This window comes from Callospermophilus lateralis, chromosome 10 (assembly GCF_048772815.1).
Source record: "Callospermophilus lateralis isolate mCalLat2 chromosome 10, mCalLat2.hap1, whole genome shotgun sequence".
Classification (NCBI taxonomy): domain Eukaryota; kingdom Metazoa; phylum Chordata; class Mammalia; order Rodentia; family Sciuridae; genus Callospermophilus; species Callospermophilus lateralis.
This window is the reverse complement of record NC_135314.1, coordinates 40,550,957-40,611,904: the sequence shown is the minus strand read 5'-3', so window position 1 is coordinate 40,611,904 and position 60,948 is coordinate 40,550,957. Positions and strand designations below refer to the sequence as shown.

General features: G+C 39.8%; 1 protein-coding gene and 2 pseudogenes across 1 annotated transcript; 1 reads left to right on the top strand and 2 right to left on the bottom strand.

Moving 5' to 3' along the window:
* Nucleotides 1–3,297: 3,297 nt before the first annotated feature.
* Eif2b5 (eukaryotic translation initiation factor 2B subunit epsilon) lies at nucleotides 3,298–11,801 on the bottom strand. The gene is made up of 16 exons (XM_076868401.1): nucleotides 11,567–11,801; nucleotides 10,400–10,524; nucleotides 9,152–9,337; nucleotides 8,882–9,059; nucleotides 8,712–8,792; nucleotides 8,372–8,449; nucleotides 7,793–8,105; nucleotides 6,738–6,883; nucleotides 6,373–6,514; nucleotides 6,166–6,267; nucleotides 5,880–5,987; nucleotides 5,635–5,725; nucleotides 5,226–5,349; nucleotides 4,364–4,489; nucleotides 3,888–3,998; nucleotides 3,298–3,737 (listed from the first exon to the last, which is right to left on the bottom strand). Exons 1-16 carry the CDS (start codon nucleotides 11,762–11,764, stop codon nucleotides 3,678–3,680), a joined length of 2,169 nt encoding a protein of 722 aa, XP_076724516.1. The 5' UTR covers nucleotides 11,765–11,801; the 3' UTR covers nucleotides 3,298–3,677.
* Nucleotides 11,802–33,238: 21,437 nt separating this feature from the next.
* LOC143407792 (5-hydroxytryptamine receptor 3E-like) lies at nucleotides 33,239–45,245 on the bottom strand (annotated as a pseudogene).
* On the top strand, nucleotides 39,336–40,023 carry LOC143408684 (large ribosomal subunit protein eL6 pseudogene; annotated as a pseudogene).
* Nucleotides 45,246–60,948: the final 15,703 nt, after the last annotated feature.

Genomic DNA, 60,948 nt, shown 5'->3' with positions numbered 1-60,948 from the left:
TTTTCTTAACCTTTTCTCCTGTAGTACCATTTCATTTTTAAATGATTCCACCTTTTTGCAAAATTTTCTTAACATTATTTATAACCCTTCCAAACATTAGCCATCCATTATATTGGATTTTACTTATCCAATGTCAATATATACTTAAACATGTATGTTTTTATTGGATAGGTAAAATATTCACAATTTGAAATCCAAACCTATCTAAGGATGGAAATGCAATGAAGTATCTCCCTAGAATTTGGTTCTCTAGTCCTCCAACTCTGAACAGGACACAACTTGTTTATTTTTACAGTTCTAAAACTCTTATTCTCCAGTTCTTCCTTTTAACAGCACTTCCTTTGTAGACACAGTATCTTCCTTGAGTTTTTATAATTGTATAATTGTAGCTTTTCCCTCTCTGAAGTTTCAAAAGTATCCAACTTTGCCATTTTTTTCTTGGTTTCAAAATTTCTATTTGCTGGTTTTGGTCTCTTTCATTTTTGAAGCTTTCTCAAATATTTGATGGACCTTGGCTTGAATTCTATTCACACTTAAGGGTGAGATGCTGAAAATCTGACTGGAAGCTCGACATAAATGACCTATTAACTGATGGGTTTTAATGTGGGGTTTTGATAAAACAGGGAGGTTTTTTTTTTTTTTTTTTCTGTCAAGGAAACAACAAAAAAGGACAGTATTCCGTTTTTTTCTCTTCACGTTCAACCTAATAACTCACCTCCATCCCCACCATGCCTACTACTAAGATCTGAGGCTCTGATGGTTCTCTCCAGTGTCTTGAAATTTCACAGGACTCTTCATTCATTATACAGGGCACTTGGGGGCCCTGTTTGCCTGGAAATTCATGGTCTTCTTAAGTATATCTCTGATAATTTCCTTCCTATCATTTCTCCAGAAGTTGAATATCTCATTTCTTGCAAAGAAAATCACCTGGATTTGAATCCAATGAAGTGAGGATAGGGGTTAAATTTTTCTTATACAGCAGGTAGAATCAAACTCATTGTGTTCTGCTAAGTTACCTTTCACTCTTTGATTTTTCAAAATATTGGTGTTTCTTATTCATTGTCATCTCCTGTTTTTCATATCACTGAATCAAGTGCCTTGTTTTCTTGTGGGGAGGATCGGAGATACGGGGGATTGAACTCAGGGGCATTTAGCTGAACCATATCCCCAGACCTAATCTTTTTTAAAAATAGTTTTTAGATCTTGATGGGCCTTTTTTTTGTTCATTTATTTATATGCAGTGCTGAGAATTGAACCCAGTGTCTCACACTTGCTAGGCAAGTGCCCTACCACTGAACTACAGCCCCAGCTCTGCCCCCAGCCCTATTTTGTATTTTATTTAGAGACAGTATCTCACTGAGTTGCTTAATGCCTTGTTAAGTTGCTGAGGCTGGCTTTGAACTTGCAATCCTCCTGCCTCAGCCTACAAGCTACTGGGATTACAAGTGGTGCCACTGTGCCTGCCTCAAGTGCCTTTTTAAAAGAATTTTAAAAATTTTCAGTATTGCAAGTGAACCCAGGGACTTTTACCACTGAGTTACATCTTCAGCTTTTAAAATTTTTTTAGACAGCCTCACAAAGTTTGCCTAAAATGGCCTTGAACTTGTGACCATCCTGTTTTAGCCTCTTGAGTAGCTGGGATTACAGGCATGTGCCACTGTGCCTGGAAAAAGAATTCCTTTACTAACATTTGAAAGAGATTGTTGGGAGGAAGCAAAAGATATTATTTAATTTTCATTTTGTTTTACTTTGAATGTGCCTTTCTAACCTTTTCTATTTGTTAGGCCAATCTCAGCATCACAAGTTGGTAGTTTTCCCTAAATATCCCAATTAGAAGACATCTCTCCTTTGTAAAAAAGTTTTATAAATCACTTCTGACTTCCATCATCAATCTGGTACAGATCAGAGATACCTTACAGTTACCTGTATTTAAGTGTCTTAGGTCCAGGTAATAACCTTCATATGCTGTCTAGGTACTAGATTCTGTACCTGATAAGACTGAAACAGAGATTTACTAAGAAAAAATTAAGTCATTGCTTGGACAGTCTATTTTTTCCTCTTCGGAAATGTCTTTACCCCAAGGAGAGTTCGCTATCTTCTTTCTGAGCTTTTTCCTTTCCACTTCACTGAAATGAAGAAAGACACTCATTTTATCTATGACTTCCATGCCAGGGGGTCCCTTGTTACCAGTGACATTTGCCACACTAAGTATCAATAGAGGAAAGCACTAACTCACTCTATATAAAGGCAACAAAGAGTTCACAAAGGAACTGGGCAAGGTGGCTTAAACCTGTAATCCTAGCCATTTGAGAGGCTGAGGCAGCAGGATCACTGAGTTCAAGGTCAGCCTGTCTCAAAATACAAAAAGGGCTGGGGATATACCTCAGTGGCAGAGTGCTTGCCTACCATGCACAAGTCCCTGGGTTCAATCCCCAGCACACATACACACACACACACACACACACACACACACAAAGAAAGAAAGAAACAAACAAATAAGAAAGACCTCACAAAGGAGAGAGAGGGCATGTCTCACTGCTGAGGTTAAAAAATTATAGTAAAATGCCAAATTCCAGCTCTAGGGTTCAATATCAAATCCTGGCTCTATCAATAACAACTCACAGGACGTCTCTGAGTACCTCTCTGGGTTCCCCTTCTGAAAATGAAGCAAGATCTACTTCACAGGGCTGACATGAGGGTTAAATGAAACGACCCATAAAGAATATTTAGTAAATGCCTGTCACACATTAAAGTCTCTCAGAAATAAGGGAAAGCACATTTCACAGGACTTTCCTGCATTCTTAGGGTGTTCATTACTGGCTTTGGGTTTTATTTGCTTCTGGAGGCAGTTTCCCTATCACTGAAAGATAAGATACTGAGGCAGAAAGAGTTTTCGTTTATGAGGTTCAAGTTCGTAACTTTACCTGGAATTCATGAGACCCTGAGCAGATTTTCTTATCTTTAAGACAAAGAGTGGTCCAACTTCCCTGATATGACTAGTACTGGGTCAAATGGAAAAGACATGTGAGAGGGACTGGCAAGAGGTAATGGGCTTTACATATATGCCTGGCTTAATATGGACCAGAACTGGTAAGAAAAATCAGCTCAGGCACACCACTCCAGAACCACAGACTGGTCCACAGAAGCTGGATAAGCTCAGCCCTCTACTACCCAAGAGCCAAGAGAACGGTTAATTAGTAAGACATAGTACCACCTAGTGGCCACAATACCCTCTCTTCCTTCCCCCAGGTGTAGGGAAAGGCTGATCATGTAAATCAATGGCTGATTGGTCAGATCTGGAGAGAAAACAAATACACCTTTCTTTTTTAATATTAACAAATACAAGCAGCAGAAAGGACCAGCTGCTCTCCACTGTTCCCTGAGGGAAAGCCAGAGCAAAAAGCTGTTCCTCTGGCCTTCCTCCAACTGTAGGGCCTGCCTAGCTCCTCCCAAGGCAGAGACTTTGTTTCAGCCCAACTTCCCTCATTCCAACTCTCCAATCAGGATGAGAGGCACATGGTTGCTGGCGATGGGAAGAATACTGTAGTTCAGCCTCTGCTCCTTTAATTCTCAGCCTGGAGTAGGTCCTCTCATCCTTCTGCAGGTAGCTCCTCACTTGTCCTGATCCAGGAGTCAGGAGGGCAATCAATCATACCACAAGAATGGGCAGTGTAACTTCAGTCATCTTCAGATGACTCTTCTTCTGCCTCTTTCAGCCACTGGATGAACCTCTGCAGCTGTAAGGAAGCAGAAGGAAGAGTTACTGGGGGACAGCCAAGTGCCCTCTCATTTCTCTTGGTGGATAAACAGCTCCTAACAGCCAGAGTCTCTGGACACTAAGGCCAAAGACCTGGGAACCACCTTGGCCAGAGGGAAGACTGACTCACCTGCTGATTCCTGCGCAACTGTCGGCCCTTGTCAGTTACGTCCTTTTTGCTGAACCAGGTCAGGATTGTTTCCTCAGCCAGGATCTCCAGCTGGTAGAAAGCCATCAGTACCTGCAGAAGGCCAGCAAAAGGGATCTCAGGGGCTTTGCAGGGTCCAGCATGATAAAGTGGGTAACAGAGGGAGAGGAGGCATAATCTTAACAGCTCTACCTTCCACACACTGAGCAGCCTCCTCTAAACAAATAAGAGTGAACTGTTTGCTCTGATGCTGGGGCAGGATAAGTTCTGAAATTATTGTTGGACAGTGCTCTACACATTCCCAGGTTAACCCCCCAATAGTTGCCTTACTAGAATTAGCCTGTCGTTAAGCAGTACTGATGTAGCAATGAGCTGGATACTAGGGACAAACTCCATGTTGGTCACCAAGGTCTCTTTCAAAGCAGATAGAGAAGCATGGAGCTCTAGGTGGTATTCACCTTGGCCATGGAAGTACCAAGAGCTTCATGCTCTAGGAAGAAGTCCTCGATGGCTGCCAACACTTCCAAATGGTCAGCTGCACGCTTTATATAGTTCCTAAAAACAGGGCTCCAAGCCTTGAGCAGCTATGAAAGAAAGAAAGGAAGTACAATATATTTTTGAGAATGCACCTATACTTTAAAAGCAATGACAATCAATATTGATACATGTTTTTTTAAATGACACAAAAGGGCAAGAGGAAAATGATAGAGGTCTTGTGGAAGCATGTCAAAGGGACTTGGGAGTTGTTGGCAGCCAGAGAGAAAAGAATAGATTTCCCAGGAAAAGTGAAAGGGGGTCAGATGGTAAAGGCTGCCTCAAAATACCTATTCCCAGCCTACAGGTTGATCTTGTTCTGGCTAAATAATTTTCATAGTCTGAAAGTTCAAGTCTATTATTATTATTATTTTGATCATTGGTTTTCATTCATTTGTTTTCTGAGATGGTGTTTTGCTATGTTGCCCAGGCTTGCCGCAAACTCTTGGGTTCAAATGATCCTCCTGTCTCAGCTTCCTAAGTACCTGGGAGTTCAGATACACACCAGTATGCTGGCTTCCAGGTCTATTTCTGAGTATCCTTTTGGGGACCTATTAGGATCTGAGTCCTCGAGTCTCAAAGGCCAGCATTAAACTCAATCTGATTACTTTGGACAGCCAAGGCTGCTCAAGAACCCAACCAGTTTCCAAAGGCAAGGAAAAAGAAAGGAGCCAGAAGTAGCATGTACCCCACAAGACCATCTACTCTTGACTTCCTTTAAAGTCAAGCACAGTAAGGATGAGTGCCTCCACCTAATCCCTATACCCAGCCCCAAGCTTTGCTCACAGGAAGCAGCAGGGCACAGTAGCGGTTTGGGTCAAGCGGGGTATCCATCTGCTGCAGGGGGAGCTCCAGGACCACATGGCTCAACACCTCCATTACCTCCTTCAGGCTTATGTTGTAGGCATACCTGTGGGGAGACTGGTGTGACAACAGGGCCTTCACTGGCCCTTTCAGCATGCTGCAGGATAGCAAACTAGAGGACAGAAAGTCAGAACATGGAAGGGGAAGGTTTTGGGAGGGGAGGTCATAAGGAAGCTAAAACTTAATGCTTTCCTTGCTCCAAATACTACCATCCTTCTCCACTTGGGACAGTGAGAGAAAAGGTTCCTATTTGGGAAAAAAACACTTCGGAGAAGCTCTACCTGCCCTGAATTTCCCAGGGTAGAAAAGAAAAGGGATGGGCTCCTCTTACTTGAGAGAGTTGATCTCCAGGACTAGATTGTCACAAGAAATGTTCTCTTCTTTGCCTCGCTGTAATGTTCCCAGGACTTCATTCTGGAACACTAAAAAAAGAAAAAGTTCACAGGCCAACATCATTCCAGATGCTTTGCTTTAAGTCTCCTACTCTTGATTTTATACTAAATTGTTTCTGGGAGGAACGAACCTTAAGCTAGCTGATGTAGGTAAAGAATAGCCTCTGCTCCCCTGGTCACTCACCTTTGATGTCATCCAGCTGAGGGGAGCCTGCCCGACTGTCCAGCTCCTCAGAATCCATACTTCGCTCACTTTCAGTTTCACTCTCTTCATCTATGTTGATCTTGAGCCCTTAGAACACAGAAAGGGTGGGAAAAAAGAAAAATAAGAAAAGAGCCATTGTCAGAGAGCAATATATCTCTCCTATCAGCATGAAAAGAGGAATGGAAAGTAATCTGACTCTGAAGTAGTCATTCCCCTTCAAAATATTGACTTAGAAGCAGGAAGGCAGGTGTAAGGCCTTGTTTACCCCACAGATTCTGCCTTAGTTCCTCCTCTTCCTCCACATCCATGTCTGCAGCTTTCCAGAGGTAGCCCTGGCCTGCAACTCCTACTTCTGCTGGATTGTAACCTGAAAAAGGCATTGATGTTTAGAGAAGGCCCAACAAAAGTATCATCCCTCCCAAAGGAACAGTGGCTTTTCTACAGGGCAGAGAGGTACACAGATGCCCCACACCTTTCAGCTTCACTTTCTCCTTTTCTTGGTCAGCCCCGGAATCATCACTGAACTGGCCATCATCCTCATCTTCTTCTGCATCTGGAGGGTGCAAAGAGATCACCGAGCCCTCAGGTAGCGTGATATCTGGACCCACTACCACCTAGGAGAGAAGAAAGGAATAGGTAGCACAGATCCATCAATGTGTTAGGAGGGACCTTTTTATTTTTATTTTATTTTCTAGACTAAGTCAAGTGGAAAGTAAATGAAACCAATGGATTTAAACTCTCAATTCAGGTTGAATTTTGGTGGAAAAAAGGTTTCTTTTGGCTTGGTATGACTACCACTCAATTCAGGGCTTGTGAATAGTATGGAGCAGATCTCACCTGGGAAGTGAGGACACAACGTGGCTTCAGAATAACTCGTTCCTTGACCTCAGCTTTGTCACAGAGCAGAGACTGATGTATCTGTGCTCCATCAGCTACTCGAACACCCCGCCATAGGTAGGCCTGGTCCAACACCACATTATCACCTGACTCAGGATAGAAAGGACTCCTGGTTACTCAGGGCTTCACCTCTAGGCCAGAGCCTTTCATGGAGGACAAGGGTTACTGACACTAGCCCAGTTCCCACATAGTTCTAATGTCTCATACCAACGCACCAGAAATATCCAGTCACTCTCTAGGCTCAACCCTGAGAACAGAACATTGCTCTGCCTGACCATTCTCTACCAAGTTCACAACTACTAGAGACTATATACAGGGCTTAAGAACTGGGAAACCTTCCAGATTTCTGGGAACAAACTCAAGACGTTTATTAGAATCATATCCATCTCTACAAATAGAATCAAATTAGTCTGCATCCTCTTTACATTTTAGAATTTGAATCTTACTTTGTTCTTTAAAGGGGCAGTATCATTAGAAGCATCACTTTCCTACAGCCACAATGAGTTACCAAGAGGCTAACCAGTTAATTATGAGAGGGTAAAAAGAACTCTGGGTTTACAACCAGAATACCCAGAATTCAAGCCATAGTGCTGCCTCTTATTAGCTATGACCTTGGGCAAGACAACTTCTTAGAGCCTGTTTATAAATTAGGATAAATAATACCTACCTCAAGGTTTTTGTGAGGATTGAATAAGCTTAGATATATAAATAGTAATACACTAAATAGAGGTTATTACTGCATGTTAATTATCCACTTGGTCCTGAATGTGACTATAGGGTGCTCTGGAATGTGAAGAGTCATCCAATAATAGGCTCACAGGTTACAGTTTAAAGTATCAGTTGTCAAATCCTCATTCCTTTTTTTCTTAAGCTAGCCTCTCTAGGCCCTTGTTCCCAAGGACTAAAACCCATGGGTCCATCCTTGCTTCTGAAAACACAAGGTCCCCAGGTTCCTATTCCTAGGATGGTTGGTTTGATTCCCCACCTGTGCTCACCAATGTGGCAGTCGGGGCCAATGACACTGTTGGTGATAGAGCAATTGCTGCCAATGACAGTGCCAGAACCCAGAAGCACATTTTCCTCCAGGATGCTGCCATGGCCCAGGCTGACCTCAGGCCCTCGGTAGATGTTGTGTCGGGAATGAGTGCAGCTGTGTGTGGTGCTGTCAGTGAAGTTGGCTTCTGGAGTAAGAGGGTAGACCCATCGCCGGATGACATCAGCACAGATAGCGGAGTACATGTGTAGGTTAGAGACCCGGGCACCATATTCTCTAGTTGTTACGTGCATGTGGATCTGGTTCCCTAGGATCTAAATGGGAAGGAAGTTGAGGTCAGCTAAGCAAGAAAGACAGGAAGAACATCCCCAAGTATAATATCTTCCTAAATATCCTCAGTTCCCCCTTCCTCTCTGTAACAGCCAAACAGCCCGAGAGTTTTATTTGTGGTCTGTTTTCCCCAGCTTCCCAGCTATTTTCCTTGCTCCTAAGCCTCAATAAAACACAAAAGTTACCAAAGTGGGATAAAATCCAAGCTCTTTCCTACCCTCCTAAAGAGGCTTTGGAAGACTTTTCTCACCTCTTCATTCACTAACAGGCCTCGCACAAAATCATCTCGAGTTTGGTAGTCAAAATTGTCTGTGAAGAGTTGAGCCACCTGAAGAGGAAGCAGGGTGGGCTAAGGTTAGGTGCTATTCTCTGGAAGCAAATACCAGCCATCAGAGACCTATCAAACCTATTTTGGACATGGACCAGAATCCCAAAGAGGCTCTCAATACACTGGGGAGAAGATGACATCATCTTTTGGCTTTACAACAGATAAGAAAAAGAGAGAAAAAATATCCCCTATTCTTCTGAGGAGACAAAAGACCCTCAGAATTCTACTCTTCAAATGTGTAACTCTGGCTCTGACAGCTCACCTGAGGAGAGCAGATGCTGATATGACAATCCAGTAGATCATATCGAATCTCTACTCCATCTCCACTGCCCTGGAACAGGCTCTGAGGGGAGAAGTGATATGACCTTTAACCTGTTTGTCCTGCTGAAGCCAGTCACTTTCCCATCTTGGGGACCCCAGATACCCACACACCAGAGGAAATGAAAAACGCCTGAGGCCCTGGGTCTTCTGGAAATGCAGAATTCGGTTTGTGGCACTATCCACAGCCACCACCACATTGTCCTCATGGCAACGAGTCGGGTGGCTAGGAGAAGATTCCTTGAAGATCATTGTCATCACAGATACATTTTTTTCTAGCTTCCGCCTCAACCTATAAAGGATAGGAGGGAGAGAGCTGCAAAAGAGCAATCCTAGAGTTCTGTTGCCCCCTAACACTTGTCCCTGCCACTTTCCCTTCCTGACCTATGTTCCTCCAGGGCTCTGGTAATATTGATGTTTGAGATGACATCTCCATACACCAGAAGAAAGTCAGAGCGCACCAAGGCCTTGGCATCAACATCACGCAGGACATCTCCCAGTGATCGATATAGTTCTGATGTAATTATTCGAACCACATTGAGGGATGTGGGGCGGCACCACTTGGATTTCCTACAGGGAAGCGAACGAGTAAATCAACCATAAACATCACATGGACCTTCCCAACCCCTTCCTCAATTAAACATTCACCCTCATTCTCTCTGGCTTTTTTGGGTTTCTGCCAGCGTCCTCAACTTCAAAGAGATTTATGTACTGTAATTAATGCTTTCAGCATCCTGTGCCACCAGTTTTGTTTTATGGGTTAGAGAAATGTGGTTATTTCTTCTCTATACCTTGAACCCTATCCCCAAACATAGATTTGAACTTAAAATCCTATTGAAACCTAGGGTATAAAAGTCCTATGAAAACATACTTGTCACATCACCTTTACCCTTCGAAGTCCATACAAAATTTAGGAACTGTCTGACCATGCTAATGCCCTTTATTTGCTAAGCTTCCATAAATTCCGAGAGCCACTCTTTTCCAAGATTTCAAGTAGCTGAGATTACAGGTGTCTGTCACCACACCCAGTTCAATGAACATAGTAAGGGCTTATTATATGCCTGGCACTAAGCTAGGCAGTAGGGATACAAAGATGAAGGAGAACTCATTCTTGTCTTTGAGGATCAGAACAGATGATATATGGACACTCAGTGGAAAACAAAGATTCTATTTTAATAATTTACATACTACAGCCGTTTAAAAAAAAAAAAAAAAAAAAAAACCACTGAGACCAAATTTTGTAAGTGAGGTTCAGAGAAACCCAAGCCCAAATGTCATTCATATTTTTTCTTTCTTTATGAGATGAGGATCTCACTATATTGCCCAGGATGCCTTCAACTCCTGGGCTCAAGCAATCCTCCTGTCTCAGCCTCCTGAGTAGCTGGAACTAGGGGAACTCGTTGGCCCAAGTGTTATTCTTATTTTTGTCACAGGAACCTCAAAATGGACAGACACAGAGCTTAGCTGCTCACCTCATGATAAGTAAAGAAAATGACCTTAGACCTTACAATAGGACCTAAAAAGACACTTTTTTTTTTTTTACCCCTTCGTTTCCCCTTACTGAGTTATATCCATCCTGAAAAAACTGGATAGAAATGGTGAAGCATAGAAAGCAAAATTACAGGGCCTTACAGTAAATGTTCTTTGATTTGAGCAGCCTTCCAGCAGCAAAAGACAAAGGTTTCCTGTACACCTGTGGCAGTCAGGAATTCCAGAGTGTAGTCAATTAATGCCACATTAGCCAGGGGCAAGAGGACCTGCAGGGCAGGATATGAAAAATATTTGAGGTCTTTTGTTATGGGCCCTTTAGGTACCCCATAACAATAATTTTCACTCCTCTACCAGTGTTCCCAAACACTGTGGTTTTGCCTTATTTTTCCAGTTCAAGAATAAACAGGTTCCCACCTCTGACGTTCATAGCATGCTCTAAGCTTCAAAATCTGAGTTGTTGCAATTTGGACATGGTAAGCATGGAATCTATTTGCTTAGTGTTAGACAGAGAGCTGCTGGGTCTTTTGGCAAAGGACAATACTGGAAATCAATCACATCACCAGAACTCTAACCACTGCTAAGGTCTTCTTCCCCATAAAATTTTATTGAGTCCTAAAAGTCATGGGCTAGCCACCCCCATCACTTGTTACAAATGAACAACCATTAATCTTTTGGGGGTAGTTAGGGAAGATTTCCCCAAAACTCAGTGCAGTTCCTTCTTAACCTGATGATCTCAGGACTAGCTCAGTCCAATTTCTCATTGTCTCGAGAATTCAGGGACTGATGACAACTAACCCCTAAAATCATTCTGTCCTCCTTTTGACAGATGGAGGTTGTCATTAAAACCTGGAAGGTAAAAAATACACTAACTCGAGATCCTGCCTGCTCTTTCTTAGGCACACCATCGCCCTTTTGGAGGCAAATGAAGGTACTATCCCTTTTGTATTAATGCAAAGTTAAAAGGCAAAGCAGCCTCCTCCTTGGGCCATTGCATCGCTGTGTGCAGGTTTCCCTCAAACAATGTTTCTATATTTATTCCTCGTCATTCCTCCCAAACCTGGGAGGACCGCCCTGAGTGCCCTACATCTGCCAGTCACTCACTTGGTCAGGCAAGCTTTAGACATCTGCCTTCCTGCCATCACCGAGCTTTAGACATCTGCCTTCCTCTAAACAGATTAACCCAATTTTTAGGAAAATTGGGAAGAACACAAGACCTTCCAGGGCATGCTTCAATAGCCAGTCGAAAGGTTAACTTGCTCCAGCCCCATCACCTCCCGGTCCGCTGGCTGCTCACGTGCCGGCGCTTACCCGAGGCTGGTCCTTGGAGATAGGGAAGAAGCGGCGATTGAAGCTATCGGCCACCAGAACCGCTTGTAGGGGCGGCGGCGGTTCCTCCTCGGTCGCTCTGGCTCCCCCGCCGCCGCCTCCGCCTCCTGGCCCGCTGCCGCCGCGCTTGTTAGCTCGACCGGCAGGAGCACCGGGGGCCGCCACCACTGCGGCCGCCATGTTCTTCCTTCACAGTCAACACTTCCGCAGGGAAGGTGACACCACACGCAGTAGGGGACAAAAAGGATCCGCACTGGAAACGCGAAGGACTAACGAAGAGTGGGAGGAGACGCAGAGGGAGGAGTGCGCATGTTTCTGATGTAATCACCCTCGGGTGAGAGGTCTGAAGCTGGGGGCGTGACGTCCAGAGCCGCCGTCTGGGGCTTTGTGGGAACGCTGCCGGGTGGGATCGCGTGGACTTCAGACTCTGTCTGCAAGTGTCGTAGGCCTTTGTTCGTGCGCGTGCTAGCTGGAGTTCTTGCAGCGCGATGGGACTTGTGGTCGCCACGAAGGAGCCAGACCCACGTGGAATTTGTAGTGGTCCAGCAGTTTCCCTGCCCGAGCAGGTTAAAAATTGTAGTCCTCGCCGGGCATGGTGGCGCCCGCCTGTAATACCAGCGACTGAGGCAGGAGGATCGCAAGTTCTAGGCCAGCCTCGCAATTTAGCGAGAACCTGTCTCAAAATAAAAAGGACTGGTTGGGGATGTAGCTTAGTGGTAAGGCGCCCTGGGTTCAATCATGTGAGTTTGTGTGTGTAATGCAGTCATTCTAGTCGCCTAATGGGACGTTGGGCAGCTGAAACCGAGTGACTTTCCCCACCCCTGGCAGGAAACTCACGGTGTAGGAGGGAGGGTGGTTAGTCTTACACACCCTGATTGTGGGCCAGGTATGGTGCAAGTGTTAGCTCATTTACAATTAATATAATATAAAATGTCTCTTCAAGACGTCTTATTCTTTGGTTCAACAAACATTCTTTCGTCGGACGCCGTGACACATGCCAGTAATACCAGCCGCTCGAGAGGCTGAGGCAGGAGGATCGCAAATTCAAAGTCAGTTTTAGCAACTTAGCGAGATCCTGTCTCAAAAGGAAAAAATAAAAAGGGACTGGTAGATATGGCTCAGTGGTTAAGCGCTCTTGGGTTCAATCCCTGGAAACAAACAAAAACTTGCTTTTTTTTTTTTTTTTTTTTCCCAGTGCTGGAAGTCCAATCCAGGACGACAAACATTTCTCAAACTCTTAGACTGGCTAGTAAGTGGAAGAACTGGTTCTGGAACTCAATAAGTCTGACTTCATAATTACATGATCTTTTTGACAAGTTATGTGGGGATAACAAAGACTACCTTCCTTCATTCATTCAACCCATCAGACTACTCTCTGGATGAAGCAGAGCGAAAACAGGGGTGGATGCAAGAACACCAGTAGGTTGAAGCAACAAGCTTCCCAGGCGCCATGCTGAAGGACAGCTGCACGTTTTAGGGAAAGAAGAGGTGACTTTAGCGAGTAAATGAAGCGCGCTGTTGGGAAGCCGGGGAGGCAAGGTCAGCAGCCTAGGTGTCATTTCGCAGCAAAGAATTTTCCAGCAAGACACCGCCTGTCCTTTCTGCATGGACACTGCTGGAAATCCACAGCTTATAAACTTCTACTAGGTTTCTGTACAAGTTACTCCCTCCCACCTCCTCTTTGCGCTTGTGGTTTGACTGAGATTTATTTCCATGTTGCCATTCCGACTTGACTCTCAGTATTCAGGTGCCCTCCTGTGGGACCCAGGAGTCTGTCATTTCTTCCATTGTTAATGAATGAAAACCATTTGATTTTGGAAAATTTTGCCTGGAGACAGAAAAGTAGATGGCAATTCAGTAAAAGTTTTCAATTAAATGAAATGTACGTTGTAAAGAACTGTTTGGCTGCCCTACAAATTCATAGGCAGCATAAGAGAGAAAAATTAAATAGGATTAGTGATTTGAGTGCTTGTAGGGACATGCTGACACAAAGATGCGGGTGGGTGTTCAGGGGGATGGAAAGTAAATCCAATGGTGGACGTTTTTAAATGGCTTCTACGATTTTGAAAAGTTGTGAGTCCCCTGCTAAGACATGAGTGGGAGCAGTAAATAATTCAGGCCTTACCAATCAGCTAGATGGATTTCATTGTAAAAGATGAGTCTGGAGGAGGCTCACTCTCAACCTTTAATTAATTTTTTGTTTCAAAACTTACTTGAAAGGTATGGAAGACCACACATACATAATCATAAACAAATTATAGAAAGAAGTAAAAATCCCTTCCCTTCTCTCACCTTACCCAACCCCAGGAGTTATAGCCATACCAGAGGGGCCCAGTTTCCCATGATTCAAATTGTGATTTTTTGTTTGTTTGTTTGTACTGAAGAGTAAGCTCAGAGGCAATTTACCACTGTGCCACAGCCCCAGTCCTTTTTTTAAAAAATTATCATTTTTTTGTTTTGAGACCAGGTCCTTTTAGTTGCTGAGGGCCCTGCTAAATTGCTGAGGCTGGACCTGAACTTTCGATCCTCCTGCCTCAGCCTCCTGAGCTGCTGGTATTATAGGTAGTACACAGCCAAGAGCCTGGCTTGGTGAATTTTAAATCTAGGATGGTGCACAAGTGATGTGCATTCAGCAGAACCTATACTTTGAATTTAGAATTTTGATATCTTGCCAGGCTTTCAAAATGTGTTTTATTCTCTAACAATGCTGGGTAGTGGTAGGGAGCTGCCCTTGGCAGTCAGCCACAACATCACAAAGATAAACAATTGATACTCTATAGTTCTCTGTTGTCGGTGCTTTTGGGATACAGATATTAAATAAATTACATGAGATTTTTCAATACTTTTATTATAAAATAATCTGTTGGGCGATTTTACCCAACTGTAGACTAATGGAGCATGTTTAAGGTAAACTAGGGTAATCTATGATATTCCCTAATTTAGGTACATTAAATGGAATTTTTACTTACTATGTTATTAATTTATGATGGATTTATCAGGATGTAACCCCATTTTAGGTTGAGGAACATCTGTATTAATAACTTGGTAGATATTTTTTTTTCATTTCCCTAAGGTTATATATATATATGTATATATATAATTTTTTGTTTCAAAACTTACTTGAAAGGTATGGAAAACCACACATACACAATCATAAACAAATTATAGAAAGAAGTAAAAATCCCTTCCCTTCTCTCACCTTACCTAACCCCAGGAGTTATAACCATAGCAGAGGGGCCCATTATATAGATAGATAGATAGATACATGCTCCTACATTCATTCAAACAAATATGTATACCTACAACGATTCGAACTTGGAGTTATGTTTAGAGAAAGTATACCATATGATTCTATGCTGGTACTTCAAAGTCACCCTCCTTGGGTTCTGTTCCAGGGCCTAGTCATATCCTAACTGGTTAACCTTGGGCAGATTACTTTACCTCCCCATCATTTGCTTTCATCTTTGAAATGGAATAATCATAGTGTTCACCTCATAAGGTTGTTGCAAAAATTAAATGAGATATTGTATTAAAAGTCCTGAGAGCACCGTTGGGTGTGTGGTTAATTAATATGATGATATATTTGTCTGCAACTTGATATTTATTTAATATATGATGGAAGTAGACAGCCTTAGCTATTTTCAATTAATCCATAATATTCCATACTATGGCTAGACCATTATTTGTTGAACTATTTCTTAATTGTTAAACATTCAGAGTTTTGACATTTTTGTGATTACAAATAATATAACAAGTATCATCCTATATGTATCTTTACCAACTTGCATTTATTTCTAGAATTCATTCTTGGAGTACAAATTGGATACAATTCCTGGGACAGGTGACTAACTGGGAAGCCTCTTGTGGCACTGATGGAGCCCCTTGAAGTTATGGTTTTATTCCTGTCCATATTGAACATACGAGGCTCAGCAGTGCATGGGCCTGCCCCTGTTTTCCCATAGCCTCACCAGTAGAGTACTTGGTCAACAATTTGGACTTTGTGCCAATCAATAAGGGGCGGGGGGCGGGGGGAGAGTGTAACTTAAATGTGCATTTCTCTTATTTTGAGTGAGATGAAAAGAAAATGTCTTTTTTTTTTTTTTTTTTTTTTTTTAAATTTAGGGCTGGGGATGTGGCTCAAATGGTAGTGTACTCGCCTAGCATGCGTGAGGCACTGGGTTCGATTCTCAGCACCACATAAATGTAAAGATATTGTGTCCACCTAAAAAAACTAAGAAATAAGTATTTAAAAAATTTTTACTTTTTTTTAGATATACATGACAGTAGAATGTATTTTGACACAGTATACATATATGGAATATAACTTCCCATTCTTGTGATTGTACATGATGTGGAGTTTCATTGGTCATGTATTCATATATGAACATAGGAAAGTTATGTCTGATTCATTCTACTGTCTTTCCTATTCCCATCTCCGCGCCCTTCCCTTTATTAGCCTTTGTCTCATCCAGTGAACTTCTACCCCCCCCCATCCCTACTTATTGTGAGTTAGCATCCATATATCAGAGAGAACATATGGCCTTGGTTTTTGGGATTGACTTATTTCACCTATCATGATAGTCTCTAGTTCCATCCATTTACCTGCAAATTCCATCATTTCATTCTTCTTTATGGCTGAGTAATATTCCATTGTGTATATTTTCTTTATCCACATTTTCTTTATCCATTCATCTGTTGAAGTGCACCTAGGTTGGTTCCATAGTTAGCTATTGTGAATTGAGCTGCTATAAACATTGATGTGACCGTGTCACTATAGTATGCTGATTTTAAGTTCTTTGGGTATATGCTGAGGAGTGGGATAACCGGGTCCAATGGTGGGCAGTTCCGTTCCAAGTTTTCTGAGGAATCTCCATATTGCTTTCCAGAGTGTTTGCACCAATTTGCATCCCACCAGCAATGTACGAGTGTACCTTTACCCTCACATCCTCGCCAACCTTTATTGTTACTTATATTCTTTTTTAAAAATATTTTTTAGTTGTAGATGGACATAATGCCTTCATTTTATTTATTTATTTTTATGCAGTGCTGAGGATCACACCTAGTGCCTCACATGTGTTAGGCAAGCGCTCTACCACTGATCTACAACCCTACCCCCACTTGTATTCTTGATAATTGCCATTCTGACTGGAATGAGATGAAATCTCTATGTAGTTTTAATTTGCATTTCTCTAATTGTTAGAGTTGTTGAACATTTTTTCATGTTTGTTGATCGATCGTATTTCTTCTTCTGTGAAGTGTCTATTCAGTTCTTTTGCCCATTTATTGATTTTATTTTGGTGTGAGAAAACATCTTTTCATATGTTAAAGGACTTATTTGTATTTTGGGGTTTAACTTTGAGTTCTGGTTCTTTTTGTAAATTAATACACAGATGCTCTTTGATTGATGATGGTGTTATACTCTATTAGACCCATCAAGATTAATGACACAGTAAGTCAGATATATACTTATATCCTGTTGAAAGCCACAGCCGAAGGGGCCCCAGCAAACTTTCAGACTGCTAGCTGATGATTGGCTCACAGTGGGCCCCAGCAACATCTAGCTGATTGGCTCCTCTGCAGTGATGCTCATTGGGCTGTTTTCCTGCCCTTTCAGGCCACGGAGCTGCTCATTGGGGGACTTTTTGGCTCCGTCCATGTGACCCAGCCAATCAGCCTCAAGAGGTAGAGGATGGTGGGAGATGTGGAGGCTGGCGGTTGGGGAGTGTGGCTTGTGGGAAGCCGGTGCTGGCAGTTGGGCTCTGAGGGTTTTTTCCTGAGGAGCTGTTTTGTTTGGCGTGTGTGGTTCTAAAAATAAAGTTAGTTTCTTTTGACAAGTGGCTCCTGAATTGTGCCCAGCCAGACTGCGGCAATATCCCTAATCTACTGGCCATCTTAATTTAACCTATTCTACTTTACACGTGCTCAGAGCACTTATATTATTCTACAGTTGAGCAAAATTGTCTTAACACAAAGCATTATTAATAGTAAGATGTTGAATATCTCATATACATACACAGATAGTCATTTTTTAGACAAGATGGGATATGAAAATCCAAAATTCAATATTCAAAAATGCTGGCACCACAGTACAATGTAGAGTATCTGTTGTTTACTTTTGTATGCCAGTGGCTGACTGGGAACTGCAGCTTCCTATCACTATCCAGCATTACAGGAAAGAAAACTTGGTACTGCATATCCCTACCCTGGGAGAAGATCAAAACACGAAGCATGGTTTTTCTGAGTGTGTATCACTTTTATATCGTCATAAATAAAACAACAACAGCAACCAAGAAAAAAATGCATAAGTCAAGCCATTACAGATGGTGACCATCTGTATCTGCATTTAGATTTCAAAATGAATCTTGAATTTTAATCAGTCTAGAGTATAAGCTCTGTGACAATCAGGGCTATTTGTTTTTATTGTTTTTTATTATATTGATTCTACTGTATCCCAGGTATTTTGAAGAGTAAGGCATATGGCATATGCTTAATACATATCTGGGGAATGAATGACTGACTGTTGCTAGTCAGTAACTGAGTCTGATCAAGTTTAGACAAACAGAAGGAACTTTGGGCTCTTTAAAAACTGAAACTCTTTTAAAATATATGATTAAAGAATATGTAACATGAAAGTTATCTCTTAACCATTTACAGTGTACAGCTCAGTAGTGTTGATTACATTCATATCCATCACTGCCATCTATCCATGGAACTCCTCATCTGGCAAAATTGAAATTCTGTAGATATTAAGCACTATATACCTATTCCCTCCTTTCCCCAGCTCCTAGCAACCACCATTCTACTTTCTATGAGTCTGACTACTCTATGTACCTCATGTAAGTGGAATCATACAATTTTGTACTTTTGAAACTGGTTGATTTCACTTAGCACCATGTCTTCAAGGTTTATCTATGTTATAGCATGTTTCATAAGTTCCTTCCTTTTAAAGGATGAATCATACTCCATTTGTCTGTCAGTGGACACTTGGGCCACTTCTACCTTTCAGTAGAAGTGTACAAATATTTGTTTAAAATCCCTTCTTTTACTTACTTTGGTGTTTGCTCCAAATAAGTAGAATTGCTGTATCACCTGGTAATTTCATATATATTTATTTTATTACATGTTTATTTATTTATTTGTGTTGTACCAGTGATTGAACTCAGGGACACTCAATCACTAAGCCGTATCACCAGCCTTTTTAATGTTTTGAGACAGGGTCTTACTAAGTTGCTTAGGGCCTCACTAAATCACTGAGGCTGACTTTGAATTTTCAATCCTCCTGCCTCAGCCTCCCAAGCAGGGGATTATAGGTGTGCGCCCCTGCATCCAAACACCCATGTTTAATATTTTGAGAATCTGGGAGCTGCAGCTTTTTTTTGTGTGTGTGTATGTGTGTGTGTGTGTGTGTGTGTGTGTGTGAGAGAGAAAACATCTTTTTATATGTTAAAGGCCTTATTTGAATTTTTGGGTTCAACTCTGAGTTCTGGTTCTTTTTATAAATTAATATACAGGTGCATTTTTTTTTTACAGCACCTGCAATGTTTTCTATTTCCCATCAGCAATGCACAAGAGTCCCTATTTCTTCATATCCTTACCAACACTCTTCTTTTTAAAAAGATATAACAGGGGCTGGGGTTGTGGCTCAGTGGTAGAGCGCTTGCCTAGCCTGTGTGAGGCACTGAGTTCAATTCTCAGCATCACATACAAATAAATAAAATCAAGGTCCATCAACAACTAATATATGTATATATATATATATATATATATATATATATATATATATATATTAAAAAGATATAATAGTCCTCTTAGTGGATGTGAGGTGGTCTCATTGTGGTGTTGATTTGTATTTATCTAATGACAAATGATGTTGAGCATCTTTTCATGTGCTTATTTATATATCTTCTTTGGAGGGCTGGGAATATAGCCCAGTTGGTAGAGTGCTTGCCTTGCATGCACAAGGCCCTGGGTTCAATCCCCAGCATCACAAAAAACAAAACACAACGAAACAAAATCATATATCTTCTTTGGAGAAATATATGTTCCAGTCCCTTGGTAATGTTTTAATTGGGTTGTTTGGTTGAGTTGTAGGAACTCTTTGTACCTTCTGGACATCAATCCCTTATCAGATATATGATTACAAATCTATAGGTTGTCTTTTTTGATTCTGTTGATAGACAAACATTCTTCGTTTCAATGGAAGGCTAACTGATCTATTTTTTTCCTTTGTTGCCTGTGCTTTTATTGTCACATTTAAGAAAGCATTGCCAAATCCAATGTCATGAAGTTTTTCCTCTATATTTTCTTCTAAGTTTTTTTTTTTTCTCCCCAGATTCTACCTATAAATGTCAAAATAGTGGTAGGTTATGTGCTCCACCCCTACCCTTGATACATATTCAGGAACTGGCTCCCCCTGCCCCCTAGGTAATTTTTGGGTCTGGAATAGTTCTGAAAGTCAAGAGATCTAAATATGTTATGGAGTAGCTGAATTTTTACCTCTATCTCCTAGCTTTCTTTCTTTTTTTTTGTACCAGGGTTTGAACACAGGGGTGCTTAGCCACTGAGTCACATCCTCGGCCCTTTTTGACATTTTTTGTTTTGAGACAGGGTCTCACTAAGTTGCTCAGGACCTCACTAAGTTGTTGAGGTTGGCCTTGAACTTGTGATACTCCTGCCTCAGCCTCCTGAGACTCTGGGATTACAGGCCTGCACCACCACACACGGTCTATTTCCTAGCTTTCTATAAAATTAGAGAGAGAAAAAAAAAGTCCGAGTTCTTAAAAAAATACACTAGGCTCCAGAGATATAACAATCTTTTGTTTTCTATATGAGGCTTGAGGGAAAAAAATAAACCTTTAAATTTTCTTCATCAGTTGAAATAGGTCGGGTTTTTTTCGAAAGGAATTTAAAAACTTAAGGAAAGAGGAAGGAGAAGAAAGCCATCAACATATAATACACTACTTTGGGCACAGGTGAAATGCTGGACAGGGGGCTTTGGCGTTAGGCAACACTGCCTCCTAGAGGTTGTCTCTGTGCTATGCACCACCCTCCTCAACAATTGTCATAGACAATTGAGGTACTTTTTAATCTGGAGCATTTCGGGACTTCAAAGTGGGAACCAGCCATATCCTTGATGTACATGGAGGCTAGAGGCTCTGTGAGAAATAATTTTTCATGGCTGCCCTGAGATCCAGACATGTGTATATTCGAAGAGAGGTTGAGCTTCTTGGATGGGACTGGACTTCAGAATGACAACAGGGCTCCTGAAACCTCATTACCCAGAGGAAAAAGAATGGCCCAGTAAGTCAGCCTAAGCATCAGGGTCTCAAGTCCAGAAGGAGCAGGGATTGCAGGCAGTGTGAAGCTGTTTTTTTCTTTGTTGTGTGTGCTTTTATTGTCATATCTAAGAAAGCATTGCCAAATCCAATGTCATAAAATTTTTTGTCTAAGTTTTCTCCCCAGATTCTACCTATAGGTGTCAAAATAGTGGTAGGTTATATGCCCCCCCCCTCCCCCAGGGAACCCTTGATACATATACAGGAACTGGCTTTTTTAAAATTTAATTTTATTTTTGTACAAGGGATTGAACTCAGGAATGCTTAACCACTGAGCCACATCTCCACTGTTTTTTATATTTTATTTATTTATATTTTGTTTAGAGACAGGCTCTTGCTAAGTTGCTTAGGGCCTCCCTAAGTTGCTGAGGGCAGCTTTGAACTTGTGATCCTTCCACGTCATTCTCCTGAGCAGCTGGGATTACAGGCATGCCCCACCATGCCCTGCAGGGACTACTTTTTATCTAGTCTCCCCCGAGGGGAAGGCTGTGGTATGAAGGAAGAGAAATGGATAGATGATCAACTATCCCTGTTTTCCCAGAACTGTACAGTTTCAGCACTGCAATCCTGTGTTCTAGATTGAGGGAAGCCCCTCAGTCCCTGGCACACTGAAATGGTTGGTCACCTTATAGATGGATCACTAAGTGCCAAGAATTCTGTTGTGGGAATTCCCTCCTCAAGAGTCAACAGGAGAAATAGCCTGATTTTCCCAATGCCTGGAGAGAAAGGAGATCCTAAATCTGGTGGAGCCTCAGATTAGCAACACTGTTGCTGACTGCAAAACACCAAAGACAAAATACATGTTCCATAAAAGGAAATAAAAATAGATTGACTATGCTAGAGCAACAAAGGAAGCCAGAATGCAATGATGCAACATCTTCAAAATATTTGTTGCTTTACAATACTTTGCATGCTAGGCAAGTGCTTACTGAGCCTAGAGGAACTTCTAAAGTTACACTGTCCCATGTGGTAGCTTTAAGCCCCTAAAGCTAGTTACATTTAAATTATATGAAATTAAAAATTTAGCAGTGCAATCACATTTGTCACATTTCAAATTCTCAATAGCCACATGTGGCCAGTGGCCACTATATTGGACAATGCAGATAGAGAATATTTCCACCATTGCAGAAAGTGTTTAAAGATATACCTGAAGTGGAAGGAGAAAATTCCAGAACAAGGGTCTGAAATACAAGTGGAAAATCTAGTAAAGAAAACACTAAATGTGTGAGTAAATCTAAATACAGCTAATGATATAAAATAATATTAATGTCTCAATTGTAAAGTTATAAAAATGAAGTGCGAAATTACTTATACATAGAAATCAGCAAGTAGGTTACAGTTAAAATATTCTACCTAAAACATTTATCATTCTTCTAAAGACTGGACCAAGAAATAAAATTTAGCAATATACTGTATTCAAGTAACATACTTAAAAGGATGCATCTTAAATAAGGCTTCAAAACATATTAAGTAAAAAATGACAACAATAGGAAACAATTGACAAGTTCATATCATCATAAAGCATTTTAAATATATTTCTCTCAGTATTTGGTAGATCAAGCAGATACATGAGTGAGGACACAGAAGACTTGAACATCACATTCATCTTAATCTAATGGATTTAAATAGAATTCTGCAGTCATTAATTGGATAATATGCTTTTCCCTTAATGTCAACAACTTACATGACCATAGTACAATCATGAAAGCCTGGAAGCTAAAAATTGGTACAATATTTAGTAAACTACAGACTTTCTTGGAATTCCAACAATTTCCCTCTTAATATCACTTTTCTGTTTCATGATTAGATCATGATTCCATGTCACCTTCAGGGTTTTTTTTTTTTTAAATTTTAGTTGTTGATGGGATTTTATTTTTATTTATTTATATGTGGTGCTAAGGATCAAATCCAATGCCTCACCAATGGGAGACAAATGCTCTCCACTGAGCCACAACCCCAGCCCCTCACATTCAGTTTTTACCTCTCCTTAATCTCCAATCCAAGCAGTATTTTCAAGATACAATTTACATGCAATATAATTTTATTGGTTACAATTCAGGGTGGGTTTTTTTTTAAATATATTTACAGAGATGAGCAAATGTTACTATAATTTAGTTTTAGTATTTTCTTTCTTTCTTTCTTTTTTTTTTTGTACCAGGGAATGAGGTGCTAAACCACTGAGCCACATTCTAAGCCCTTTTTAATATTTTATTTAGAGACAGGGTCTTGCTGAGTTGCTCAGGGTCTCACTAAGTTGTTGAGGCTGGCTTTGAACTTTCAATCCTCCTGCCTCAGCCTCCCAAGCGGCTGGGATTACAGGTGTGCGCCACTGTGCCTGGCTTTAGTAGATTTTAATTTATTCCCAAAGACAGCTTGTCTCTCTCAGACTGGTGTAAAGAGAGAACTTCACAGTCCTCCAAAGAAGCCCAGCAGGCAGAAGCTGTGAACTTGAGGAAGAGCTGCCCCTCACTGCTCTTTCTCTGCTGTGGTTGTTAGAGGACCTACCCGCTCATGTCATGCTGAGGGGAGCTGCACTCATGTGCTCAGTTATTTCTAGTTCCTGCAGGTGGGAGAGATTGTTTCTTTGTTCTGGATTGACCTGGGAATTGAGAAATGCCTTCCTGTGCTGCAGCAGGAAGAAAACATTTGATCACTGGTTGTTAAAAGGAAACTATTCTAGGCTGTCCACAGTTTAGATGGTTTGCTCTTCAGGAGAATCTCACACACATGAACTTTGTAGGTGCTGAGGGGACACAAAATCAATAATCAGGCAAAAATCCTGACAATTTATTTAAGGGAGGCTCAGAACAACTGTTTGGCCAGGGTTTTCCAAAGAAATAATATGCACACAGAGTTGGGTTTTTTTTAGTGCTATTTATTTGGAAATTATGCTTGAAAGTAGTGTTTAGAGCTACAGAATTTCCAGGTCAACATGGGCTACTCTGTTGTAGATTTGTATCATGTCATTTAGCTAAGCTGAAACTGCATTGCCTGCAACTGCCATCCCTGTAGAGTTCCAGGTTAGTATGTATCTCAAGAATATTGAATAAGATTTGGGATTTTCTTACTCAGAAGGTTGGAGCAGAGAGAGAAACATTTATTTTAAGAAACTGGATCACCTGATGATGGGGACTAAGTCTATAGAACAGGCTAAGACTTGGCAGGCTGGAATTCAGGAGATAATTGGTATTATGGTCTTGAGCGGGAAATTTGCAGGGTAGGCCAGCAGGCTGGAAACAAGGAGGGTTTCTATGTTGCAGTTTTGAGGCAGAATTCCTTCATCTTCAGAAAACAGCAGTTTGCTCTGAAGGACTTCAATTGATTGAATGAGGCCCACCCACATTATGGAGAGTAACCTGTTTTACTTAAACTCTGCTAATTGTGTAAACTTTCCATTTTTTGTGGTTGCACATGATGTGAAGTTACATCTGGTCATGTATTCATATATGAACATAGGAAAGTCATGTCTGACTCATTGTATTGTATTTCCTATTCCCATCCCTCTTCCTTCCTTCATTCCCTTTTGTCTAATCCAGTGAACTTCTATTCCCCCAAACCCCACTTATTGTAAGTTAGCATCCACATATCAGAGAGAATTTGGCTTCAGTTTTGGTGATTGGCTTATTTCACTTAGCATGATAGTCTCCAGTTCCATCCATTTACCTGCAAATTCCATCATTTCATTCTTCTTTATGGCTGAGTAACATACCACATTTTCTTTATCCATTCATCTGTTGAAGGGCACCTAGGTTGGTTCAATAGCGTAACTATTGTGAATTGAGCTGCTATAAACATTGATGTGGCTGTGTCACTATAGTATGCTGATTTTAAGTTCTTTGGGTATATGTTGAGGAGTGGGATAACTGGGTCCAATGATGGGCTGTTCCATTGCAAGGTTTCTGAGGAATCTCCATACTGCTTTCCAGAATGTTTGCACCAATTTGCAGTCCCACCAGCAATGTATTAGTGTACCTTTTCCCCCACATCCTCGACAACATTTATTGTTACTTGTATTCTTGATAATTGACATTCTGACTGGAGTGAGATGAAATTTCACTGAGTTTTAATGTACATTTCTCTAAGTGCTTGAGATGTTGAATATTTTTTTCATGTATTTGTTGACCGATCATATTGATTCTTCTATTAAGTGTCTGTTCAGTTACTTTGCCCATTTATTGATTGGGTTATTTGGGTTTTGGGGGGAGTGCTAAATTTTTTTTAGTTCTGTGTATATCCTGGAGATTAATGCTTTATCTGAGATGCAGGTGGCAAAGATTTTCTCCCATTCTGTAGTTTCTCTTCACATTCTTGATTGTTTCCTTTGCTGTGAAGAATTTTTTTAGTTTTATATCATCTCATTTATTGGTTTTACTTCTTGCACTTTAAGACTCTTGTTGAGGAATTCAGTCTCTAAGCTGACGTGATGGAGAGGTGAGCCTACTTTTTCTTCTAGTAGTCACATGATCTCTGGTCTTATGCCTAGGTCCTTGATCCACTTTGAGTTGAATTTTGTGCAGGGTGAGAGATAGGGATCACATTTCATTTTTCTACATATGAATTTCTAGTTTTCTCTGGATCATTTTTTTTTTTTAAAGAAAGAGTGAGAGAGAGAGGGAGAGAGAGAGAGAATTTTTTATAGTACTTGGCGGACACAACATCTTTGTTTGTACGTGGTGCTGAGGATCGAACCCAGGCCGCACGCATGCCAGGTAAGTGCGCTACCGCTTGAGCCAATCCCCAGCCCCTCTGGATCATTTGTTAAAGAGGGTATCTTCTCTCCAATGTATGTTTATAGTGCCTTTGTCTAGTATGAGACTGAGAAACTGATGTGACTCCATTTTTGAAAATAAATAAATAACAGCAGCTTCTACCTCAAGGCCTGTCCTAAGGAAGGGGGTGTGACCCTTCTCCTTGGAAAAACCCACAGAGCCTTCCTAGGCACATACCCACCCTGCTGAGTTGTTTGTCTGCAGGTTCCAGGCGTCCCTGACTCAGGCTAGGTGAGGACCCATAGCAACCCCCTAGCAACCACCAATCAGCATGAGACAGGGAAAATACCTGGGATGCCAGATGACCCCACAGTAGTTTATGGTGGTTTATCAATGTTGGGAAACCATGTAGTTTAGCACATACACTTTTCGTGGCTTAAACCAATCAGTTCAAACGAATTCCCCTCTTGAACTAACCAATCACCCCTACCCAACTTGTTCCTGCCAGTGAATGTGCTAATCAATGTTATTGTTTGATTTTCCCGTGGTATAGAATGACTTGCTGTGTGAGGTTGTGACACATAGAGTATCCCCCCAAAACCTATAAATCCTCACTGAACAAAGGACCGGGACTCACTCCCTGGGACCACTGCGTTGGAGTCCAACTGTTGTGAGTCCAGGCTCGAGCTTGCAATAAAGACTCTTGCATCGGATCCTGGAGGTCTGTTGGGGTCCCACAAATCTGGCATTACAAGATCACTGTATTTACATGGGTTTTTAAAGACCCTTATTTTTACTTTTATTTATTTATTTATTTATTTTGGTACCGGGTTTGAACTCAGGGGCACTCAACCACTGAGCCACAGCCTCGTTGTTGCTGAGGCTGGCTTTGAACTCGTGACCCTCCTGCCTCAGGCTCCTGAGCTGCTGTGATTACAGGTGTGGGCTGCTGTGCCCAGCAAGACCCATGCTTTTTTTTTTTTTTTTTTAATATTTTTTAGTTGTAGTTGGACACAATACCTTTATTTTATTTATTTGCCTTTATGTGGTGCTGAGGATCGAACCCAGTGCCTTTCGCGTGTTAGGCAAACGCATTACCACGAAGCCACGGCCCCAGCCCCAAGACCCTTATTTTTTAAAAATTTTTATTTATTTTTAGTTGTAGTTGGACACAATACCTTTGTTTTATTTACTTATTTTTATGTGGTGCTGAGGATAGAACCCAGGGCCTCGCACGTGCTAGGCGAGTGCTCTACTGCTGAGCCACAACTCCAACCCCAAGACCCTTATTTTTAATTAAAGCATTCAATATATGAAGTGAGAGTAGAATTGGTCACTACTGAGAATAGAATTGGTGTCTGAAAGATTAGTCATAACACAAAGCCAAACCATTAGGAAGCAAAAGCATGAAGAAAAAGAGCTGGGGATATAGCTTGGATTCAATGAAAAAAAAAAAAAAAATGAATCCATGAGACCTAACCTATGAATAGCAGAAATTCCAGAACAGAAAAAGAACAAAAGAAGAGAGTGTTAATTAAATCCTAGGAAAAAAAATTCCCTAAGCAGAAGAAACACTTGAATATCCATATTGAAAGGGGCCACCAAGACATAGGTAGGATTCATGGAGAGGCATTCACATGTAGAAACAGTCTAGTGAAATTTCTAATTTCCAGGATAATTAAAAATTCTTACAAACATGTCCTTTCACAGGGGAGAGAATCAGAATAGCTCTGATTTCTCATCTAAGATGTTGGAAACTAGAATAACAGATGTAGATAATGAGAGTGGGGTGGGCTGTGATTCTATACCCATACCATCTCTACCTAGCAAGAAAGCGTTTTTTGGGCTGGGATTGTAGCTCAGCTGTAGCGCGCTCACCTAGCACATGCAAGGAGCTGGGTTCGATCCTCAGCACCACATAAAAATAAACAAATAAAATAAATGTTAAAAAAAAAGAGAAAGCATTATCTACCACACAAAAGACAGTTTTAGGGATTCAGAGCATATACCCAGTACTCTGATTGAGGAAAATACTTGAGAAATGTGTTACCCAGGAGGCAGTAAAAATGACAAAGTTTACTAGATTGGAGAAGGGAAAGAGGAGAGAAATAGAGAAACTGGATCTTTGTATCATAAAGAATCTCTCTCTCTCTCTCTCTCTCTCTCTCTCTCTCTCTCCTTCTCTTTATCCTCTTGTTGGCTATCATGAACCCAGCAATTTCCCTCTGCCACACCCTTCTGTCATGATGTTCCCCCTCATCTTGGGCCCAGAGCTATGGAGTTGTCTAACTGAACCTCTGAAACCATTTCTTATTGGGATGACCCATCAATACCCCAAGATCCTGAAGAAACTGTTCTTCATATCATCATTTTACATTCTTCAGTTATTTCTGAAGTCATAAATAGTTGTCATGGTAAAATTTCCTGGATAAACTCTGAAGAAGAATTTGGTAGGCTGACTCCAATATGGCCACTGAATCAGAAGGCCAGTGATGAAAAATGTGGAACTATAATTTACTGATGTAAAAGTCATTTGGGTCTGGGGAAGGTTAACCATCTTGAGAAAGTGCTTGAAGATAGCAATTTCCTCCTTGCACCATGAATTGAGGCTTCCATGGAAAGGATACAGTATGTAGTTCAAATCATTCATAACATTCCTACTTTTCTGAATCAATCTATACCTTCCCTGTCATTTAAATTCTCCTGCAGGCACACTTGTAATCCCAATAACTTGGGAGGCTGAGACCGAAGGATTGCAAGTTTGAGGACAGACCCAACAACTTAGTGAGATCCTCAAAAATTTAGCAAGACTCTATATCAAAATAAAAAATTAGAAGGTTGGGGATATAATTCAGTGGCAAAGCACCCTGGGTTCAATCCCAAGGATAAAAAAAAAATTATCTTGCAATGTCCACAATAATGAGGCGTTCCACATCTCCATATATTATATGCATACTTGTGGATGAAACTCTAGTCATGAGAGAGTTACCCCTTGATCCATAAAATTTCTTTTTTTTTTTAAAGAAAGAGTGAGAGAGAGTGAGAAAGAGGGAGAGATAGAGAGAATTTTAATATTTATTTTTTAGTATTTGGCGGACACAACATCTTTGTCTGTATGTGGTGCTGAGGATCGAACCCGGCCGCACGCATGCCAGGCGAGCGCGCTACCGCTTAAGCCACCTAACCCCAACCCCCATAAAATTTCTTAGTGGCATGGAACTTTTCAGTAAAGGCCATGCAGATGCCTTTCTTTACCATCTCTGCTTTCCGATCCTGAAGAAACTGTTTTTCTTATCATCAGATATAAAGAATGTGACCCAGATCCAGCCACAATGAGATCATCCCATGGTCCAGAGAACAGTCCCTGCCGGTCACTTGAAAAGAATGATGGAAAATTGTCTTTATCATTTACATAGGATTAAAAGGACTATATGTGACCTGAGTAAGAAAAATATCATGATTCTTTTATTTATTTTCAACAGGGGAATTTTTCATACCTTTGTTTTATTTATTTATTTTTTTGTGTTGCTGAGGATCGAACCCAGTGCCTCACACATGCTTGGAGAGCACTCTACCACTGAGCCACAACCCTAACCCTATGATTCTTAGTATAGTGGGACAAGGGGTTGTCCTCTGGGGAGGGGATGAGAGGGTTAGTTAACAAAATACTATTGCATGAAGAGAAGACTGCTGTAGAGAATATCCAGTTCTCTTATACAGAAGCATACAGAAGACCAAGGTTATCCTGACACAGTGGAGCATGCCTATAATCCCAGCTACTTGGGAGGTTGAGGCAGAAGGATTGGAAGATCAAGTCTAGCCTGGGCAACTTAGTAAGATTTTATCTCAAAATTAAAAAATTAAAATGGGCTGGGGATGTAGCTCAATGGTAGAACATCCATGTGTTTAGTATCACACACACACACAAAAAAAAAACAAACAAACAAACAAAAAACAGGACCACATTCATTCCCCCAACCAAAGTGTCAAAACAAGTAAGATTCGCATGTACTCTTCATCTCCTGCAATGGGAACTGAAGAAGTCATGAACTTTTGGGGAGGTACATCACCAAGATAGTGGTGCTTCCTTCTTCCTCTTCTGTAGTGACTTGTGGTGCACAGTTTTACTCCCCAGCAATCAAAGTCAAATATAAATACTCAGATAAACGATTGCTGTCTGGATCTCCTGACATTTTACTTAATTCATCATTGCATTTTGAAGAATATATTCACTTACCTTCCCTGATTTTCTGGAAAAAAATTTTCCATAATATAAAAAGAGTTAAATCTATGGCATAAATGGGAAAATGACTTAAACAAAAGGATTCTTGAAAATGAAATCATAATGTAAGAAAAAAAGCAATACCCTAATACTAAAAGTTTAAACTCTATTTATAGATCCTGAGTGTTGAAATAAAGGTAGGGAAAGCAAATTAGGAAGCAAATGTTTTTAAAACTCTCTTTTAGTTTTCACTTTGCTGGGGTTGGGAAGAATGGGCAAATATAACATTTTAGTGGGAAAACAGAATTAAAATTTAGTTTTGATATATTAATGAAAAAATAGAGTCCTAATTTTATCTGTTAGGAAGATAATCATAAGCAGAAATTTAAGAGATACTGTAGAACTTCAAATTTATAGCAGGAAAAATATGAACAGAAACTAAACCAGAAAAAGGGGGGGAAATAGAGAAAATAGCACCAAGGAATGTATATGGTAAACATAAAGTACATGGAAAATATGAAATCAAGGGCACCATTTTTTTATATCTATTTCCTAGCTGTAGTTGGACACAATACCTTTTTTTAATTTTTTTTATTGATTGTTCAAAACATTACAAAGCTCTTGACATATCATATTTCATACATTAGATTCAAGTGGGTTATGAATTCCCATTTTTACCCCAAATACAGATTGCAGAATCACATCGGTTACACATCCACATTTTTACATAATGCCATATTAGTAACTGTTGTATTCTGCTACCTTTCCTATCCTCTACTATCCCCCCTCCCCTCCCCTCCCATCTTCTTTCTCTACCCCATCTACTGTAATTCATTTCTCTCCTTGATTTTTTCCCCTGGACACAATACCTTTATTTTATTTATTTTTATGTGATACTGAGGATTGAACCCAGGGCCTCCTCACACATGCTAGGCGTGTGCTCTACCGCTGAGCCACAACCCCAGTCCCCTCAAATGCACCATTTTTTTTCTGCATGTGAACAGGCTGAACTCATTTATTAAAAGAAGGTATTGAATTAGATAAAAACTAGACTAATGCTGTTTGCCAAATATGCAGCTAAAATAAAGAGGCAAGGCAAGGTGGACTAAAGAAACTGAAAGATATGCAAGAAAATAACAGTGGTTGTTTCTAGCAAGGGGCTGGGAACAAAGTTAGAAAGGAGACTTGTGTTTCACTCTATGTCATATTATGTCTTTTGATGTTGTACCTCGTGTATTTATTACCTTTCCAAAAATTAATCAAGAATTAATAAGAGAGCCTGGCATGGTGGTGCATGCCTGTAATCTTAGTGACTCATGAAGTTGAGGCAGGAGGATCACGATTTCAAAGCCAGCTTCAACAATTTAGCAAGGCCCTAAGCAACTAAGTGAGACTCTGTCTCTAAATAAAATACAAAAAAAGGTCTGGGTTCCATCCCTGGTTAAAAAAAAATTAATAAAAGAGATGTGCAAAAATATGCTGGGCAAAAGCAAAGATTTGCAACATTGCTATGAATCAAATGGAAATCATGTGCAAAACACATTGAACAGAACAAATAGTGACATTATCTAAGGATAAAATCAAATGATTCAAAAAGATACAACAACCATACATTTTTATGCAGCATTAACAGTCAATTACAAAAAGAAAAACGGCAATTGCCCAGAGAACTTGAATAAAATAACTTCAGATCTTTAACAGTCCAAATAGACAAAAGTAAGCTTTGATATAAGAGGATTTGAATAATGCAACCAATAATCTCTGTTTAATAGATGTACATATAAACAGAGAATATATATACTTTTTTTTTTTCCTTTTTCGTAGCGCTGGGGATTGGACCCATACATGCCAGGCAAGTGCTTTAGCACTAAGCTACACCTCTAGCTTGAGAACATATGCATTTGTTTGTTTGTTTGTACCAGGGATTGAACCCAAAGGCACTCAACCACTGAGCTACATCCCCAGCCCTATTTTTTATTTTGAGAAAGGGTCTCACTAAGTTGCTTAGGGCCCCACTAAGTTGCTGAGTGTGGCTTTGAATCTGTGATCCTCCTGCCTCTGCCTCCCTAGTCTCTGAGATTTCAGGCATGCCACCATATGCTGGCAGGACATATGCTTTTAAAATGTCCTGAAACAGTTACAAAATCAATCATGTTTTCATCCAGAAAGAAAGCTTTATAAATTAAAAAAAATAATAAATGTAAAGTTCATGCTCTCCCCCGGCACAGTGGTACATGCCTGTAATCCCAGCGGCTAGGGAGGTGGAGGCAGGAGGATCACGAGTTCAAGGCCAGCTTCAACAATTTAGCGTGGTGATAAGCAACTGAGACCCTGTCTCCAAATAAAAGAAAACAGGGCTGGGATGTGGCTCAGTGGTTGAGTGCCCCTGAGTTCAATTCCCAGTACCCCACCCCCTAGCCTTTAGATCAAAGAGGAAATGGAAATAAAAATAAAAATTATGATTTATCTACAAAGTAATGAAAGGAGAACAACTTATCATAAAGCCTCTGGAATAGAGCTAAAGCTGATCTCAAAGGAAAATTTATAGAAAGAATGAGAATGTTTTGAAAATTCAACTAGGAAAATAAGAAAAGGAATCAAATGAAAGAGAAGAATTTAGGAGAGTATTTTTTTTTTAAAGAGAGAGAGAGAGAGAGAGAGAGAGAATTTTTTTTTTAATATTTATTTTTTAGTTTTTGGCGGACACAACATTTTTGTTTGTATGTGGTGCTGAGGATCGAATCCGGGCCGCATGGAGGATCGAATCCTGGCCCCACGCAAGCCAGGCGAGCACGCTACCGCTTGAGCCACATCCCCAGCCCTAGGAGAGTATTAAGATGGAATTAGTACAAGATAAGGAAAAAAGTAAATTGAAAGAATCTACTAATAGGAAAACATGTCTTTGAAAATACCTTAGAGAAAGAAAACTTCTCCAACAGAAAAATTGACACACTGGACTTGAGGTGAAAGCGTCACCATTAATGACATTAAAGCTTTATCACAGGCAGAGGGATGCACAGGTGATATTTTGGGACTATCAGTCTTGCATAATTAAGTTCCTACCCTATAACATGACAAAGAGCCAGAGATCTCTGCAAATTGATTTATTAAGGCAAATTGGTGGGTAGAGTGGGGTCGAACCTGCTGTATTCAGAAGACCTAAGGGATCTAGAACCATGCAGTAGGACTGAGGGAAGCCCACAAATATGCAGGAATAAGGGAAAATGTCTGAGATATAACAAGCAGCAGGGCTAGGTTAGGACAGGTGGAATTGTTAATCTTTGGGGACATGACAGTTGGTGCTCAAAAAGGGGAAAAGATGAGGCTGGCCCTAGGAGTCCAGAAGCAGCTCTGGGTTGGGATCTACAGGAACAGAGAGACATGATTTCTAGGTGTTCCAGAGGGCAATGACCGTGACGATGTAGGAGGCCATAAAGAGCAGGTAGAGATGGAAGAGCAGGGTGTCCATCAGATACATGGCTAAATTCCACCCACAGTTTCATCAAGTGCTGCTTCTGGGCCTCCAGTTCCTGCTGGGCTCTTGCTGATTCAGGGCACCCAGTTAGCTCCGCCTCCCTAGTACCTGACACCTTCTCCACCAAGTCTCCTGGCTCCTTCACCCCTGTGGGGAGTGCAGGGCTCACCTGGGAAGGGAGGGAGACAGGAGAGGAGGCAGGCGAAGAGAAGTGGAGGAACAGGAAGAGAAAGTGGGCAGTGCTGGCTTCCTCACCAGGCAGGTGGGTGGACCTGAGGTCCAGACCCTTCTTCTCCTTCTGGGCTTCAGGGGGGGCAGCACCTCCTTGGGCTGGTGCAGTGCCTCAGCAGGGAGTGGAGCCACCCAGGCATGGGTGGGGGCTGGGTGGAGGTGAGGTGCAGGAGATAGGTGATGAAGATGGTCTCTAGCAGACTGGTCACCATCAGGGACAGACACAGGGCAAAGTAGACTTCTGAGGGCAAAGAAAATTATACTAAACCTGGAGAGATTCATTTCTTTTCCTCCTCCTCCTCCTCCTCCTCCTCCTCCTCCTCCTCCTCCTCCTCCTCCTCCTTCTCCTCCTCCTTCTCCTCCTTCACCAGGGAGGGATTGAACCCAAGGACACTTAACCTGAGTCCTTTTTATATTTTATTTAGAGACAAGGTCTCACTAAGTTGCTTAGGGCCTTGCTAAGTTGCTGAGGCTGACTTTGAACTTGTGATTCTCTTGCCTTAGCCTCCCAAGCCACCGGACCAGAAAAACTTCTTTTTTTTTTTTTTTTTTTTTTTTTTTTTGACATAGGGTCTGCTAAGTTACTGAGGCTAACTTTGAACTTTCAATTCCCCTATCTCAGGTGTCCAGCCTCAGCAACCCAAGCCCTTGGATTATAGGCATACGCCACCACAACTGGCTTCTTCAGCTTCATTTCTAAACTTTCTTTAAGCCTCTTTCCCAAAAAACAGTGTTTCCTTAGAAGCCTCCCTCCCCACTTAAGTGGAGCAGTAGCTGATTCTTCTGGCCCCTCCCTGTCCCCTGCTGCCATTGCTTCTATGCAAAGTGGAATGGGCCATACTGATGAGGGCCATGTCACTGACCGAGCAGGAAGACCTTGTAACCCAGCAGAAGGGTCATCTTGAATGGAGCACAATTCTGTTTTTTTGCTGGCAGGTAGAAACTGAGGGCATCAATGGCCATCAGAAAGCCACTGGGAACCAGGAGGTTTGTCACATAGAGCCTGGGCCTGCATCTGATGGCCACCTGGTGGGGAAGAGAGGGAATGAAGTAAATATGGGATTTGGGAGAAATCTCAAATCTAGGAATAGATAGCTGTTTGCTTCTGTGAATTGCAGTGACAGTTTCGGTCTGTCTTCTTCATGGTCTGATAGGGCCCTGGGATCAGCAGCCATATGGAGTGTAGCCTCACAATCCAGAATAGAACCTGCCAACAGAAGGTGAGCACAGCCATAAGCCTTCAGAGAGTTAGGCTGGGAATCCAGGAGAAAGGTTTTGGCCTCCTTCAAGGCACAAGTGTCAAGATTGAAAGACCCTGAAACTTGGAGTAATACCCATGTGGTACAGACTCCAGGCAAAAGGAGAAGCAAACAGGGAAGGAAAAAGCAAACTCACATAGAATACGATCTGATCATACAGCTTGGCACCCTCGGTTATCTCTGGAGCAGTCTTTTTTTTTTTTTTTTTAAATATATGTATTTTTTTAATTGTAGTTGTACACAATGCCTTTATTTAATTTATTTATTCTTATGTGGTGTGGAGGGTTGAACCCAGGACCTCGCATGTGCTAGATGAGCGCTCTTCCGCTGAGCCATATCCCCAGCCACTGGAGCAGTCTTTTTGATGCTCAGGAGCTCCCATTCTCCGCACACCTGAATAATGTCTTGGAACTTGTCTATTCTTTCTCACACTTTTTTCTCCACACCCAGCAACATGTTATCCACTGAAAGGGAGAACCATCCAAATAATTTTCCAAGGATATGATTTCCTGGAGGATCAACTGCCTTTGCTTTCCCACCCTTTTTTTTAAAAGATTTATTTTTTTTAAGATGAACACAGTATCTTTATTTATTTATTTATTTTATGTGGTGCTGAGGATCGAACCCAGTACCTCACAAGTGTGAGGTGAGCGCTCTACCCCTGAGCTATAACCCAGCCCCTTTCCCACCCTTTTGTTCAACGAATAGTTTTGAGGGCCTACCATATATCAGGAACTTTTCTAGGAGCTAGGGATGGTAATGAACAAGATAGAGCTTGGTGGATGCCAGGCACCATCTTTGTGGTGACCAGCTCTCCTTTCCATGCTGGTCATATTGAAATATTTATGGAAAATATTTCAACATCCATAAGATTTATTTATTTATTTATTGGTACTGGGGATTGAGCCCAGGATGCTTAACCACCAAGCCACATCCCCAGCCCTTTTTTAAATATTTTGTTTAGAGACAGTGTCTCACTGAGTTGCCTAGGCCCTTGCTAAGTTGCTGAGGCTGACCCCGAACTTGAGATTCTCCTGCCTCAGACTCCCAAGCCACTGAGATTACAGGTTCTTGGCTGCCATACTGATCTCCTTGGTGCTCTCACAGTCCTCTGGGTTTCAGCTGATAGATGGGTTATCCCAGACCTAGACCCATCCAGGTGGAAGAGAGGTGAGAGCTCAATATGTATTGGGATTATTTTTTTCCTGCCTTTGCTTTGTTGTTTCAAAAAGTCATGCAATATTTCAATCCAATAGAAAAGTTTAAACAAATAATGTAATGAACATCTATGCATTGAGACTTCCAAATTTATGGAGCCTTAATATTTTGCTAAATTGCCCTCTTTCCCTAAGAAATCAAAATTTCAGATAAAATTGGACCTCCTTGTGTTTATTTCTTCATTAAATGTCAACCTTCTGCTCTCCCACTTGAGTGGAAAATTATTGATGTTCAGGGACAACCTCTCCTTTCTGCAGTAGGAATGAAATTCAGAGTTGAATTTAGTAACTTAGCCTCTGAGCTAGAATTTTCTTAGAGTTAGATAAGGGAAGTGGTGGGTATTAAATGAAATTGAGTGTATGGAAAGATTTTGTAAACTGTAATGTTATTCAGAAGCTTTTATGTATTAGTACCTAGCAAGGTCTTAAGTGTCTTCCACACCCCTTTCTTTGGTCTCTCTTGTATAAGACCTTGGGTTCTTTGAAGCCAAGAGCTTGGTGGATGCCAGGCACCATCATTGTGGTGACCAGCTCTCCTTTCCATGCTGGTCATCTCCTCTGGAAAATGTTTTCAAGAATTGTCCAAGAGCTGGGGATATAGCTCAGTTGGTATAGTGCTTGCCTTGCATGAACAAGGCCCTGGGTTCAATCCCCAGCACCATTAAAAAAAAAAAAAAAAGAAAAGAAAAGAAAGAAAGAAAGAAAGAAAAGAAATAAAATTTCCAGGCATGGTGGTACATGCCTATATTCCCATTGGCTCAGGAGGGTGAAGCAGGAGGATTGCAATTTCAAAGCCAGCCTCGGCAACTTGCAAGGCACTAAGCAACAGAGTGAGATCTTATCTTTAAATAAAATACAAAATAGGACTGGGGATATGGCTCAATGGTTGAGTGCCTCTGAGTTCAATCCCTAGTACCAAAAAAAAAAAAAAAAAAAAAAGATTTGTACAACTCAGGGTGGTCTTGTTTAGTCTCAGGGCACTTCCAAATGTTAGTGGCTGAGGTTTGTGGAAACATAGCCAAGACAAGGTGCTCTATGCATATTAACTGAAAGTTTGTATAAGATCAGTGCCTCTTGAACTTCACCATCCATAGAAAACACCTAGGGATCATATTGAAATGCAGATTTTAGTTCCTAGGTAGGGTGACTAACTCCTCCTGGTTTGTCTTGAATTTTCTTGGTTTTTGTATTGCAAGTCCCCATGTTTTCTGAGAACGCCTCAGTTTTGGGCAGGATGGGACAGTTGGTCATCCTAGGTGGAGCCCCAGATCAAGTGCATTTCTTTTTCATTGTGGTATTGGGGATCCAACTCAAGGACCTGTACAAGCTGAGCACACGCTCTATCACCAGGCCTCCAGGGCATTTCTAATAAACTTCCAGATGGTGAATCTTAGCTGGGCACATGGGTGTGGGAACTTTGAGAGCAAGGTTTAGTGGTTGTTACTATGTTTTCTTTGCTCCCTTCTTCCCTACAATCTGTCTTTTCAAGTTGGAAACTTAATTCTTTTACTTTTACTTTTATTTTCCACACTCCCACTTTGTTTTCTAATCAATTCACTCAAAATATAAAATTTGCACTTGAGTTATGCTTTCATTATATTCATAGATTTTCCTATATTGTGCTCTTCATTTCTAATTAGTTCATAATTTCTATTTAATTGTTTTATTTTCTCTTTAGCCCCAAATATTTGGTTGTAAATTCTCTGTCAAAGGAACCACTGAGCTAGAGCCAGTCCAGCCCCAAATATTTGGAAGTTTAATTTTAAAATCCCAAGAAATAAGGTTTTCTTGGTGTGTGTGGAGGGGTCCTTTTGTAGTTATTTACTATTTTTTTTTTTTTTTTGTAGTCAGAGAATACAATCTAGACAATTTCTGCTTTTTCAATTTTGTTAGGATATTCTTTGTGGCCAGAAGAAGTGTAGTCAATTTTGGGGAATAGTCTTTTATGTGTCAGAAAAGCCTATGCATGTTCACTGGCACAAAGTTTGATAATGTTTATGAGATTTATATATATGTATGTGTGTGTGTGTGTGTGTGTGTGTGTGTGTGTGTGTTTTCTTTTATTTTGTTTTTTCAATATTGGCAATTCAACCCAGGGTCTCCAATTCTACCACTGAGCGACACCCCTAGACCTTCTGATTTTATTTTGAGACAGGGTCTCACTCACTTGCACAGGCTGGCCTGGAACTTGTGATACCCTCCCTCTGCTTCCTTAGTAGCTGGGATTATAGGTATGAGCCACCATGCCTGGTTCAGATTAAGTTTATTAATCTTGTTTTAAAAGTCACTGTATCTTTATTCTTTTTCTGTCTGAGTTGTTATTTTTTTTTAAGCCCCTGATGAGATGAGGATCAACCCAAGGCCTCCTACATGCTGGGCAATTGCTCTACCACTGAGCTATTTCCCCTAGTCCTCTATTTGATTTTCAAAAGCAGTGTGTTGAAGCTTCTCATCATTGTTGCAGATTTTTCAATTTCTCCTTCCTATGTGGGTTGGGTACATAAAAAGGTCATAATTATATCTTTGTTTAAAATCTTTCCCAGCTATAGGGAAGAGAGAGAATAATGTGCATGTCATACCATTTCTAGCCACAGGAAAGATGACATGAGCTATCTCTGTTCATCCTGCCAAAAGAATTTCCTGTTTCCAGCATGTTTGCCTGTAAAATTTCTGTTCATCACTCCCCCAACCACTCTCCATTTTTGTTTACCAACTTCTCAGGTATATAAACATGATGCTGTTATCAAAGCCAAAATTATGGATCAAGGACAAAGATTTGATCAAAAGAGATCAAATTGGGCTTTGGGCAGGAGAATTTGTAGCAGGCAGGAGAGCGTGTTTGTGTGTGTATGGGTGTGTGTGTGTGTGTGTGTGTTACTGGGGCTTGGATGTAACTTTACCACTGAGTTATGTCCTTGGCTTTTTAAAATTTTTTATTTTGAGATGGGTATTTCCTAAACTCCTGAGGCTGGCCTCAAACTTGCAATCCTCCCTCATCAGCCTCTTGTTTGCTGGAATTACAGATGTGTACCACCATGCCCAGCTATCTTTGAATAACTTGGGATGCTTAAAAATGCCTGGTTCTCTTTCTCATCTTCAAGATGTTGAACACTAAGGAGATTAAACCTGAAACCAGAAGGTTTTTGTCATTGGTGATGTTAAAAAGGGCTGGGGTTGTGACTCAGTGGTAGAGTGATTGCCTAGCGTGTGTGAGACACTGGGTTTGATGCTTAGCACCATATGTAAATAAATTAATTAATTAAATAAAGATCCATTAACAACTTAAAAAAAAACTGCTGCTGAAACCCTGTCCTAATTAAAAAAATTGGCAGATACTCCCCAATCTGCTATGTATTCCAGAAAAGCCATGTATGAGAGGAAATACTCAGCTGCTAAATCCAAGAGTGAGAAGAAAAGGGAGAATGTTCTAGTTACTGTCTCAAAACTAGTTAGTGGTGGCAAGAATGGTGGTATCAATCTTCACAAAATTTCTAGATGTTATCCTCCTGAATGTATGCTGTGAGAGTTGTTGACCCATGCCAAGATAACCTTCCAGTCAGCATTGGGTGTTAGATCATTCCTGGGACCATCTTGGTCATCCTCACAGGGTACACAGAGGAAGAAGAGTGGTTTTCTTAAGGCAGCTGAGCAAGGGCTTGCTGCAGTTTGATCCCCACTCCAGTTCCTAGAACACATCAGAATTTTGTCATCATTGCCTCTACAAAAATTGTTATCAGAATCATGAAAATCTCAAAACACTGCACTGATGCTGACTTCAGGAAGAAAGCTATAGAAGCCCAGGCACCAGGAATGTGAGGTCTTCCACACAAAGGAAGAGAAATACGAAATTTTCAAGCAGCTCAAGGTTGATCAGAAAGCTGTGGACTTGCAAATTTTACCAAAAGCCAAAGTTATTCCTCAGCTACAGTGCTACATGCAATCTGTTTTTGCTTTAACAAATGGAATTTATCCTCACAAGTTGGTGTTGTAAATTTCTTACAAGAACTTAATTGAAGAGCAGATATGTTAAAAACAACAAAGACAGGAAAACCAATCCCTGGGCTCCAGCCAATCAGAACCTCAGGGTGTGGATCCTGGACACTGGCATCTAACCAGAGTAGAAAACCCTAGGTGAGAAGAAAAGAAAGTCTCTTCTATGGGCTCTTATGCCCATGAGCTGGATAGAGCTTTTGAGATTCTCCATGAAGGGAATTGCCATGTAACAGTGGTGGAAGAAGCTACAGTGTGGTTAGGAACTCTGGGGCTCACCTTGACAGTTACTTGGAAAACCTTAGAATGCCAAAGAGGGTAGAGGGTTTAGCACTGACCACATCTTGGATGGCAGATATCCTGTAGGAGATGTTGACTCGGACAGGGACAGTGAAGTTGATGATTGGAAAACATTGAATCCAGAACAGTCTCACCACCCCATGCTGGCCACATTCTGAGCAGTTGATGGTGAAAGTACTGCCCCATCCTGTAATGGATGCCAAATATTTGAGATGAGGGAAGAATTCTTGTGTTTCCTACGAGAGGAGGCCCAAGGTGGGGCAGGGAGCAGCCATGATAATAACCAGAGCTGACATGTACTCAGCACTGAATATGTCAGATGTATTCTGAACCCTTTAAAGAGATAACTTCATTTAATCCTCCCAAAGCTCTATGAGATATCATTTTAAATAACTTTATAACATAATATTTGCTATTTACATATGTTAATACTACATTTACCAGCAATGTGTGTTTGTGTGTGTGTGTGTGTGTGTGTGTTGGGGGATTACTAGAGGTTGAGCCAGGAGTGTTCTACCTCTGAGCTATATTCCCAGCTCTTTTAATTTTTCATTTTGAGACAGAGTCTTGCTAAGTTGCTGAGGTTGACCTCAAACTTATGATCCTCCTACCTCAGCCTCCCCAATTGCTGGGATTATAGGTGTGGCCTGCCATACCTAGTCAGCAATTGTTTTTGAAATATAGTTTTGATTTTTATTTTAAAAAATAATTAATTTAAAATAATTAATTTTTAAAAAAATAATTACTTTTTTGGAGGCAGGGCCTTGCTATTGCCTAGGCTGGCCTCTAGTTTGTGGTCCTCTTGCCTCAGCCTGCCATGTAGATTGGATGACAGGTGTGTGTCACCATACCTAGCTTATTTTTAATTGATACATATTTATAGAATACAGTGTGACATTTCAGTAGACATATACAACATGGAAGGATCTGATCAATGTGATAGCATATTACTCACCTCAGACACTTATCATTTTTTTGTGTCAGGAACATTCAAAATCCTCTCTTCTGGCTATTATGAAATATATGATTAATTGTTGTTGACCATAATTGCCATACTGTGCTAGAGAACACTAGAAGTCATTCTTCCTATTCAACTGCACCCCTGTACCCACTAAGCATCCTTGCTGTTCCACCTATTCCATCCGTACTCCTCCCAGACTCTGGTAACCACTCTTCTACTCCCCACTTCTAGGAGGCGGTAGATACTATGTTTATTCTCATATGATAAATGAATTAATACTAAAGTGCAAGAAGCAGTAACTTCCCAAGGTTAGACAGTAATAAGGGGCAGCAGTTGAATTTGAGCTGGTCCAGGTTTGTCTGTTGCTGTGCTACACGCTCCCTCCGGATGAGATGGGGAAGGGTGGGAGGGAGCACTGAGAGGGTTCCAGGTGCTGGGCACTTCCTGCCAAGGCTAAGGAGAATAGGCTTGAGAGGCAAGTGAGGGAAGCTAATGTGGTGAGCTGAGTTAGAGCATCAACCTACTTTCTTATACTTTATCTCTATGCTTTGCATGCCCAAATTTGTATGCAAACTGAGTCCCGAAGACAGTGACAGGCATCAGATAGGATTCCAGCCTGGAGGCCTCAAAGAGAAACACATCTGTATTCTCCTGGACCGTCCTTCCCTTCCTTCTTCCCTCTTCGCTGCAGAGCCCTATTATCAGCTTTCTAGTTTGAGGCTTTTGAGGTGTCACTTGCTCCCCTCTTCTGACTAATAAAGATTTCAATTTTCTACAGATGGAAATTGATTGGAGGTGCAACAACTCTGAGTGACAGAGATGGCATATCCATTCCCAAAGTCACAATGTTCTCCACACAAATCCTTGAATCTTTCTGGAAGCACTGAGTATTCATTTGTTGATCCTTGCTCTACAAGTGCCCAGAGGAGCTTTTATAATGTTTTCTACTTCCTGGACCAGATGTACAGTTTGTTTATCTTCTTTGTACTGGCTTCTAAAGCCACCTCTGGTTCAGTCCTCTCCAGTGCCCACTTATCCAGAAGTTATGTGACCACCTTAGAGGGAGGGATGAATTTTATTGGCACCTATCAGATACCAAGCACCATGCTGCATACTCTTCTCTCTTCGAATGTTCCCCACCCTGAAAGGTAGGTTCTATGTTACTGATGAGAAAACTGGTTACGCAATTCACCTGAGGTTACAAGGCTAGAAAAGCAAGGAACCAAGATTCAAACTCATGTTTGTCTGTCTCCAAATCTCATGCTCTTTCCACTATGCCATGTTAATTTCCTGGAAGAGAAGCAGTCTACTTTCACCTTTGACCTGCTGCCCTCTGGCATCGACCTTATCTACAGCACTTGGATCTAGTAGGTGTGTAGGAAAGTGATGGCTAAAGTAGGTGGCCACTTTGCTACAGTGGGGTGGGTTTCATACCTATAGATGGAAAGAATTACACTGTGCACAGAAAGATGAACACAGACGGTAAGTGGAAGAAAAGACAATTGTGGATGGTTCGTAGGAAGAAAAATAGAAGTGCTTACTCTGGTGTGGCACATATCAGGAAGTGGATTTTCTCTTTTGGATAAGGAGATTCTACGGGGCATCATAGTAATACACTTATTAAATAACTATGCCTATTTTAGATAATCTCTAGGAGTTGGAAAACTGAAAGAAGTTTCTAGCATGTTCCTATTGCAGAGGGTTCTTCTTCTTCCCCTATCATGGCCCCTTTCTTACCTTGAAACAGAAGATTGAGAACAAGGCAGAAGGGACATTTCTCCCTAGGGAACCAGTTTCCTTCTATCTTCTTTGTTTCTAAATTCTTCAATGAGCATGTACCAGGACCCAGGAATACCCAGATTAAAGGGTCATGAACCACACGTAGCACCCAACTTTGAATACTGATAGCATTGGTTGACCACTGACATTCATAACCTCCCTGGAAGGCGTGTACTGGTCATCTTGTTCTTGCCTAGACTTGAAGTTCAGTCTGCTTCTAGACTTTGTCTTAGTCTTGGGTATTTCACCACACTGTGTGTGGTTATAGACACTTTATACTGATTGTGTTCAGACCTTGGTGTTCATCCCTCAGTCTGAACATTCAATGCTGCAATTCTGGAACATTTCTAGCTCTTTAAAACCATTTGCATTTGCTCTATTCTATTCTATATTCTCATGTCCCACACCCCCCTTTCTCTCCCCTTCTCTTTCTCCCCTAGGGTACTGGAGATTGAACCCAGAAGCACTCAATCACTGAGCCATGTCACCAGCTCTTTATGTATTTTATTTAGAGACAGGCTCTCCCTAAATTGCTTAGGGCCTCACTAAGTTGCTGAGGCTGGCTTTTTCACTATCCTCCTGCCTCAGCCTCCTGAGCCACTGGGATTACAGGTATGTGCCATTGCACCCAGCTTTATTTGTTTTCTTTTGAGTGAGGGTCTTGTTGTCTAGGCTGGCCTCAACTTGTGATCATCCTGCCTCAACCTGAGTAGCTGGACTTACAGGTGTGTGCCACTGTGCCTGGTTTATTCTTTCTCTGGTTAGAAATATGTTGGAGTGGTTTCCCCCCCTTTTTTTTCTTTCCCAGGATTGGGGAGCAAACCCAGGGCCTTGCACATGTTAGGCAAGGACTCTACCATGCAGTTACATCCCCCGTCCTTTTTATTTTTTCTGAAACTACTTCTCACTAAGTTGCCTGGGCTGATCTTGAATTTGTGATCCTCCTGTCTTGCCCTCCCAGTAGCTGGAATTACAGGTGTGCATCATAATACCCAGTGATTCTTTCTATTGCAAATGCCTTTTAATAGCTTATATTAGTTATTTATTGCTGTTGTGTAACAAACTACAAGCTTAAGTGGCTTAAAGAAACACAACTTATTATTTTACAGTTCCGTAGGCCAGAAATCTGAATGGGTCTCATGGGACTAAAATAAAGTGTCATCAGGGCTGTATTCTTTCTGGAGGCTCTAGGGGAAAATCCATTCCCTTGCTTTTTAAGATTTTAAAGGTTGCCTGCATTTCTTGGTTCATTGTCTCATTTCTCCATCTTCAAAACTAGAAACATTGACTGTCATTCTCACACTGTTGGTTCTCATTCTCTTCTCTCTTCCTCTTTCACCTATAAGAAAGGTTCTTTGTGATTCCATTGATTCTACCTGGATAATTCAGAATAATCTCTCCATTTTTAAAAAAAATATTTATTTTTTAGCTGTAGTTGGACACAATACCTTTATTTTTGTTTATTTTTATGTGGTGCTGAGGATCAAACCCAGGGCCTCACACGTGCTAGGTGAGCACTCTACCACTGAGCCACAACCCCAGCCCTCATCTCTCCATTTTAAGGTCAGCTAATTAGACAACTTGATTCCATCTGCAACCTTAATTCCACCTTTTCCATTTAACCTATTTTCAGGTTCCAGAGATTAGGGCATGAATATTTTAGGAGAGCCATATGCTTCCTACAACACCTCTCTTTCCTATTTTCTACCTTTTTACCTGGGTCCCTAATGATTTCCTCAGAGCTAGCATCTAGGTAACAAATTCTCTCCTCAACCATGTTTAAACTGCTCTCTAATATTTCTATGGAGTTCTAAATTTTGATAATCTTATTTTTTTTCATTTCTAGAAGTTCTATGCCTGGCTAAAATATTAACATTTTAAAAATTGTGGTAAACTATTATTATGGTTTGGACATGAGGTGTCTCCCAAAAGCTCCTATGATAGTGCAGGAATATTCTGAGGTAAAATGATTGAATTGTGAGAGCTATAACCTAATCAGATAATCCCAGGTTGAATGAACTAAATGGGTAGTAACTGTAGGCAAGTGGGGCATGGCTGGAGGGGACGGTCATGAGGGTCATACTGTGGAAGGGTGCATCTTCCAGGAAGGGCTGCCCTTGCTCTGTCACTGCTTCCTGACTACCATGAATGAGCAGCACATCTCCATCATGCCCTTCCACCATAATGTTCTGCCTCACCTTGTTATGGTTTAAATATGAGGTATCCCCCAAAATTTCATATGTAAGACAATGCAGGAAGGCTTAGATGTGAAAGGATTGGGTTATGAGAACCTTAACCCAATCAGTACATTAATCCCCTGATAGGCATTAATTGGGTGGTAACTTAGGCGGTAGGGTATAGCTGGAGGAGGCAGGTCATGGGGGTGTGACTCCAGGGTATATATTTGTTCCTGGAGAGTGGAACGCTCTGTCTCCCACCCTCCCTCCTTCCTGGCTTGATGTCCTAAGTAGCTTCCCTCCACCAGGAATAGAGCTGGCTACCTCTGGGCTGAGACCCTTGAAAACCATGAATGACAAACTTTTCTTCCTCTAATTGTTCTTGTGAGGTCTTTTGGTCCTAGCAGTGAAACAGTTGACTAAAACATACATGAAGGTTTATTCCTGTATTCTTTATTATTCTATTGGCCTATATATCTATTTTAATACCAGTGACACATTATTATGATTGTTGTGCCTTTGTAGTAAGTTTTGAAAACAGGAAGTGTGTAATCTTTCAGCTTTGCATTTCTTTTTAAATATTTTGGGTCCTTTAAGATTCCATATAAATTTTAGGATGGGTTTTTCTATTTTGTGCAAAAAAATATCATTGGGATTTGCATAAGGATTGCATTGAATCTATTGGTTGCTTCAGAAGTATTGACATTTTACTCCCCCCCCCCCCCATGCTAAGGATTGAACCCAGTGGGAGTAGTGGATAGCCAGCTCAGGGACATATCAGTCTTCAGTCTGATTGAAAATAATGTCAGAAGATGTACCTGATAAAAATATTATTCTGAGAAAAAGGATGAGAGTTCATAGCTTAAGTAATTTTGAAGTCATCTATTATAATCTTTAAACTAAGCAGAGACATCATCCCATTACTTCTTAGCTATCCCATTTTATCACTCATTGATCTCTTTAATTATTTAAGTTTTTTAAGTCCAAATTTACATTCATGTAAATTACACAACTGACTTAATTTCTGCCCAATAGAGAAGAAAGAATTAGTCAATTCTACCTTTTTTCATGATGCCTTTCAACTAATTTTTAAAAAAATATTTTAAAAATTTGTAGTTGGACACAATACCTTTATTTTATATCTTCATTTTTATGTGGTGCTGAGGATTGAACCCAGCACCTTACACGTGCTAAGTGAGTGCTCTACCACTGAGCCACAACCCCAGTCCCGCTTTTCAACTATTTTAAGACAATTATGTATAATGGAATAAGTTTAAAAATATGAAACCTACAATAGTTTCAACCCCCACAATTCCTTCCAAACACACATGTACTCTATCTTCCTATGGCCCCATGAATTGCTTTTCTCTGTAACCCTTCTATTATAGATCTGGAGGAGGAAAACTTTCTACACCCAAGAGAATTTGACTTATGGAAAATTTCTGCTTCAGGAGAAGGGGACTAAATCCTGTTCCTTCTGGCTTGAGAAATTCAGGACAAAGGACACACACAATTTGATTCTGCTGAAATCTAAGAGAGAGAGAGAGAGAGAGAGAGAGAGAGAGAGAGAGAGAGAGAGAGAGAGATTTGCATATTGAGAAGGGTTAGATAGATCAGGAGGAAAGCTCTAAGCAGAAGGGGGGATATGATCCACTACTCACTTGGGCTCCAAACTTTGTGATCTAAAACTGACATATGGAAACCTTTAGAGAGCAGAAACAGAGGTGAGAAGTGTTTAGACAGAGAAAGGAACTGAGTTAGCACTCTTGTGCCTCCCATAGTCCCCATGAGATGTGGAAGGTCACCCAGAGCCCTTCATGTCCTGTGTGGGAGGTGGATGAGGGCTGCACTTAGGGCCCATGGAACTGTGTGGGGCCAGTGAGAGATGAAGCAACACTCCAGTGGAGGCCAAGGCCCTGAATGAGGCAGCAGGGATTGCTAAAGTGGAACCAATCCAGAGAGGGAGAACTGTCTTAGAGCCGAGAGTCAGGCTGAGACTCTCCAGTGACTGACTTTAAGCAGTAGTGTCAGCAGAGTGCTGGGTGACTAGGAGACTAGGGATGTCCATAAAGACAAGAGAATTTAGAGGATTGAGTAGGACCTGCACATGCCAACCAGAGGCCCCTTCTCCACTGCCCCAAGTTTACCTCTATACCACCTTGAGAACCCAATGAAAACTTTCTCAAACACATTATACTAAAAAATGTGAAATTTCAGCCAATATTCATGCTTACCCTCAATCGAGCCACACTCCTTTCATCATTTTGAAAATCCAGTGAAAGCTAAGAGACACAAAACTTGAGTTTTGTCAAGTTTTGTAATTCTGTCTAATTCGTCAGTAACACATTTAATTCTATGTTTACTCTTCATCCTGTGGCTGAAATGTTATAATTTAAGCTATAAATTCTGTCTCTGTTTGGTTGTCTTTATGTCTGCAATTCAGAGGGGCCTTCATTTCCTGTTTGTAAAGGCAGAATACTGTCCACCTCTGGATGGCATTAATGATGTTGATTATAAAGTCTCTTCAGGGAGCTCTGTTCTGATGGGTTTACAGAAATAAATAAGCACTTAGGAAAACTGAGTATTCCTTAAAATTCCAGAGATAGGGAAATTGAATGTTGAATACTTTCACTGAGCTAGATTTAAAAAGTATTCATATGAAAATAACTCAGAATTGTTTTAAGAATCCAAGTTCTCGTGATTTAGGCAAATTTTTGTCAAATGAGACTACTAAGTTTGGTTTAAAAAATGCTACTCTGATTTATCAGTGTTTAGTATAATGGAAGTTTACTATTTTTTTTTCCTACTTGGACAGGTTCTTCCTAAACCTATAGATTTACTGATCAAATAAGTTAGCATTCTTAATTTTTAAGTTCATAAAAATATAAATTTATGTTTAAATTGATTATTATGGCAATAATTATCACTTTATTCACTGAAATATTTTTTCACAGTAATTTTATTTTGTGTATCAGATTGAAGATAATTTAGATAGCTTAAAACTTCAGATAGACACAAAACAGACTTAATGGATTTGTTGGATGTTTAGATCATGTCTAAATTGAAACACTGATTACTACACATAATTTCAAATTTACATACGTTTACTTCTTATTTATATATACTGCAGAGAGGATGTGTCTTTGTGTTAGTGCATCTGTCAATTTTTCCCAGTAGAGAGATTGCACTGTTAGGTTTGCACTTGGCCCCTAGAAGGTTATGTTGTGATCTGTCAAAATGTTCATGTGTGACAGTGCACAATTGTCTACTTCCCAGTTTTCTCTGTGAAGTTAAAATTACACTGGTTAGAAGTTACAATTAGGGCTGGGGACATAGTTCAGCTGTAGAGCACTTGCCTAGAATGCACAAGCCCTGGGTTAGATTCCCCAGCACTGCAAAAATAAATAAATAAACCCAACAACAAAACTGTCCAGTTACAATTAATATATGTGAATGAAGTTCTACCAAAGTATTAGTGGCAAAGAGGCACTTTACATGCAACATAATGACATATATTTTTGTTCATTAAAGGAAGCAGGGAATACTTATATCCTACAATAAAATGACTCATTTTAAAATGAGAAAGAGAAAAGTGAAGGACAATAGAATGGAAATATAAACTTATAGAAAATTTATGAAAAAGGATTTTATTTACCTTTTAGTGTGTACAAATAAGTCTGAAATATTATGAAATGTGCTAAAATCTTAGCAAAGTTTTGCTCATTTTTGATAGGCTTTATTTTACTGTTTATTGTATTCATTCACAGTATGAAGGGTTCTCTAGTTTTCTGTCATTTGCCTAGATGGTAAAGATTCTGTGTATTACCAGAATAACTATCTATGGTTTATGTTGACTTTATTATCTTTCCTTATTTAAGAAGACAAAAGCTTCTCACTTAGGAAAGAGATAAGGTTCTTTACAATCACATTTCCTTCTATGTTTACTTTTTAAATGTCACTTTGACATGAATAGGCAAATATAGTACTGTTTCTCAGGGAGCCAAATCCTATCATCTCGAGTGCTTAGTGCAAATCTCCTGAAAACTTCAATTTTAAAAAATAAAGGTGTACTTGACATATAGTAAAATGGACTCTTGTTAAGATTATAGTTCTGAGAGTTTTGGCAAATGTATATATTGTGTTATTGCTACCATAATCAAGAGATATGATCCTGGAAAATTCTCCCATGCTCCTCTCTTAGCAAAACTTATGATTTTTGTCTTTTCAAAATAAAATCCCAAACATAAAATAAAATAAACAAGTCTTAAATTATCTTTGAGATTTCCCAGAGAGCCCCTAGAAAAATCACAAAGAGAGGTACTAGAAAGAATTGCGTCTAGTTTATATTTCACTATTGATAAGTTGAATGGGAAAAAACTGTCAAATCACAAGAGACATTAGCCTTCCTTAGACTAAATTTGTATGGGTAAGGTAAGATGTCTTGGGATTTTTGCCTAAGAATAGGAACTCTATACTGAGTGCAGGCTGGTATGAACATTTATCCTGACATGATGGCTATGTGAGTCTACTCCAGCCAGAATGTGAAAGATTCTCATTAACCACACAGGATGAAATGTCTTAAAGTTGGAAAAGAATGCTCAGAGGAGGTTTCTCAAAATTGGGGCAATCTCATCTGGTAGGACAGTGTTCTCTCTTTTGAGTACCATATGTCATTTTGAGGGGAAATGTTATAACTCACAAGTATGACTGGATGATCTATGAATTTCAAACTCCATGCACCTTCCTCAGTTTCCCCATCTCATGGACATCTTGGATAGGGATATTGAGCTTGGCCTGTATTTTTCTTTTTCTAAGATCTTTTCTAGGTTCATTCTCTACCACTCAGAGCAAAAATGCCTGCTTTGTTATATAGTCCTTATATCTATAGGTTCAACCAACCATCAAAAATATTCAGGGGAAAAATCCACTCCATTTATATCAAAAACATATAGACTTTTATTCTTGTCATAATTCTCTAAACAATACAGCATAATAACTATTTACATAGAATTTACGTTGTAATGTAAATATTTTGCTATTTGTAAGTAGTGTGTTATATATTTGGATGTTAAAACCATTTACAAATAAATAAATTAATTAGTAAACAACAAAGTATCTTGGCTATTCTGTCTCTTGCATTCCTATGAATTTTAGGATCAGCTCGTCAAATTCTGTAAAAGACAGTGGAATTGGGTTAGGGATTATGGTGAATCACTAGATCCATTTGAGGAGTATTGTCATCTTTACAATGTTAAGTCATCCAATCCATGAACATGGGATATCTTCCCATTTATTTAGATATGCTTTAATTTCTTTCAACGTTTTGTAGTTTTCGGTATACAAGTCTTGAGTTTTTGGTTTTTGTTTTTGGATAAACTTATTCCCCTGTACTCATTTTCTTTTGATGCTGTTGTGAATGAAATTGTTTTCTTAATTTCATTTTTTGTATTGGTCATTGTTACACTATTAGAAATACAACTGATTTTTATATATTGGTCTCCCATATCCTGATATCTTGCCAAACTCACTTAGTTCTAATAGTTTCTTTGTGGGTTCCTTAAGATTTTCAGTATATATAAAATCATGTAATCCATAAATAGAGATAGTTTTAATTCTTCCCAATGTATGCCTTGTACTTGTTTTCTTGCCTATTTGTCCTGATTAAAACCTCTAACACAATGTTGAATAGAAGTGGCAATACTGAACATCAGTTTTTTTTCCCCTGATTTTAGGAGGAAAATATTCATTCTTTTTTTTTGTAAGGGGTTTTTTTAAAAAAAATTTTTAATATTTATTTTTTAGTTTTCGGTGGACACAACATCTTTATTTTATTTTTATGTGGTGCTGAGGATCGAACCAGCGCCCCGCGAATGCCAGGCAAGCGGGCCACCTCTTGAGCCACATCCCCAGTCCTGGAAAACATTCATTCTTTCACCATTAAGTATGATGCTAGATTGTGCATGGTGGCACACACCTATAATTCCAATTACTTGGAAGGCTGAGGCAGGAGGATTGCAAGTTCAAGGCCAACTGCAGCAATTTAACAAGGTCCTAAGTAACTTTGTGATACCCCATCTTAAAGAGGGGTGGGGATGTGATGCAGTAGATAAGCGCCCCTAGGTTCAATCACCAGTACCAAAACAAAACAAAAACTCAACCAAAAAAACCCCCAAACCCCCCAAAACAAACAAAAACAAACAAACAAAAAATATGGTTGCTAACTGTGGGCTTTTTGTTGATGCCTTGTATCAGGTTGAGAAAGTTCATTTCCAGTGGGGCTGGGATTGTGGCTCAATGGTGGAGCGCTTGCCTAGCACGTTCGAGGCCCTGGGGTTTGATCCTCAGCTCCATGTATAAATAAATAAATAAAATAAAGGTATTGTATCCAACTACAATCAAAAAATAAATATTTAAAAGAAAAAAAAGAAAGTTCATTTCCATTGTTAGCTGGTTGATTATTTTTTTCATAAAAGACTGTTCAGTTTTGTCAGATACTTTTTTTTGCAACTCTATTAAAGTTATCTTTTTTTTTTTTTTGTATTTTACTCTGACTTTTACATGTTATATTAACAGACTTTTAGAGCCTTCCTTTCCTGGGATCAATCTCACTTGGTCATAGTATATAATCCCTGTATGCTGGATTTGGCTTTCTGTTTTTGTTTTTGTGTTACTGGGGATTGAGCACAGGGAGGCTCTTCTACTGAGCTACATCCCCAGACCTTTTCTTTCTTTTTTTCTTTTCCTTTTTTTTTTTTTTTTTTTTGGTGGTGCTGGGGATTGAACCCAGGACTTTATGCATGCTAGGCAAGCACTCTACCAACTGAGCTATATTCCCAGCTCCCTCCCCAGATCTTTTCATTTTTTAAATTTTGAGACAGGGTCTTGCTAAATTGCCTAGGCTGAGCTCCAACTTGTGATCTTTCTGTCTCCGTGTATTAAGTAGCTGGAATTATAGGTATATACCACCGTGCCAGGCTTTGTTAAGGACTTTTACCTTTATATTTACAAAAATATTGATCTGCAATTTTCTTTTCTGGTGTTTGTCTGCTTTTGGTGTTGGGGTAATACTGGATTCATATGAGTTAAGAAGTAGTCCCACTTCTCCTATTTTTTGGAAGAATTTGTGAAGGATTGGTGTTGACTCTTGTATGTATGTTTGGTAGAATACACCAATGAAGCTTTCTGGATTTATTAATTTTGTTTCATGTGCCAAAGAAGTAATCAAATTTTCTTAAAAAAATTATTTTTGGTTGGGTTGGTAGGGCCCCAGGGCCCCATACATACTAGGCAAGTGCTCTACCACTGAACTACAAACCCTTAGCCCTTACCAATCAAATTTTCTTGTTAGTTGCATAATTCTTGTAATAACTCTTATTAAATATTTCACTTTTGAAAATTATCAATAAGAAATTCAAGCTTACCATAGCCAGTTAGTCTTTTGCATCTACAGATAGTTTTGGTTTTACTCTGATGCTTCCCTATATGTTTAATAATCAGGCCAGAGTATTTTGCCTTCAACAAAGTACTATCACAGAGCTCTGTGGAAAAGAACTATGTCAGGTACTTTTGGATGCAGGTTTCCAAAAGCATCATTTAAACAACTTTAAAACCACACTAGTGTACCAAGTCAAGAAGCTAGTGAGCTCCTGAGCCATCAAAATCCAGTGGAACACAATCTGCTGACCCAAGATTTGGTGGAACAAGAATTAATTATACAGGACTGGAAGAACAGATGAAAGATAATTGCAGTATTTGTTTGGAATATTGTTGATATTATCATAAGGTTTTAATTTCCAAATGCATAAGGAAGTTCTTTTCTTTCCCCATAAGCTCATAACAATTTAGTGGACTATGCTTTTCAAACTGAAATTAAATGTTTGAAATATTATTCTCCCTGTCTGACCCTTCCAGAATTCAGAGACTCATAATGAGTATTCTTATTTTCAGGACACTGTATTAACTGGCATAGGTTCAAGGAGAATCTGTTCTTCTTTTTACCATGAAACATTGTTTTTGCAACCAAGACCTTGACTAGAATGTCATATTTGAGAAAGATGCTATTTTAATCAAATATGGCCAGACACTATTAAAGAACAAAGATTAATTTTATGGAGTCAATTATTATAAACCTTTCTTGGAAAATTAGCCCTTATAACTTATTTATAGGGTTCCCAGTTTTATAGGTGAGAAAAGAAATTAATTTCCTCGCAGAACACAAAATTTTAGGATAATTTCATCTAAGTTTATGATTCCTGCAAATGAAACCAGGTGGAGAGGTTTTGGTGGGGTTTCCTACTCTGAAAAATCTTTAAAAAGTCCAATCTGAGATTCCTCATGAAAACTTCCAAAAAGTGAAGCTTAACACCTTAACTCTTGTCACACCTAGGTAAATGATCAGATGAAACATGATAAAATTCTGTCCTAAGAGAAATTTAATGGACTTCTGCCCTTGGAAAAAATTATGTTGCAAATAGAAAAAAAAACCCCGAAATTATTAGGAATTGCAAAGTATTTATAATTTCTGTTTGTTCCACTTGCAAATGCAGTCTTTACCTCATCTAAGCATATGCTCTATTGAATTTCCCTTTGGACTGGTTATAACATTTGTCTGATTCTCTTGTACCAGTGGTATGAGTAAAATCTTTGACATGTGATCATTTTTATATCTATAAGAGTCAATGGCTTTGCCTTTTCTGAAAATCATTTTTAACTTAGCCATTAGTGTTATTTTCATCAGTCAATCTGAATTTCACCTTTCCAACTATCCAACTTCCCTGTATCCTTGCTTTATGAACACACCTGTTAGTCACAAGTACGGCTTGGTGTGATAGAAAAAATGTATGCCCCTGTGACTTTTTTTTTTTTTTTGGTGCTGGGAATTAAACCCAGGGCCTTGTGCATATGAGGCAATCACTCTACCAACTGAGCTATATCCCCAGCCCCGCCTGTGACATTTTAATTAAATAAGAATTCTAAAAAATTCTTTGCTAAGAAAAAATACAGATTTGAAAACAGGAAACAAATAAGATCTTACAGAGCACATATTTTCTGTTATGGGAGAATCACAGAATAAATTGGAGGGCACAGCTTCTCGGTAGAAAGACCAGTGAAATGTTTCTTTCTTTCTTACTTTTAGTTGTAGACAAACACTATACCTTTATTTTATTTATTCATTTTTATGTAGTGCTGAGGATTGAACCCAGGGCCTCACACATGGGAGGCAGGTGCTCTACCACTGAGCTACCAAAACTTTGCTAGGAATGCCTTGTTCCAAATCCCCTTAGAGAGTTCTTGGGTAGATCTCCCTCCCACATGCTCACTGCCTTCCTGTCTCCCTGGGTTGGATGCTACTGGAAGATAGAATGCTCACATCTATTTGGGCCTCATCAGTATAGCAAGAGACATCAGCAACTAGAGGCAACCTGTCTCCCAGCCACCCTATCTGCAGGAATGGTGAGGTACAATTTTCCACAGAGGTCAATTTGGGATTTTGAATTCATGAGTGGTTGAGCAGCCTTTGAAAATTCAAAATCAGTGAGCTTTCTTCTCATTAGTATTCTGGTTTTTAAATGTATTTTTCTTTTAAACTCAACTATAGTTATTAGTTATCATATTATTCAATTTCTTACAGTCTCCTATTATTTTAGAGTATCTGTCATTAAAACAAATCTTTTTTTTTTAATGAAAGTATTGAAATCTGTTTTCCTAATATATGTTGTCCATATTCTACTCTGCCCAGTTTTACATTGATTTTGGAGGATTGAAATCTACAGTGGGAGAAAGACAAAGAGCAGCCCCTGAGATCTAGAACTGATCTGACACTCCATGATCATTTTGATCTCTGGTTGAACATAAAGGAATTTATAGAATTCTTTTTTTTTTTTTTTTTTTTTGGTTACTGGGGATTGAACTCAGGGGCACACAACCACTGAGCCACATCACCAGTCCTATTTTGTATTTTATTTAAAGACAGGGTCTCACTGAGTTGCTTAGTGCCTTGCTGTTGCTGAGGCTGGCTTTGAACTCATGATCCTCCTGTCTCAGCCTCCCATGCTGCTGGGATTACAGACATGCATCATCGCATCTGGCTAAATTTATAGAATTCTAATCTCAGACATGATCATTTTAAGACCACAATGGAACAGATTAGACAAGACTGTTTCCTAGTTTTGTCTTAGCATAGATATAAACAGAATAACTATCTTTGTATCCACAAAATACCACCCTCCTTTTTTTTTGGTACCAGGATCGAACCAGGATTACCACTGAACCACATCCCCAGCCTTTTTATTTTTTTGTTTTGAGACAGAGTCTTCCTGAGTTGCTAAGGCTGGCCTCCAACTTGTCGCTGGGATTATAGACATGTGCCACCCTGCCTGGCTCAAAATACCTCTCTCTTGCTAAATAAGTGACTACTCCTTCTTTAGCTGATTATTTTCCACCCTTCTGACAACAGTTACAAATTACCCACTTTCTTAGACTCTCCCAAAATCACCCCACCAAAACCCAAATCCTGTAAGACTCTAAGACTCCCTTTCTGAGACTCCTTTTGGTTTCTTATGGTGTGTATTCTCCTTTGCTGCAATGAGTAACAACCAGCATGCTTAACCAGGGGTGTGTTCTTGGTGGTCTTTGGCAGAAAAGCATTGACAAATGAAATGGTCACATTGTCCACGTTCCTGTCACTGCCACAGAACCAAGTAATGCTTTTTTTCTTTGTTGGTCTAGAGTAAATTCAAAGAATTTGAGTATCAAGATATATATTGATAATGATGGATGTAACCCTTTAAATAAAAGAAAAATCCAGGAAACCATACTGATATAAATGAATGGATGAAGCAGTAAAGGGTAAAAAAAACTCTATATTAGAACGTCAGTGAATAAGTATAGAAACAGGGATGGAATTAGAAAATTATAATTTTGTAAAGATCACAGAATGATTTATTCATGCCAGAACCATCATGATGAGGAATAGGATAATTATATAGTCCTCGAAGTATCTCTTCACAAAAATTACTTACTAATTAATTAATTTCTTTACAGTGGAAAAATCTGACAGACATAATTTTAACTAATCACAGTTAACAGAATAAATGACAAATTATTCTCTTCCTATATGCATTGAGATCTCAGCACCACTCCTAGGGTATTCCTACCCAAAATGCATAAATCACGAGTAAATTATAGACCGATCCAAATGAGGTGACAATATAACTACAAAATAATGAGCTTGCATTCTTCGAAAATACCCAGGTAATGAACCAAAGGAAAAGACTGAGGAACTGTTTGAGACTCAAGGAGGCTAAGGAGAGTGATCAGCTAAGTGCAGTGTGTGTTCCTGAATTGGATCCTGGACCTACAAAAGAACTTTGAGACAGTTGGCAAAATTTGAATAGGGCTTATAGAATTGAAGGCAACCTGGATTGATAGCCATTTTCTGATTTTGATAGTTATACAGTGGTTTTATATGGGAGTGTCCTCCTTTTTAGGAAATACAGGCTGAAGTATTCAGAATTCATGGGTCATCAATTCTGTAACTTATTGATCTAGAAATATTCACAATTGGGATATCTAGGTGAAGGGTACACAGGGCTCTTTGTATTTTTACAACTTTCTTGTAAATTTTAAATCACTTAAAAAAGGTAAAAGAGAGGGCTGGGGTTGTTGCTCAGTGGTAGAGCGCTTGCCTAGCACATGTGAGGGACTAGGTTGGATCCTCAGCACCACATAAAATAAATAAATAAAATAAAGTTATAAAAAGTAAAAAAGAAGAGAGAAGAAGGGAGGGAGAAGAGGAAGAAGGAAGGAGGAAGGAGGTGGGGAGAGGGAAGGAGGGAAGGAGGTTGGTTCTGCCTGCAATCCTTCTTTGAGCAGAACTGTATTGTCTTCCAGGAGAGGGCAGCAGATCTCTGCCCATGTAGTTGGAGCCTTTGATCATAATTTTAGTTATTTCCTTTTAATGTTCAAATGGTCATATTTTTACTTTTTCAATTTGAATCTAGCATCTTCTAGGCCAGTAGTGATTCATATCATGTGTCTATGTATTGTTATTAATATACAGATGCTTAGATCTTAAGATTTACTGAATCTCTTTACTTGATATTCTTAATATGTTCCTCTTTTGTTAGGTAGTACTTAGGATCAAACACAGGGCATCACACATGCTAGGCAAGTACTCTACAACTGAACTACATCTCTAGCCATTAAAAAAAAGAAATATATATATATATATATATATATATATATATATATATATATATATATAAGTAATTTATATATATTTCACTAAATTGCCTAGGCTGGGCTCAAGTTTGTGATCCTCTTACCTTAGCCTCCTGAATAGCTGGTATTATACAGGTGCACCACCCCACCTGGCTTTCTTAATATGTTCTTATTATAAGCTTGAAATATTCATGATATATGATATGCCAGGATTATTGTATGTTATATCTTAATATTCTATTTCTGTAAAAGGTATGTTCATCCTAGTTTATAAATTAGGTGTAATATTCATTGTCTCCTTTGAAAATAGTTATTATGTCTATAATTATTTTGCCTAAAGTTGTTAAAATTAGTTTTATTTGCTTATTTTCAATCTCATAGAAACAACCAAATTGTAAGATATAAAGAATTACATTCTTGAGACTGCTGGGGCTCAGCTGTAGTGCACTTGCCTGGCATATGTGAGACACTGGGTTCAATTCTCAGCATCATATATAGATACATAAATAAAATAAAGGTCTATAAACAACTAAAAAAATTACATTCTTGAAATGAATTCTTATTGGATCTTTCACTTTTGAAAATCATCAGTAAAAAGTTGTAAGCTATAACCACAGTCATTTAAAGTCTTTTGTCATCTACAGATACTGTTACAGTTTGGATCTGGAATGTTCCCCAAAAGCTCATGTGTTAAAGGTTGGTCCCTATTGGGAGGCAGTGGAAATTTTAGGATGTGGGAGTTTTTAGTTGGGGGCACGTCCTTGAAGGAAATATTGGGACCCCTGCCCCTTCCTCTCTTTTTTTGTCTTCTGGTTGCCACAAGTTGTTCAGCTTTGTTCCATATTGCCCTCCCCACTATGATTTTCTGCCTTACCACTGGTTTAAGGCAATGGAGGCGGCTGCTCATGGACTAAAACCTCTGAAACTGTGAGCCAAAATAAATCTTTCCTCCTTTAAGTTGTTTTTCTCAGGTATTTTGTCACAGTGACAGAAAACTGACTACCAGATATTTTTTTGTTTGTTTGTTTCACTTTGATGCTTCATGAAAACTCAACCATCAGCTATAAGCCAGAGTGCTTTGTCTTCAAGAGATTATCTCAGAATCCTGTGGAAAAGGACCATGGATACTTTGGGCATGGTATTTGATAGCACCAGTTGAACAATTTTTAAGACTGTACTAATGAAGTGAACCAGTGGGATCAAAAGAATGCTAAGCCAAGATCCCAGGTAACAAGAATTCATTACACAGAACTGAATGAACTAAGGAGGATGATTACAGTTTTTGTTTGAAATATTGTTTATGTTGTTATAATGCTCTATTTTCTGGATCTTCAAGGAAGCCTTTTTTTTTCTCTTAAGCTATCTATAACCCATAACAATTTAGCAATTATAATTCTGCTTTGTGTTTAAGACTCTACTTTTGAAAACTGAAATGAAACATTTGTAAATGATATCTTATATTCCCTGTCTGACTTTTGCAGAATTTGGGAACTCTTATTGAATGTCATTAATTTTGTGACAATGTAACTATTGTATTTTCATGACAAAGTAGTTGTTAGCATAGGTTCTAGTAGAATCTGTCCTCCCTTTTCACCAGAACATATTTGGAAACATTGGTTGTGCAATAAAAGCCTTGATTGAAATTTTATATTTGAGAATGATGCTCATTGAATCAAATAAATTTTGTTCAGATACTTTTAAAAAACTAAGGTTGGCGTTATGGAGGCAGTGCTTACGAAGCTAATTTAAAGAAAACTGGCCTGGTACCTGGGCTTTTGTGTTCCCAATCTTACAGGGCAATTTCAAGCACGCCCAGAAACCCTTTGCTAGTTTGGAGACCTTAAGATAATTCACCCAGATCTGGGGGTTCTGGAGTTGGAATCTATTGATAAGTAATTTGCGTGGCTACCTAGCTTCAAGAGATTTTTAAAAGTTAAACTTGAAATTTTTAGGAAAGAAAAAAAAAAAAGAAATTTTTAGGAAACTTTCAGCAAAGCCAACTATAGAGGGCCTAAAGGGGACTAGGGATGTAGATCAGTGGTAAAGCACTTGCTAGCATGTAAGAGGCCCTGGGCTGGATATCTAGCACTATATTAAAAAAAAAAAAAAAAGCCTAAAGAGTTTATTACCACTCTTATTACAACCATGTAAATAATGAAGTCAAATGTTATGAGACCAGCCTTATTTTGTGATCAAGAATAATCTTCCTTCTTCCTTTGAGATTAGGAATGAGATTTTACAAAAAATAAAACTGTACTTCAATGAAAAATTATGCATTGACAATAACAACAACTCTCACCTGTTGGATTCTAACCCTGCTTGCTGTCTTTGAGCTGTTTTGCTGCTCTTTTCAAATTGCAGGTAACTGATAAATATTATCAAAGGCAAAAATGAGCCAATTAAGAAAATTGATCAAGGTCCAGCATGGTGATGCACACTTGTAATCCTAGAGATTTGGGAGGCTGAGACAGGAGGATCTTGAGTTCAAAGCCAGCCCAGCAACTTAGCGAGGCCCTAAGCAACTTAGTGAGACACTGTCTCTAAATAAAAAGGATTGATCACATTCAGGCTATCATGATAGGGAGAGCACTCAGATCAGAGTATCTGGGCAGGGTGGTTTTGCCTCGGACTTTTGTAGGAAGGAGTATACCCATTACAGGTGGGATCATTTCCAGGAGGGACTGTGTTCCAATCAGAGGAAGTTGCAGTTAGGTAAACAGGAAATGTTTAGCTCTGTGTCCAGCTAGATTCAGGGTCAAATAGTTCTAATCTCAGCTAATAGTTCATGTGTCAGAGTAAAGGGAGTTAAAGACTCTGTGTCTGGCCTTGTCACAGGACAAGGGAGTCATCTGTGAGCCTATGGGAGCCAGGAGAAAGAGTGAATAGCGAGTCTTATCTAAGTTATATGGGAAAGGATGCGTCTTTGCAGTAAGCCATTTCTCAGAGAAAAAGTTCAGGGAGGATTTTCTTAACCATCGCTGTTTCCTGGGAACACAGAATTCAGATAAATTTTCACATTGTTAACATGCAAACTCTATCTTGTCCTGTCGCACTCCAAATGACTCCTTCATACAACGCCATGAAAAAATCTGTTTTGCTCCTTTACACTTCTGAGCAGTTTCTCTTTCTTAAAAACATGTTCCACACATTTAATTGAAATTATTTAGCATACATATTTTCTTTTTCCTGCCAAGTTACAAGCTCTTCCAGGACGGAGCTTGTGTTAGATTCATCTTCAGGTCTCCACCAGGGCTTAGCCAAGGACAATTGTTCTTACCATCTTTCACTTGGGCTCTATAAACATTAGTTAAGTGCATACCTGAAGCCTAGCTCTAAAAAGGAGCTAAAATCAGTACAAGCTGTATAACCTTAGGCAAGTTACATAACTTCTGGGACTCTTGCAAGATAATCTCCACCTCCCAGGTGCTGTGCAATGATGTATGGGAGCCAGCAGACAGAAGTTACTAGGAGCCCTGGCGTGGCCACC

Bases quoted from the DNA above. Each gene is read 5' to 3' on its own strand.
- Eif2b5 (XM_076868401.1), bottom strand. From the start codon at position 11,764: ATGGCGGCCGCAGTGGTGGCGGCCCCCGGTGCTCCTGCCGGTCGAGCT. The intron at 6,884-7,792 runs GTGAGCACAGGT...ATCCTGAGTCAG, and splicing joins TGGCCCCGACTGCCACATTG to GTGATAATGTGGTGTTGGAC. The intron at 6,515-6,737 runs GTGAGATCTGCT...CTTCTCTCCTAG, and splicing joins GTTGTGTCCTCACTTCCCAG to GTGGTAGTGGGTCCAGATAT.